The sequence below is a fragment of the Dermacentor silvarum genome, chromosome 9 (assembly GCF_013339745.2).
Source record: "Dermacentor silvarum isolate Dsil-2018 chromosome 9, BIME_Dsil_1.4, whole genome shotgun sequence".
Taxonomy (NCBI): domain Eukaryota; kingdom Metazoa; phylum Arthropoda; class Arachnida; order Ixodida; family Ixodidae; genus Dermacentor; species Dermacentor silvarum.
Genome location: NC_051162.1, coordinates 73,688,899 through 73,760,987, shown reverse-complemented (window position 1 = coordinate 73,760,987; position 72,089 = coordinate 73,688,899). Strand labels below are relative to the sequence as shown.

Here is a 72,089-nt window from a genome sequence, read left to right as displayed (position 1 = left end):
AACAGATAAAAGATTGCGCATCTTCTTGCCCATGTCCTGTTTTATTCTTTTCATTTGTTTACTGTTCCGGAGCACCCAATCGATTTATTGATCACGAATAAATTAATCTACGTGCAACCAATAGTAAGTTCCACTCAGCGTGGCAGTGCACGCCAAAGTATTGCGAGAATATCTCTGGATGATTTATCGCAAACGTGAATAAAATGTGAAGAAGCACACGCTGAAACAGGTATTCATTGTCAATAACTGAATGGACACAGTCTTTCCGGCTTATATATCAGATGCCATGCAAAGTCAAAACGCACAAATTGCCCTGGCTCGCACATAGGTATACTATAAATACAAAATGTCAACCTATCGTGATAGACTGGGCTTCGGCTATTTCTTGAATGTCTCATCGCCTGCATTGAAATTATAGGATCTAAACGTCAGGAAGATCTCTACTAAGTAAATATTCGCGGCCTCGATGTTTGTTATGGCAATGTGAGATTTCTTCGCTTCGAAAATATATTGTTAATTTGAGAACGCGCTTAGTTGCGAGCACAACATGAATAGCTGAGACTGACACACAAGCTTACAGGACAAAGCGCATATAGTCCCTGTAAAAGTTCATGTCACTCTATCTTTCAATTCGTGCGGTGCTCCATACGCGACGTGTTTGCAAAGTTAACCTGAACCAAATATCCCCATTTATTGATCTGCGCCTAAGATAGGTGCATGTTATGTCCACGTATTGCAATGCATAATTTTTGCACTGCAACTCGTAGGCCGCAGGTTGTCAGCACCATCCATAAGTGTGATATTCGAATTCAAACACGTCTACGGGCGTATCCCTTGGTTTAAAAATACGCTAGCAGTGTTGCGCGCAAACTGTATTCTAGAAAAAAAATTGATTCTAGTGTTTTACATGGCAAAACCACGATATGATTATGATTATGATTATAGTGGGTGAACTCCGGGTTATATTGACCACCCGGGGTTCTTTTACGCGCCCCCAATGCCCAGTACACAGGTGCTCTTGCATTTAGCCCCCATCACAATATGGCCGCCGCGGCCGGGATTCTATCCCGGGATCTCGTGCTTAAAAGCGTAACACATAAGCCGTTAAGCCACCATGGCGGGTGTATTCGAGAAACCATTGGTTGCATTGTTTGTATGGCGATGTTGCATTATTGTAAAGCGGGTCTTAAGGAAGACGCACTACGTTGCGGAATTGGAAGTACTAGTAAAGGAAACGTTACCGTCAGTTGGTGGCTTCGGTCGCCCAATTCCCAATGCGTGTGACTGGGTTAGTTGGGAATCATTACAATAACAATGCAACAGCGGGCGGAGGACGGAAAGAACGAACTCTAGCGCTGACTGCAAATTGAGGGTTTATACAAAGGGCGTATATATATATATATATATATATATATATATATATTATCCACCCACTTGCGGACCGTTGTTTTTTCATCCATTTTCATTTTCCATTAATTTATCATTTCTTTAATTCAATTAGTAAAGTACAAGTAATTTCCCCTATGTTGTACTCAGTGTCAATGTTTGTTGGCTTCTTATGATATTATTAATAAAAATAGGGCCCGTCGGTTCCCTTTCTTCTCGTTCAATACATAACGAGGGTCTCGAATCCGGCAACTTGATGCCTTCAGGTTTCATATGTGGGCTATTGGCCACTTGCCATCACCCATTATGATCACGTGCTCGTGACGCCTGCGGCAGAAAGGATGTTCCACATCCGCCCCTAGGTTTGTGAGTGGTGGCGCTGGCTAACACTCACAGGGTTAGTTCTAGTTGTATAACATAAATACCCCAGAAAGTGGATAGGAAAACGGCTCTGCGGCAGCTCAATGGTGAGAGCATCGCACGCGTAATGCGAAGACGTGGGTTCGTTCTCCACATGCGGACAGTTGTTTCTTCATCCGTTTTCATTTTCTATTAATTTATCATGTCTTTATTTCAATTAGTAAAGTACAAGTAATTTCCTCTGTGTTGTCCTTGGTGTCAATGTTTGTTGGCTTCTTATCATATTATTAATAAAAACAGGGCCCCTCGGTTCCCTTTCTTCTCGTTATATATATATATATATATATATATATATATATATATATATATATATATAATGATTATTTTTTATTCTCAGCATCATCATCAGCCTATATTTAAGTGGCCTGCAGAAAGGTGGCCTCTTACAATGATCGTGCTCTAGCTTATCTCAACTTGCGCCTGCCAATTCCTTATTTCATCATCCCACCTAATTTCCGGCCGTGCTCAACTGCGCTGCCCTCCCCTAATTGGCACCCATTATGAAACTGTAATGATCCACTGGTTATCCATCCTACGCATTACATGGCCTGCCCAGCTCCATTTCTTTCTCCTAATGTCAACTAGAATATCGATTATCTCCGTTTGCTCTCTGATCCACACCACTCTCTTCCTGTCTCCTAATGTTAGGCCTAACATTTTCGTCCTATCGCTGTTTGAGCGGTCCTTAACTTGTTCTAGAGCTTCTTTGTTAACCTTCAAGTTTCTGCCCCATATGTTAGCACCAGTAGAATGCAATGATTGTACACATTGCTTTTCAGTGACAGTGGCAAGCTCCTAGTCAGCAATTGGTAATGCCTGCCACATGCACTCCAGTCCATTTTTATTCTCCCGGTAATTTCCTTCTCATGACCAGTGTCTCCTGCAAGTAATTGACTTACTCATTCAAAGTCTTGACGCTGAGTGACGATCATGAATTCTTGTTCCCTTGCCAGACTATTGAATATTACTTTCGTCTTCTACAATTTAACTTCAACCCTACTCTTACAGTTTGAGGATTAAGATCCGCAATCCTTAGTAGTAATTCGTCCCCAGTGTTGCTCACCAGGACAATGTCATCTGCAAACGGGAGGCCGTTGAGATATTCGCCGTCAATTCTCACTCCTAAGCTTTGCCTATGTAATATCTCGAGTTCTTCCTCTAATACCGTGAATACCATTGGAGAGGTTGTTTCTCCATGTCTGTCCCCCATCTTGATAGCTTTTTTCTCGTGTGGGGAAACAAGGTAGCCGTGGAATCTTTGCAGATATTTCCTGACATATTCACGTATGTCTCCTGTTTTTCTTAGTTACGCAATCCCTCCTTGAATGCTGGAACTTCTACTGAGTGAAATGCCTTTTCATAACATATGAAGACCGCATAGAGAGTTCGATTGTACTCTGCAGACTTCTCAATTGCTGATAGATTACATGGACGTGATTCATAGTAGACTGTAACTCCCTGAAGCCCGCCTGCTCTCTTGGCAAATATGTTGGTGAATATTTTATACAATAGTGAAAGAAAGCTAACGTGTTTGTATTCTTAAATTCTTTAACGCCTCTCTTCTGATTTATTAGTATAATATTGGCACTCTTCCTGCTCTACGGTACACTAGAACTTGTGAGGCATTGCAAATAAAGGACCGCATAAAGCAACCACACTGATTACAAAGTAATGCTATAAACCCCTTCCTACCCTTCTGCACCATTAAATATTTTCCTGTAGTCGGTACCACGCAAGTACAACGGGGAACATAAAAACTGTTTTGTAAAATGCACCAAGGAAATTCTGCATAGTCTTCCCCCTTCATCCGGTACAAAGTACTTAGGACAGCCTGGCAAACGCCTCAACGTCAGACTACAAGAGCACAATATAAAGAACAGAAGAGTGGGGAGGCGTTTCTCGCATTGAATTTTAATCAGTGTGGTTGCGTTCCAATGTTTCCCCAGACTGTGGTCGTCGCGAAACAAGCGGGTGATCGCTCAAGGGTGATAACTGAGGCCTCAGTCATTGCCAAGGCTGATTGTGTAAGCAAGCCCCCAGTTGCCCAGTCTGACAGAGAATTCACCTATGTTAAATGTGCGGAGAGTGGCTCTCGCTCTTAATCAACCTTGCTTTCTCACAAGTTAACGATGAGTGAGTATGTTTGGTTTAGCGTTTTGTTCTTTCTCGTTTTAGTAATGATAGAAACTTCGCAATGATACAGTTCGATTGCAATCACGTGTTTGGCAATGCCCATATACTTATACATAGGGTGATAACTTTAAAGTTTTACGCAATATTTGAAAGTCGTCTATGACATAATGCATAATTCTGGTCATCGAGCAGGGTTATTTAAAGAGGCGAAGATTATTATCACGAGAAACCAGAAACATGTATTTAACCAAATAAGTAAAATTTAGTAATTAACATATTATTTATTTACATTACGGCACATATTGCAATTTACGTATTATAGCCTGTGAGATGGCGAGACGTATACACTACGAAAGAATTTCCAGGGAGACATCACTGTCGACATATTATTTCCCAAGATGAGGTACATAATGCATGGGCGTTCCAGTAACTTTCTTTCTTCAATACATACTTCTTTTTGGGGTGTTACGGGCTAAAACTAGTTCTGATTATGAGGCACGCCGTAGTGGAGGGCTCCGGAATAATTTTTACCATCTGGGGCTCTTTAACGTGCACTACAACGCAAGCACACGGGCGTTTTTGCATATCGCCTACATCAAAATGCGGCCGCCGCGGCCGGGATTTCTTCAATACATAAGAGTGCCTTTTGTTAGAGAACAATGTAGAACAGCAGTGCATCTTTACGGCGACTTTGATGGCGACTATCTCCAAACTGATGTTATTGAAGAAATTGATTCCATGTGGATACGACTTGCAAGCTCTACTGGCTACAATTTATCAATTGCAATGTGTGCCGCAAATTAAATAATTTGAAAGAAAGTTAATAAATTTCTCGCAATTTTTTCAATGCGTGTTTCAATTTCCCGTGAAAGAAATGTTCGGCTCTCGGAATATTGTGTCTAAAAGACTACAATTATGTAATCTGCAACAGACGATTTTTTTAAATTCCGTAAAACATAAAAGTGGTCTTCCCGAATACGTGGCCTTTTAATAAACTCATAGTTGGAAGACAGCGCTTGCGTTCATTTTCCCGTTCATTCCATCCTCCATACGCGTGGGCGCAGTTTTTACAACGCCTAATTAGGTCTATAGGCTGCTTACCGTGACTGCACGCACAATATCAAGGGTTGCAGAGTATCTTAAGTCAATATGTACCCTCCCTACCCCCCTCCCCCCCGGGCTTTACGCTAAGAATTGTTCTGGCCAGACTGTAACGTGGTCCTTTTTTTGGGGGGGTGGGGGGATTTGAACTCATTTCTTGAAGTTTGTCCATGGCAGGTAGCATAATTCTAGGTCTTCAGCTGAATTACTCGAACAGGTGGACATTAATTGCAAGAAACATCGAAATACACCGATATGTTTCACGATATGCCGTCCATGCCTGTTCCCAATACCATCGCCTCGTAAAATAACTGTGATTGTATAGAGACGTCCTCTTCTGGACTCATCTGATTGGTTCAGCACTTTGCGACTGCAAAATAGCGCCGCGAGAAATTGGCCCAAAACGGTCGCACTTAGATATAAGCAATGAATTGCGACCGGTGTCGCGACGGCCCTCAGTCACCGATGTGAATGAGCCGTTGACGCTTAGCAGCACATATACCGTCAAACACATAACATAAATACCCTATAAAGACGAAGGAGGAAGAGCCATCACCGTATCTGTAGCGGTAGTGTGTCACGTGCCCGCCACGCAGAGGTTCTAGGTTCTGCACCCATTGACAGGCCAGTTGATTTTAATTACGCTTACTTTATCTGAAATGCAAAGCTCAACAACAGTTTACGAACAATTCGAACTTATGGTTATATTTGAGTTGAAGAAGAAAATATTTTGTTTTCCCCAATGTCTTCATTGACTTTTGGCTTCACCTTTTTTCAGTGCCCACTTGATTCATTCGAACGCTCTAAGGGGCTTCTTGGTAAGAGTTTTGCTTTCTTACAGAGTTCTCTCTTTTTGCACACCATCATGCACACCATCTACGTTACCAGAATAATCTTCTATTGCTTAAAGACACCCAGAAGCTTCTGCCCAGAGCGTGATGAAAACGCAGCATATTGTCGTACCAAGATTCTGCAATTCTATAGTAAGGTGGCTAGAGGCATAAGTGCACATGCTGACCTAGTGATGTTGAAAGAGGGGTCTGCTTAACACCTTGCTTTTGTTTTTGCCTTCAATTGCTTGTACTGTATTTTAACTGATTGCACTGACTGTAAATGAGCTCTATTTACAGGCCTGATCTAAAGTACAGTTAAAGCTATCACTATTCAGCTAGAGCTACCTATGTATAGATATCTATAGCTAGATATAGTATCATAATCAAGACACAGAGAGCGCTACTATGATGTATGCTCTACTGTTGGGCATTTTTGTGGGAAGTTTCACAGACGAGGTGTCCTATGCACCTGGAGCTGGGTGCCGCTCTGGAACTTTTGTCGTTTTCTACTGAATGTGACCATTTTGCCAATAATAATACTAAATGCAATACAAGTGCCGTTTTATTGCTGAAAATTTAAGGAATTGGCAATTGTAAGTGAGCCTCTATTTTATGAAGGCGAATCCGATAGGTCAGTGTAAAGCTGCACGCATTACGCTTTTAGCCAGTGACAATTGGTACTCATCGCAGGCAGCGTAGTTTTGGGAAACCTTGACAGCATTATGGAGCCAATACATTGTTTATTTGACTGAAAGTGAACATACGAGTAACATTCAGGGTGCCCTAAAGTGTCTTATGTCAGCATGATAATTTAAAAGAACATTGCGTGGCATTCTCTGCCGTTTATTTTCTTTGTTAAATGAACACACCGGGCATCGAAGCACCAGAAAATTCTCTAAATGCTCTAAGCAAGCTCTATAAATTATTTCCTCTAACATATTTTCTAGAAAACAGTTTCAGTTTCATTTTCGTGGAGGAGTGTGTTACGACGTCATGTTGCAGAAGCTGCTCACATCAGAGCAGGATGTCGCGATGTAGGCGACGTGTTAACGCTTGTCGGAGTATTTTCGGGCGTGTTATATTGTTGCTCAATGCTCGGTGCCATTTATTAGCATAGCAGATGACCAAGCGTGCCGGATCGAGTGCCAAAGCATCGGGATGCCCACCTCTCACGTGACCATCTTCCGTACACAGCATGGACAGAAATGGCCCCAGACAAAGTATCAAGAAAACGGACGTGGTTTTGGGAAGACGTCTGAAATTGCCATAACATAAATTGAAATGTTGCAATAAAGTTTTGCACGCAGTGTCCTATAGTACCTTTTGTATATTTGACGCAGGATAGGTTCATAAGAAAATGATGAACTAGTCTTCAGATCTGCAATGCTTATTTCGCTACTGTTAGGTTTAAGCGTGAAACAACGTTTTGCAGTCGAGTTGACAAGCAGACCCTGCGCATGGCGGCAATGGTCACCGTCCTGTTCCTTTTGGCCACGGCCTCATGCGGCATCGCATTCGATGTGGAGAAGCCCACTTCTCAGGGTTTCGTCGGCGGAAACCGGATCGGAATACTGGGTCGCACAGTAGAAGAGTACCGTGGCATTCCGTACGCACAGCCCCCACTGGGAAGGCTACGCTTCCAACCACCCCAACCCCACCAGAATTGGGAGGGTGTGGTGGACGCCACAAGCAGGAGGACTGCTTGCCCACAAGTAGGCGTACTTTCTTTTTATCGTCAAACAGTTAAAAGTGCTAATTCATAGAGGTGAGCAGGCAGCTGACTTGCTCCAGTGAACAGGGACATCATGCGAGCACTAAGAGGAGATATCATTTCCCGACCCACGGTTTAGTGTTGCAAGATGAAGGATTATTGGGGCACATCTTAGCTCTCTTGTGCTTGTGTGCTCAATAGTTGAATATACTACCAAGCGTACATTTTAAACCCATTCATAGTGAGTATTGAGATATCATTTAGGACACTAAGTATGACAATCCATGACAAAGCAATTGTGGAAGAAACCATTTCAGGATTACTAATGACGTTATTGCAATATGCATTGAAGCAATGTAGTTACGCCCCGTTCTGCCATCGCCGAATCTCGTCATACGCGTGTATTAGGCGTGTGCTGCAGCCACGCTACTCTCTCATGCTTCCCTCTGGAGACACAACGCCATCTAGCAGTGCCACCATAAAGTCTGCGCGTGGCGTGTGTCTGAATATATATTCATTAGAAGGGTAAAGACTGTGACACAGGCCAAAAGGATTTTAAAGCGTTTTCACTTTTCGGCACCCCCACGGGAGCCTTCTTCACAGTAACATTTCAGACAAGATTGTCAGAAAATGTATGACGCAGGTTCGGTTCCACCCAGCACCGATTTTTTAAAGGATTTTTGTTATTGAAGAGCGTCACATAACCAATGCGTATACCCAGTGACCTAAGTTGGCGTAAAAGGGGTTTGTTGAACGGCGGCATTTTCTAATTGCATTTGTAGCGAAGCTCGGTAAAGGGTCTGGGCGCGGTGCTTGAGGTGCCCATTTTACGTGGATTCAATGCCAAATACAGCCTAAAGTTTATTTACTTTTATTTCTCTGATAAGTGGTACATACCCAGCGGTACATACAAACTTACAAAGTGACCTAAGTCAGCATAAAATAGTTTTATTGAAAAGATGCACATACTCACTCACCCAAGCTAACGTGAAGTAGGTTTATTGGGGAGTGGCGTATACACAGTGTGACCTAAGTTAGCGTCAAAGGTTAAATAAAGAAAACGATAATACAGAAAACGGGTTGAATCTGCGACAGAAAGGCTAGTTTAACGATAATTGTGTTAAGGAAATATTGTTCTGGACTACAGTCTCAGTGCATATGTGTGTAATGTAATGGGGCTCAATGAAGGTTTCTTTTTTTATGCGTTCGTTGTTCAGCACGGTGCACGCTGTTCAGCACAGTTCAATGCAGTAAACTAAAGTATACCCTGACTAGGCTCTGATTGGTTGCTTCTAGAGTAGTACTACTACCTCCCTACATTATTGATTTGGGAGCGGATTGAAAGTTAATGTTATTATAAATTATGAGATACAAAACGGTAATTTTATTACATTTGAGTAAGGCGAATGAATTTCAACTGATTGATAATAATCTGTGTAAAATAATGGAGAATCAACAGAACAAGGCTAAGACGCCAGGACACAAACTCAGAACTTGTGTTTATTGAAAAAAAAGCGACGCCCTTTTAAAGCAATTTGCCAACAAATATAGGAAATACACCAAGCATCCACTAGGAGAACGTGTCCTAAGCTGGAGGGCATAGAGGAAGAGTGCAAGTCCTTACATTCCTTAGAGCACCCTACTTCGTGACGCGAACTCACGTTCATGGTGTTGTGTAGCAATGCAATTATTCCCTCCCAGTAAAAAGAAATAACAATGTCAAATGGGATCTATTCATGCAGGTCGTCATTAGCCCCCTCCTGAGTGCCGGCGTGAACTTCACTGAGGACTGCCTGCACCTTAACGTCTGGACCCCTGTCGCGCGCATCCAAACGCCCGCTCCTGTGCTCGTGTCAATCCATGGCGGAGGCTTTTCACACGGCTCCTCCAGCGTCGAAGTTTTCAATGGCGCCATCCTGGCCGCCAGAACTGGTTTCATCGTCGTCTCCTTCAACTACAGGCTCGGCGTCCTCGGATTCCTAGACGCGAACTCACCAGAGGCACCCGGTAACGTGGGCCTCATGGACCAGAACTTGGCGTTGAGGTGGATCCAGGAAAATATTCACCATTTTAGAGGTGACCCATCGAGAGTGACGATTTTCGGGGAGAGCGCGGGAGGCATGAGCGCCCATGCTCACGTAATCTCGCCAATGAGCAGCGGCCTCTTCAAGACGGCGTGCCTTATGAGCGGAACGCTACACAGTCGAGATTTTGTCGAGCCCGTGAGCGAGAGCGTCCACAAAGGCAACGCTGTTGCTGTGGCTGTCGGTTGTGCCGATGGTAACACTAGCTTGGCCTCCCACCCAGAATCAGTGGTGGCCTGCCTGCGAACCAAAAGTGCCGACGAACTCGTGCTTGCGGCGAGCGAAAAGCTCGCGCCCAAGATATTCCCGTTCGTGCCGACATTTCCCAACGAATTCCTGCCAAACGATCCGGCTGTAGCGGTGAAAGAAGGCTTGTTCAACCCTGTCGACCTAATAGTCGGAGTGACCACGGACGAGGGAGCCATAGCACTGTTGTACCCTCCCAGGCTGCAACTGTTGGCAGAGAGGATTGAAGGCCTCGAAGAGGAGTCATTCAACAGGTCTATCCACGAGAGTATCTTCTCCTGGCTGAAGACGAACTCCTCGAAGAACCTCGCCCCATACACTTCTGAAGTGTGCGACAAGGCTTCCCTGAGGCGTGCGTACGTGGACTTTCTCTCGGACAACACCTTCGTGTGCCCCAAGCACTTCACGGCCGAGGGTCATTCCGAACACGGTCACTCGGTGTACTCCTACGTCTTTGCCTACATGTCAGCAAAAAGTGACCTGCCAACGTGGATGGGCACGCCGCATAGTTGGGACTTGGGCTACATACTAGGATTCCCCCTCGTTAACCAGGAGCAATTCGACGCCAAAGACGCTGCCATGTCCCAGACTTTCATCAATGTGCTGTCAACCTTTGCTGACACTGGGTGAGTGACATTTTTATTTAGCATAAAGTGCTCATCTATTGGGGTTTTAACAGTACGCGCTTTTGATGTTTTAAGTTTTCAGTTTCTTGTGTTCTTCTTACGCCTTCTTAATTAGTGTTCGACAGGAAAAGATCGTAGCAGCGTGGTAGTGTCTCTTATATGTCACCCGCCGTGGTTGCTCAGTGGCTATGGTGTTGGGCTGCTGAGCACAAGGTCGCGGGATCGAATCCCGGCCACGGCGGCCGCATTTCGATGGGGGCGAAATGCGAAAACACCCGTGTACTTGGATTTAGGTGCACGTTAAAGAACCCCAGGTGGTCCAAATTTCCGGAGTCCCCCACTACGGCGTGCCTCATAATCAGAACTGGTTTTGGCACGTAAAACCCCATAATTTAATTTTTTTTCCTCTTATATGTCTCTCATTTTTAAGTTTTACGACAATTTTAAAAATCCTCTGTTGCAGGTAGCATAATTCTTATCATTTGTGCTGGGTTATTCGAAGAGGCGGACATTAGTAGCACCAGAAATCTAAACACATATTCAACTGACTAACAAAAATCGACACCCCGTAGAATTGGTGCACATTTTTGCAAATGTGTTATATTTATGTTCGAAATTCTCGCGGAGTTAGCACAATGCTCATAAGCACAAAGTGAATATGATTTCTAAAGTGTTACTACCTTTGTCAAAAAAAAATCACCGCATATCCACGGGGTGAATGATGATGAGTGGGCGAAGTTCCGGAGGGAATCATCGGTAAACCGTGTATGTTCCGTGTAATTCGCCCAGTCTCGCCGCACTTTGACTTCCACCAATGACACGCGCCATATGTGACGTCATTCCACTTTTATAACAGCGCCCTTCATTATAATTGCACCATCTCCCGCTTAAGGGGACGCCAGCACAAACGCGTTAGAAACGTGCAGTACTCTCTAGTAAGGGGGAGAGGCCACAGCGTCTTACGCAGCCGTTTACACATGCCGGAATGTGCACCGCGTTTGCCGACGCCATCACATGACTGCTGAGAGAGTATAACCCCCGTATTCATAAACGCTCCTCGACTTGACTTGCCACCGCCTTCAACGCGTTTCGAACGCGCTGCCCAAGGCGGTGGCAAGTCCAGTTCAAGTCGAGGAGCGTTTATGAATACGGGGGTAAGGCGGAGAGGCCACAGCGTCTTACACCAGCTTCTTACACGGGCCGTAATGCGCTAGCACAAACGCGTTAGAAACGCGCAGTCTTTCGTTAATGTTGGGTATTTATTGTCATCGTGGTGCGTGTGTCCATGTGCGCTTCGTGGCGTAGTCAGTTGCTTTCTTGCGTCCGTGGTGAACGGTCGTGCGTAGCATGAGCTCCGAAGGAGCGGTTTCAGCGGCCCGGCAGGGCCGCGGTATCAGGTCAACTGAAAAACCAGGCCAGGACTACCAACTGATTTTGCCATCATTGCCAACAGGTGCGTCCGTTTTGCACACAGTTTTTTTGCACGGGGATGTCAAGGCAAGGCCTTACAAGGTGGAACATTTTCGCGACACTCTTATACGACTGTCGCTCATGCCGGAAGTGGTTGCCCTGGGTGCATATCAGATGAACCATCTGTGGGCGGTGACTTTCAAGGACGAAGAAGGGAAAAAGAAGATTCTTGCTGCGGACGCTTTTGATGTCAAGGACCACCGTTGTGTGGTCGTCGACCCGTGCGACCGTGGCGTCCGACTCAAGCTCTACTGGCTTCTTCACGGAGTACCCGACGAAGACGTTCGTACTGCTTTGTCACCTTTGGGAAAGTGACTGAAATCACCAGGGACAAGTGGCGGGTCCAAGGATGCGTTGACAAAGGGTCAACCACCCGTTCCGTGACACTGAAGCTGAAGGCTGGCGTCACCACTGAAGACTTGCCCCACCAGCTGCGAGTAGCGGAAGATGTCGCGCTCGTGCACGTCCCAGGCAGAGCTCCTCTCTGCCTCCGATGCCGGGCCATCGGGCACATACGACGCGAGTGCCGCGTACCACGCTGCGGGCTTTGTCGTCGTTACGGCCACGACGAGACTCAGTGCGTGCGAACCTACGCAACAGTGACAGGCCCGGCATTGAAAGAGGACGCGACTGATCACCTGATGGACGTGGTAGACGCAGTGGAAGCCGCTGGTGAAGGGAGTGATGTCCAGCCCTCGGTGTTGACGCCTCTGAAGAAGGCAACACCTGCTGACGAGGCCAAGCCATCGGACGGCGGGAAAGACCCATGGGATGACACGGCAGAGCCAAATTGCTCGGTTGAGATCGAGGGTAAAGACGCCAAGGAAACTTGCACCTTAGCAGAAGCGACGACCGGGGAAACGCAGGACACTTACGACACCGTGATGCCTGCGTCTTGCAGTGCGCCTGCTAAGAGGCTTCATGAGGAGACGGATGAGCAGGAAGAAAAGGATCAAGAGAAAGGGAGTAGTGACGAGCCTCCTCCGAAGGCTCCACCCGGACGCCGACCGGCGTTCAAGCCCAAGCCCGGCGTTCAAGCCAAACGCCGCACTACAACCCCGACGCCTCCGCTGAAGCGGAGGCGTTTCTAGGAGAGCAAGAGTGTTGTGGTCTGGGGACTAGGGTTTGTGGGTGGGATGTGCTTTGGCCGTCGTCATTGCTGTTTAAAGCCCCGAAAACCACGGTTCGCCTGGCTAGACCACCGTGTCAACGAAACAGGAGATGTGAGACGGACGATGTGTGGTAACTGCATGGTGCAGATTATCTTGTCTTTAAAATGGCAGCTAGCATTTCGAATGGTCTTTGTGTCGCGACGTTGAACGTGCGTGGACTACGCGCGCGTAGAAGGCAATGTCAAGTTAATCGTATCCTTGTTGAAAATAATATTGACTTATTGGCCATTCAAGAAACAAAAATTGGGAGTGATGAACAGACGGAGCAAATGGTTAACATTTTCCGCCCCAGATATAGCGTATGCGTGTGTCATGCGGTGGGTAGGTCTGGGGGCTGTCTTATTTTCTTGCGTAGCAGCATTGCCGTGGTAGAAGCGGTCACGTCATCCGAGGATGGTAGATTGGTTCTCTGTGATTTTACTTTTTCAGAGATGCCTTGGAGGGCCATATGCGTGTACGCTCCTAACGTAGCACGGGAGCGGGAAGTCTTTTTTGGTCAAGTTCAGCAGCACATAATTGTGAAAGGCATGTCATTTTACTGGGTGATTTTAACTGTGTTTGCTTTCCAGAAGATACATCTAAGTTGCCCAGCGTTCGCGATAAAAGTGCCTTGCTTTTAAGTTCGATTGTCAGGGAGCAAGACCTTGAAGACATTGGTTATGTGTTGTCAAGTGAAAATCATGCCGTGTATACGCACTACCAAGGTGAATGTCATAACAGGTTAGACAGACTTTATGCTTCATTAACCTTTGTACCTTTATTCTCAAATTATCAAGTGATACAAGTTAGCTTTAGCGATCATTGCATGGTTATGTCAACGATAGGAAAGAAACAAAGGGAATCAAAATTCAACTGGGATTTATGGAAGCTAAATGATAACCTTTTGCAAGATGAAGTTTTTAGAAAAACAGTTCAAGATAAGCTCGAAAATTTGCTCAGCACTACTACGTCAGCGTGTTTCATTGCAGAATGGGAACTCTTCAAGACAGAAGTTAAATTTACCGCAATTGAGAGAGCATGTGTAGTCCAGCATAAAGAAAAAGAACGTGAAAAGAAATTGCACCTCAGTTTAAAATACACGCTCTGCGCAGAAAGCTCTTCGCCTGGATTATTTACGAAAGAAATCAAACAAGTTAAATCTGAGCTTGAAGTGATGGATGAAGAGAAGTACAAGGGAGCGGTATTAAGGGCACGGGCAGAGCATTTATGGATGGGAGAGACGCCAACCAAGCGAGCAATGTGCGATGAGAAAAAACACGCGGCTGCCAAAGAAATAAGGGAAATAAGATATCAAGGGGAAGCCACTAATGATGTTGGAATGATAGTGCACGCATTTCTGTCTTATTATGAAAGTCTGTTGGGGAAAAAGACCTCTGATATCGAACGTTTTAAGACTCAATTCTTGTCCTTAATTCCAACAGTATCAGATGAAGTCTGTGAAGCGCTCGAGAGACCAATAGGCCTTTCGGAAGTTGAGGATGCGATTGACGATCTCCGTCCCGGCAAGTCGCCAGGGCCTGATGGTCTCGGAGGGGCTTTCTATAAGAGCTTTAAAAGGGAAATAGCTGTAGCATTACACCGTGTGATAAGTGAGATGTACGAGGGCAAGGAAGCGCCTCCTTCTTTTCGCACATCACACGTTATTTTAATTCCTAAAGCGAAAGACCCAGCGAAGCTTTTGGCGGTTGAATCCTATAGACCAATGAGCTTGACAAATACGGACTATAAAGTTTACGCTAAAGTACTAGTGAGACGATTGCAAACTATGATAAAAGAACTTGTGGGCCCCCATCAAACCTGCGGTATCAAAGGGAGATCAATATTTTCGAATATACATACTGCAAGGGCCATACTGGAATGTTGTGACGAAAAGGAGGGCCGAGTGGCCATGATACAAAATGATCTTGAAAAGGCTTTTGATAGAGTCGTCCATGATATCATTTTCTTGCTTTTAGAACACGTTAAAGCCGGTTCAGTGATAACAGATGGAGTGAAAATGGTGTACAAAGATTGCACTGCAAAATTAATAATTAATAGAAAATTAAGCGCTAGTATAAAAGTGCAGTCTTCAGTAAAACAGGGATGCTGCTTGTCGCCTCTTCTGTTTGCCTTGTATTTAGAGCCGCTTTGTTTGAAAATAATTAGAAGCCAATCTATTCGTGGATTTATCTATTCAGGAATTGAGACTAGAGTTCTGGCTTATGCGGATGATGTGGCAATTTTTTGCAGAGATACAGAGAGTGTGAAAAAAACTATGAAAGAGGTTGTTTCTTTTTGTGCCGCAACTGGAAGTGCTGTCAGCTGGACTAAGTGCCTAGGCTTATGGCACGGCAGCTGGCCACAGACACCCGGCTATTTTTGCAACATAAATTGGAGCGTTATCCCTGCAAAATACCTTGGGGTGCCATTGCAACATTATCGTGACAGTGCAGAGTATTGGAGCGAAGAAATAAAAAGAGTTAAAGACCAGACAGAAAATGGGGTGGGCATAATTTCTCGATGTTTTCAAAAGCTAGTGTGTGCAGTTTGTTTTTAGTTACAAAAGTGTATTATGTACTACAAGTATTATGCATGGCAAGAGTTTCGGTGCAGAAATTTCATAGAGTGTTTGCAGTATTTATATGGGGATCGTCTTGGGAAAGAACTAGCCGATGTAACTTGTTTCATTCGTTGAAGAATGGGGGACTCGGGCTAACACATTTGTTTTTGAAACAGATCGTATGTAGGTTCTTTTTCTTACGGGATCAAAGTGATATATTTCTGCGTACTGTTATTCAAGTGAGATTAAGTTCTTCCTTGCCTGAGTGGTTTGTTTCGTCAAGAAATGAACGAACACCAACGCCAATCGGATTTCTGAAGGAAGTTGTTATGTCATTTTCATTACTGAAAGCTCATTTTTCGAATGAATTTTTGTCTTCTGTGACGCAAAAGAAACTCTATCGGGATCTTGTAGATGTTTTCTTACCGCTTCCTGTATATCGCACGATATACAACTTAGGACCTGAACGGAATGTTTTGAAACGTGTGAAAAATATGCCTGTTAGACCTTCAGCTAAAACATTCTTTCTTCAATTGCATTCTGGCACTCTCCCTGTGAAGCCATGGCTACAAAGTAAAGGCATATTTGTTCCGTGGTCTGTTAACTGCATCATATGTAACAAATCGGAAACTATCGAGCACATCTTCCTGGATTGCCATGACTCCGTTTTCTTGTGGGACGTTCTCAAACGAACTCTGAAAAAAGAAATGCCGATAAGCCCTTTCGGTATTCGTTTCTTGCCATGCGCAGACGCAGAGGGAGTGCCGGCTGACATGATAATGCTTTTGTGTATGAACAGTGTGTGGAAAACGCGCATGGATGTCAGGAATGCCCGCGTAGATGCAAGGTCGGCAAGGCAACACCTAATTGAAAGTCTTACGTACACCCGGGATGCCCTAAAGCACATGATTGAACCACCAGAGTGGATTCAGGAGCTTGACGTTTTGGTGTCTGTGGTGGCCTCTTTGAAGGCCTTTCAAAGTAGCACAGTCTAGCCAAATTATGCGTTAATATTGTGTAGCGCCAAGTGACCTGCTTTGTATTTGTACGGGTGTATGTATTGTTGCAAAGAAGGTAATAAAGAAAAAAAAAGCATCGTGGCGTAGTGGTTAGCGCCGCGCGTTCGGAAGCGAGGGGTCCCTGGTTCGATTCCGCGCTACGGACACAACTTTCGGAATTTTTTTTTTCATAAAAGTAGACGTGGCTACCTACTACGACGACGACTACTACTACTACTACATACTACAGAGGAGGGACAGACCCACACCCTAAGGAGCTTCGCCCCTAAAATAAAGAGAAAGCAGGAACAATTTTTAGACGATGTATTTTACGCATTGTTTTTAACGAATACGTTCTATTTAGGCTACGTGCCAATTTCATTTACAAATTTACAAAAAATGTCGAAGTTTCACCCGAAAGGGGAAGCATCACTTGCGATAGCAAATTAGTAGAGAGCTATTCGGAGTAAGAATGGCATTTTTATCAGCTGTGTAAACTTGGACATGCAGCAGCACCAGCAACTGCGCAAAACTGCTGTCGACGCCGTCGGCGTTTTGCCCACATTCGCACCGAACGCGTGCGGCGTTGGTGACTGTTGCCGGTGCCTTTGGGGGCGGCTCGGAGGTTTTCGACGAGATCAGAACGGGACACTCGTCGAGCAGCGTCGGAAGTCTTTACCACCTGCTCGCCTCGCAACGTGTTCATATAAATACGCATTTGGTGCCGCAGCTAAACTTCGCCTCCCCTCCCTCCCTCCCGTCCCCCCCCCCCCCCGGCCTTTCGCGCGACGGAAGAAGTCGCGTTTGCTCTATATATATGTGGTGATTGTAAAGGAGGAAAGATACGCTTAATTCTGCAGCCCTTCAGGGAGCACGGCGTAGAACGCGCCGTGAAAGCGCGCGTCCCTCGCGCCATTTCACTCGCACATACAGCGCCCGGCGCGCGGCGACGATTTCATCGCCGTTGACGAGATACTGAACCTCACGGCGACGGCGACGGCCGAAATCCGCTTTGAATGTCCATATAATTGCTATCGCAATAAAAAATGTCATAGTGATGACACCAGTGCGGTGATTTGGACGTATTTTCGACTGTTGCCGCCAGCAATAATGTAATTATTGTCAAATTTTCGCGTGTTGCAGGGACGTAAACGCACCTTTCATGCTCTATTTACTCAATCGATAATGTTGTCTTTGTTGAAGTCATTGCGTCTCCACACGAATGTTAAATGATATCAAGTGATTTAGTGAGCACACTACTAAAATTGGCCCCGTTCTTATCAAGCCTGCTTAGTGGTCGTCGTCGTTCACGTCGCATCTAATGCAAATTAGGGCTTGTTTACATTAAAGCTTTTTTAGCACGGACGTCCTACTTCCCAGCGTTGATGATGATGATTATGATGATGATGATAGTAATAATACTTTCTATCGGCGCCCCCCTTTAAAAGGGGGCGGCGAGAAGTAGTTTCCTAGACTTTTAGGGCTAACGAGCTCTTACTTCAGGCATTGCAGTATAGGTTTTCCACATATTTTCTTTATGTTTTCTTTCTTCATCAGACCTTCTATCACCAAATGTACATTTATGTATGAATATAGCGACACCGACACCACTAATCCCTTAACTGCTTTGTTGTCAGCTTATATAAAGTCTAATACTCGCATGCTAATCTTTACTGCTGGACAGCTTCAGCTTCCATCCACTTTGAATCGCAGCGGGCAAAGAACATCTGCTGCGTACACCTACGGCATCTAATTATATAGATGGTAAAGATGGCTGATGCACATGTTAAACATTAAGTCCCTTCTAATTCCATGAGGTGGCCTCCACTAACACTGAAGCGAGGTAAATGTGGGTCAGCATTCTCGAAACAATATCTTCTTGGGCGACTTCACATGGGTTGAGCGAGCGTGGGAGCTGTCTGTCATCTTGACAATATGACCCTTTCACGCCTCCAGAGCGTCATACCAAGTCGCAAGATCGCAATAGGATTCTGGATATGTGGCTCTCAATGACCCAAGAAGCAATAATTTCTCGCTCAGTAGATTTAAATAACGGCACTTGCATCATTAGCGCCCAATACTGTTGAAAATAAAGCGCATTGCACCACACACATCACTGTATCCGGCATCGGCATACATGGCCTATCGTAAAAAAAATGAGCGTCAGCCAAAGTCAACGCCAAAGAAGACAACGTCGACTTACATGCCCGGAAAGAAACCGAATGAAAATGCTGGAAATTAATAGGTCGTCCGGAAGAATATGGCACGAGTGGAGCAAAGAAAATATTTCAAACAATGCAAAAATATTTGCAATTAAGCAACATTGAATCATATTTGTCGCCACAATTTCGGTACAAGGTGAGGAGGAATAAGATTATAAAAGTGAGCCTACGATTGAATTATCGGTGGTTGGCGGCGACCCTATTCTATAATGCCGTGGCCCTGAGTCCATATCTTGGCCTTGGTCTCTAAGCGATGCTAGACTTTAGTTCTCGTGGTTGTCAGCTGCGCTTCCCACTACTCAGTGGTTGGTCTGGTGATATGAGGTATCGATGGGTTGCGCCCACACATCTATAACATGTTGCAGAGGACATTGGGTGAAGTATAGAAGGTGCAGTTGTAGCTGTAGCTCGTGGGGTTGGACGGCCTGCAGTAGGACACTGTGCTATAATGCACCAGTCGGCACTTTCCGGAACATCACCGCCTCTCTTCAGGTCCGCTTATGGTGCTAAGATCAGTAGGTCCTCCTACACAGTCTGTAGTTAACGATGTCACAGATTTTCTTCGAGAAGCTTTCGTGTGGACCGACCCGGGCTCAGTGGACCCGGCAGGATAGCCCGGAGAATGTACTGTCGGCCAGCGGCGCCAGGTGCTAGATTAACCACAAGGTAATATTGACCCGGGGCCCAGATAATGCATTTATCTTGAAGATTTTCATGTTTCTTCACGATGACCAGGGTTTGTTTGGATATGTGGCCTGCTTGGAAGTTTCTGCAAGCTGTTTGCGAGTAGGTGATGACAGTGATCTGTTCTTCTCGCTTGCCCATCGTAGCGGCCAGGGCTATAGCCGTTTCTTCCCTCGGAATCGATGTCTCGAGTGTTCACCGAGGCCGCTGCTACCTCTTCTTCCTGGCCCTTGATTACGCTTACAACGTGTGCCACCCATTACTTGTATGTTACCGCATTGGAGTATCTATTTTCTCCTCCTCGTCTCGGACCTTCTTAGGCTTTGCGAAGAGCTTATACACTCAATCCCTATTTTCTTTGTTGTGTTTCGTCTGCATGTTTCTTGGTATGCTGGCCGCCGTTATGTAATTTCGCAGGTGCTCAGGGACCCATTGTTTGCTGCGGAGTTCATGTGCACTGTCCAGTCGTCTTAGCGTGTCCCTACCAGCATGCTCATGATGGTAAGCTTGAGTCGCTCGATCTCAGTCGTCTTGTCGGCCTCTGCTAGTTCCTTCCACGCATTGTGGATTCCCAGCCTGACTTGCTTATCCATCCAAGTCGACAGAGGAAGCCCCAGTGCCAGCTTGTAAGTCTTTCGCGTGAGATTGTCCAGCTTGCCGATCTCGCTTTTATTCAGACCAAGGTACGGGGTGCCGTAGGTGCCTCTGCTGATTATCAGGACTTGTATTGGTCTGAGCGTGCCCTGCTCCTTCAGCATGTGCTTTCTGTTGCCACCCTTCATACCAGGTGCGTGACTTGAGTAAATATCTCGTGGAGCATTCGAATGGTGGCGAGACCGGCACTGCATTTCCAGAAACTGAGGTCCAGGATACGCACTACGTCCACCTTCTTCGTTCAAGGTCAAAACTGTATGTAGTGTCATCTGGGAAGGTGTTCCTCTCTTCCTATTTTTCAGGATTAGGTACTCTGACTTTTCTGGGGTACACAGAGACCGCCGCGGTGTGGGTAACGCTCGATCTTGTCGACGGCTTTTTGTAGGGCGTCTTGTTCTTCTGGCTTTCCCGTGCACGCCCACATAGTCAGGTCGTCCACGTATATGGCGTTGCGACTATCCCTGACGTTCCCCAAAATGTGCGGTATTTCCCTCATCGCTATCGTCATTATCATCATTATCATCAGCCTATATGTATGTCCACTGCAGGAGAGAGAGAGAGATAATAAACTTTAATAAAAGCACGCGAGCGTAGGTAGCTCCTCCGCTCTGCAGTGGGTGGTCCCCTCAATCCAGGAGTCCAGCGGCCTTAGCTGCGCTTCTCACTCGGTTGACCAAGTTGAGCTGGTCCGTCGAGTCGGAGCTGGACAGCGCTGCCTCCCATTGCCGTGTGGTGGGGTGCGTTAGGGGTGTTAGCTGTGGTGTGTTTGCGCAAGCCCATACCATGTGGTAAAGTGTTGCACATTGATCACAGTGTGGACATTTATAGGAATACAGCGCAAGGTGCATGGCGTGGTAAAGACTCAAATGTGGATATGTGTTTGTTTGGAGTTTTCGCCATATTACGGCCTCCTCTCGCGTCAGAGAATTATGAGGTGGGGGTAGTGTTCTTCGTGAAAGGCGATAGTGTTGTAGGATGTGAGTGTAGGTTAATGATATTGGCTCTGGTTGGAACTGCTCGGCGCGGTCATCTCGCGGCTCCCGGTGTGCATGCGCTCGGGCGTATATAGGCGTGTGCCTGCTGATTGCCGCGTAAGGACTCATGCCCCGGAGTCCACACGATTTGTATGTATGGTGGCAGCTGGTGCGCTCTATTCAGAATGCGATGTGCAGCCCTGGAAATTTTGGCCCTGGAGTAATTTCTGCATGCCGGCTGAGAGTCCGTCAGAACTATGACGCAATCCCACTGCGGTCTCGTCGTGATGGCTAACACTATCGCTAGTTCCTCTGCCTCCGCAGCGCTCACTTTGGAAACCGACGATGCATTTATTTCGGTCCCGTGATTGTCGACTACGCTGGTGACGAATGCGGTGCTTCTTGCGGTGCTGGCCGCGTGTACGTACAAGACATTGGGGTGGTTTCCATACTTTCTCGCGAGCGCCTGCGCTCGGGCTTGTCTCCGTCCGATGTGGAAGTTTGGGTGCATGTTCCTGGGAATCGGTGAGACGTACATAGTTTTTGTATTCGTGTTGGGATTTTGGTCAGTGCGCTGGTCTTCCGTACGGAATATCCTAGACGTTCTAAGACGCAGCGTCCCGCTATTGTGCGTAGTAGTCTTTCCTTATGGCTTACCAGGTGGGCCTCTATGATTTCCCGTGCGTTGTTGTACACCCCTGTCTCCTCGAGGCGAAAAGTAGCCGTTCCGGGTGGGAGTCCGAGCGCTTGCTTATACGCCTTGCGTATCAGCCGGTCGAGTACCTGCACTTCCGCGGGTCTTTTAAATTTAAATATGGTGCCGAGTACGCAATGCGGCTCACAATCAGAGCCTGCACTAATCGAATAAGGTCCTGTTCCTTGAGTCCCCTCTTCCTGCTAGCAATTCGTTGAATCATGCGCAAGATCTGCGTGGTCGTGTGTTGTAGCTTCGACGATGGCCTCTTCCTGCGATCCCCAATTACCCGTGCCTTGCGCTAGCTGATTCCAACTTGCACCTGCAAATTTACTAACTCCATCACCTCACCTAGTTTTCTGCCGTCCTCGACTGCGCTTCCGTGCTGTTGGTATCCATTCTGTAGCTCTAATGGGCCACCGGTTATTCATCCCACGCAGTACATGGCCTGCCCAGCTCCATTTCTTTCTCTTGATATCCATTACAATATCGGCTATCCCAGTTTGCTCTCTGATCCACAGCGTTCTCTTCCTGTCCCTTAAGTTAGACCTAACATTACTCGATCTATCACTTTTTGCGCAGTCCTTAACTTGTTCTCGAGCTTCTTTGTTAACCTTCAAGTTTCTGGTCCATATGTTAGCACCGGCAGAATGCAGTAATTGTACACTTTTTGCTACTACAACAGTGATAAGCTCCCAGTCATGATTTGGCAATGCCCGCCGTATGCACTCCAACCCAATTTTATTCTTATGTAAATTTCCTTCTCATAATCAGGGTCCTCTGTGAAAAATTGAACTAGATAAACGTACTCCTTTACAGACTCTGGAGGCTGACTGGCGATCCTGAATTGTTGTTTCCTTGCCAGGCTATTGAACAATGTTAATCTTCTGCATAGTAATTATCAGCCCCACTCTTACACTTTCTCGGTTAAAGTCCTCAATTATTTGTTGCAATTTGTCCCCATTTTTGCTGAATAGGACAATGTCATCTGCTAACCGAAGGTTGCTAAGATATTCTCCGTTGATCCTCATTCCGATGCCTTCCCAGTATAAGAGCTTGCATACTTCTTCCAAGCATGCAGTCAGTAACATTTGAGAGATTGTGTCTCCTTGCCTGAGCCCTTCCTTGATAGGTAACTTTCTAATTTTCTTGTGGGAACCAATGTAGCTGTAGGATATTTGTAGATGTTTCCTAAGATATTCAGGTATGCCTCCTGTACTCCTTGTTTACGCAATGCCTCTATGACTGCTGGTAAATCTACCGAATTAAATGTATTTTCGTAATCTATGAAAGCCATATAGAGAGGCCTATTGCACTCCGCAGATTTCATCGCGGTATTGAGCAACAATGGGGTCATCACCGACCCCTGGAGGGTTCCTTTCTACAGTGTTTGGATCTTTTCAATCTTGTGGTTTCACATGCCTATGGTCACCACCTCAGGAAGTCCCGAACGTAATTGAACGTCATTTATCCTAAGTTGGTAGGTTGTAGGCTATTTAGCACCGCTTCGTGAGAGATGTTATCGAATGCCCCCTTCAGGTCAAGTGCGAGGATGACACTCTTGTGGCTCGGGCTGAGGCCTTCCATTACTTCTTATTTCAGCTGATGTAGAATGTCCCGGGTGGAGAGGTGAAACCGGAAACCGAACAGAATATTCGGTAGATGCCCCCTTCTTCTAGGTAAGAAGATACCCGATTGTGCACGAAGTGCTCGAAGAGTTTTTCCGCCCACGACGTGATGAAGATCGTGTGCACGTTCTCTGTCTTTATGGGCTTGCCGGGTTTCGGAATCATCGTTATGTCCACGTGCTTCCAGGGGGCAGGTATATTGCCGTTATCCTAGATTTTGTTGATGTAATTTAGTAAGGTCTCCGTGGCACCGTCATTTAGGTTACGCAGGGTCTCGTTAATTTTGTCCCGCCCGAGCACCGCGTTTCTCACGAGGTTTCATAAGACTGTCACAATTTCTGCCTTGGTGGAAAGTTGTCATAGATCCGACTTAGGTTCCCCCTCGTACTCTGGGTGGACGACGGGCTGCAACTGCCATTCATGCTCGTCTTCGAGGTATTTCTCGGTCACGGACTCGAGTACACCTTTCTCACGGCTATAGAAGTGGCGAATGAGTCCGTTCATGTGTTGCCTGGTTACGGTCTTTGACTCCGTTTCGCTCGTGAGAAATTTGCCCTTGCAACTTGCCTGGTGATCTTCTCGTCTGGCCGACTGGACAGCTTCATGCCCGTTCGTGGCCGATGCACCACTTTGTAATCAATCATGTTTGCAATGCGCACTACATTAGTGGCTTGCCATTGGTTACCCTTCCCTGGCCTTGATGCCGTTTATGTTTGTTGTAGCCTCGCTTGCTTGCTTGCACTCTCGGGCTGCTCGTCGCGTTCGGTCCTTCTCGCTGCTGGGGGTTGTTTCCTGGCTTCCACGCTTTTCTTCTGTTTTTCTGGGGTTTTTTATTGCCTGAATTCTTTGCAACCATGAACCTGATTGACTCAGCGTCTTGTCGCCCTTCTCTTCGAATTCCATGTTGCTAGATCCCGCTCTTGAATCTTCGCCGTTGTTCTCTGTTTCCATTTAGTTGTATTTTTCGCTCGCCTCCCCTGCCATTCTAGATTAACGTAGGCCCACTCCTGGGGCACGTGCGGCGTTTGGAAAACCGGTTTGGAATCGCAAACGAGGCTCGTTGTTTGGTGCGTTTAGGTAACCAATGTACTCATGGGCGCAATTCTGATATCCTCCGATGCCGCTTGTCTTATTCTGTTCGGTGACACATAATCACTGAGAGAAAGTAATACCTAAAAGCGCCACGCGCTGTCCATGGTCGCTGACCAGAGTATATTCTGCATATAAAAAGCACTCACACGAAGTGACAGCGAGCCCTAGCATACATAAACTTTACTCTAAATTCAATATTGTTTGACATGTAGTCACGCTTTGAATACTATATTGCCTATTTGCACACAGAACCAGAATGCGAGACTAATCTGAAGCCAAACATGAAGTTTGGAACAATCCCACACTGTCCCGTCTTCTTTTTTTTCTTTGTGCTCACCTAATTTGTGCAAGCGGCCATAAAAGGTATCCACAGGATTGGTGAGCTTCCCGCAAGGCAGTGAGGCAGTTACAGTGCTGGTGGCCTCACGCGTTCACCTTCTGCACATCTACTATGTATTTTCCTGTCCCCGCACCCCCATTAATGTATGTTCTGAATCAATAAACACCAGAAAAATTGTAACTACCAGGGCTCTACTATAGCGAACCTAAAACATGCAAAGCGGCATTTTTGACCTGCCAGGTGGTGGCGCCATCTGGCAGGGTTTTGCAAAATCATGCAATGCTTAATGGGCATGCATGCGACACTCTTTTGAGCACATCTCTTATCCACACACTGTGCCGTACCCTTCTTTGTTTTTCGTTCTTCCTTTTTCTTGTAGATGCCAACCTTTCTATGGAAGGTGGGCTAGCCGTGTGTCGTGTGTGATGGCATAATTTTTCATTCTATGGTTGCCCTAAGTACGGGCGCAAGCATATCTGCGTATTAAGCTTCACTTTATAAAAACTTTCACCCTATAAAAACATAATATTGATATAATTATGCATAAGTAAACCTAATGACGCGTTAATGCTTTAAAAATTTACTTAATTCAGTGACCGCGAGCAAAGAATACCCAAAAATTGGCGTGAGCGTGACCCTGGGTGTGTGCGGTTTGTACCATTGTGACTTCGGTAGATAGACTAGGCCACCGAAAAGAGCATTACACTTTTCTTGAATGTAAAAAAAGGTGCCAGCTATTCCTCGCGAATGAAGCAAATTTTTCTAGTCCCTCATCACGCTGAACGGAATGCACTAGCAAGTTCGTCTGGCGCCATCAAAAATGTGAACAAAGGCTTTGTTGATCCTCAGTGCAGCAACGCAATGAGTCGTCAGGCGTTACGAACGTAACACCATTTAGGATTTTTAACCAAAAATGACACTACGAAACAGAATTCGAAGCCAAAAACACAAGTTCTAATTTTACTGCTTGAAGTCACGTCATTAGAAACCACGTGATCTTAAAATGGTTGTCAAGTTACACCTTACTAGCAGCGCATTACTATTTCACCATCCAGAATATCAGGCTGCTATGAATCCAAACGATTTTCCAACCGTGTGCGAATTTGAGCTTTTGCGAGTTTAAGGCAACTGCCGTAACGATTAGGTAGACGGCGAACAGGTTGTACACGGGACCACAGCGCAACGCTTTAGTTAAGAGCCTGTACAATAATATTGTATTGCGTATTTTATTCGGCTTATTGGCTGCGTTTTCTTTTCCATAAAAACACGTTGCGTTTGCTTGTTTCCTTGGTCGAAAACCATGTAAACAATGAAGCAAAACAAACATTTGTTTGGTTGAAGCATTACCATCCATTTTCCCCTTACCTAATATTTTGCGGAATATAATACACGTATGTTTCCTTTCAGCTGCACCTCTCTAATCTCAATAGAATGACATCCTCACACCTCGGTATGTTAAGGCACTCCAGAGAATGATGCCAGCATAAACAGTAAACAAAGATTGTGTTTTTAGGTTGCTGTGCCTTCTAATATGACCCTTGTGGCGTTCGCAAGTTTGTCAAGTAACAGCAGAGGCAGCGAAATGAACGTCATATATTTGCCTTACATGCGCAGGGTGCCCCAACTGCCAATGGGGAAGCAATGGCCAAAGTACACCGCAGCCAACCCGGTTTCCGTCTTCATGGACAACGACAATATTACAGACGTCATCGGTTTCCGTAGAAATTACTGCAATGCCTGGAGGCCTGGCCCACAAAATTAGGAATGCATTCGAGATTGAAGCGTCACGTATGATCAAAGTTTTCCTACGGTGGAAAGACGCAACCTATAGGTTCGTCGATGAACCGCACCACGTGCGTTTCGCAGTTTAAAATAGATTAACTCTGCCATTATCTCAGACACAAAATCATTGCGACGCAATAAAATGACTCTAAATACCATTTTTGTCAGCCTGCGAATTGAATCATATCCTACTGCAGGGAAGCCTCGCTAAGAAGTATACTTTGTATTCTGCAATATCACTAAAGATCCGATATCTGATCGCGTATCATAAACTTTATTGCACTTGTGGGGCGTATACTTCAGGTTTAAGAGCGTAATAGCAAGCATCGGTCACGTTGAAATTTCAGCAAGCGCTAAGTTAACTGGTAGATATAGCTGCACCGGCTTCGCTGGCTTGGCGGCAACTGAAAGACAAGGCATTCAGGCAAACAGAGGAGCGAAGCCAAGTGTTTTATTGAACCATGTAGACCTTAAAAAAGCAGACTTCCAGAAAAATGCGAAATCAAGAAGTTTCGAAGCAGCAATTGCAAAAACTCTTTATATGTTACAGGAAAAATTAAGGCTACTGAACTTATCGCTAGCGTCTAATAGCAAACGGTGGTGTCGACTAATGTTAGCGCTAACAGGCTTACACAAGTGTAGTACTCCCGGAATGCAGACATTGTGAACTGGGACTCAAGGAAGCTTTGGGGACTATATAACTGATTTGGGGACTATATATAACTGACTCATTTCCTCTATTTGAGCTCAAGAAGTAAATGCTCTGAGCATGGAGAATGCTTTTGCTAAACAAAACACAACTTTTCTCTAACATTTTGCAATATTTAGTAAGGACAGCAATGACAGCTTTTTTTTTCATAGTGACGCGTTGCGATAATACTCAAAACGACTGTCACTTCCAAGCGCACACGGCTTCAAAGTAGGTTTGAGGCAGCGCCAATACTAGCTATATTGTTCGAGACATCACTCGCCTCTTTGCATAAGGCCTCATAAATACTTTTATTTTGCAGTCTCGAATTTTAATTTATCAGCTACAGAACCATATATATATGTATATATATATACATACTAGTAGTTCTTTATGCGCATAATCCAGGTTCAGGTGGCATGCGCTGCGACACAAAAGGACAAGAGAGTGCTTACCAAATTATTATTTAATGTTACGAAACACCTTTCCCTATGGCTGAAGGGACCGGTCTCAAATTGACCATCAAGTTGGCGCCAGGCCATGCAGTAAACCCCGGCAGCATGCCTGCTGACGAGGCATTGCTCGCTCATCCCGCCTGGACAATCGGCTCATCCCGGCACGTTCTACAGCAAGGCCTGATAGAAGAACGACGCTGCCTCCAGAAACGCCAAAAATAGTGTCTTCCGGCTTCGAATCCTGACCCAGAATTGAATTTTGGGACTTTACCTGCCAAAACGACAATCTCATCATGAAGCGCGCGTAGTGGGCGACTACAGATAAAGTTTGACCACCTAGGATTCTTGTAACGTGCATTGTATGCACACATGACGGGGTTTTGCATTTCGGCCTCTTCTAAATGAAGCCGCTGTGGCCGGGACTTCATCCTGCTGCGTCGGGATTAAGAGCACAATTCCATAATTGTTAAGCAACAATGGTGATTCGACCCTGATCGAGACAACCCCCTTCCCAAATGGCTATACGGAAGGGTACACATCACTTTATACAAGGCCTGAGCAGGATGCACCAATAAAGACGACAACATCGCTAATGACAGTGGCGAAACGACGTAATCCTGCCGACCGCCCACAATCACCTCTGCTACTGAAATGCTAAGTATGCGCACGGTTCGTATAAGCCCGAGTGTCCATCGCCTCCTGAAGTGATGTGGAGGACTAAATTCTTTCTGGGAAAACACCTGCTTAAGGAGGTAACGTCATAGGAAAACTGGGAGAGGCCAAGCGGTAACATCAAAGGAAGGCAGCTCTTAGTTGATTTTCGCATGTGGAACTTTCACAGTAAGCTGTGATTAGCTTCTTCATCCTTGTTGGATGAGTGAGAAACAGATCACGATGGTCGTGATCCGTTTCCACAAGTAAACCTCTAACCATTATTTCATTATATAATATACTCTGTAAGATATCGACATAATAAAGAACGGCCTACCTCCTATGAAGCCACACACAATACTAACACGTATACATGTTTATCTTTTACCGGTGGCCGCTTTCCACCAGCTAAGAAATGTTAAACGTTATCGCTCGGCTCAGGACGCGCCTGTATCGGAAGTTTCTAGAACGGTATCGATGCTTCTTTCCGTTGCCTGTTTTCACCGACGCTTGTGTTATCTGATTGTATGACCGACGCGAATTGCCTAGAACTTTCTGGAAGACACTGCGGGTACCAGGGATTAATCTGGAAGATTCGATGACTCATGTATAAAAGCCGGCGCGTTTCACCTGCAGATCAGATTTTCGACGATCACCGACTGTGTTCGCCGCTATCGTCGTGCTTTGAGTGTAGCTTGCTTTTGCGGGCACAGGTTCGCCCAATAAAGAATCAGTTTCGTCATAGACAGTTTTACGACTGTTTTCTTCAGCGTCACTGCTACGTGACAATACTCAGCAACTCACCTAATCTTTGGTTTTATTATGGCATTTGCGCACATGGAATGGAAAGCCCTTAAAAACAGGCACGGAAAACGTTACTTGGTTGCATATCTGCTAACAATGGAGTACCTTACAGTGTGTTACCATCTCCACCTTCTGAAATTAGGCACACTTAATATTGATCTCTATTTATTCACCTGTATTGAATGCTTTATCAGTTGTGCAACTCAGTACGAAGATGTTAATTCCGTTTAACCAATCTGTTGTGTACGCTCTGGTGGGCCACAATGCTCAGTCCTTGGCATTTCTTACCTGGTATTTATATCAGTGATCTAACGAACGAGTTACCATCTAACATCCGACTTTTGCTAATGACTCTTATTTATTGCGCAATAACCAACCCAAGCGATTCCCTCTTACTTCAGTCAGACCTTGCCATCTCTTTGTAGTGTAATCAATGGTGAATGAAACTAAACCTCAATAAATGTAAGATGACGTGATTTTCTGGCCGTAGTGCTGTTCCGGCGTTTTCCTACAAAATTAACAACTCTATTCTTTCCACTGTCACGTCCACTAAATAAATAAATGTAAGATGATGTCATTTTCTCGCCGTAGGGCTGTTCTGACGTTTTCCTACAAATTTAACAACTCTATTTATTTCCCCTACCACGTCCAAATAATATTTCAATGTTCACATTACTAACAATGTGCCATGGCAAACTGGCATTTAATACGGCAATAAGTATGCTAACCGAACACTTGACTTTCCTCATCACAAATTTTCTCCCGCCCCTGCTTTCCAAAAACTCACATTGTATAAAACACTCGTACGGTCGAAGCTAGAGTATGCCTCATTTTTTCCGATCCATTTACAGCAGAGGTAACATATTTACCCGAAGCCAATCAAAACCAGTCCGCTCGCTTTATTGTATGTAATATTCCAGCAGTGCAAGCATATCAGCCATCAAAATTTGCCATGATCTGCCAAACCTTTCATCAAGAAAGAAACACACCCGCTGATCTCTTCATAAAATTTATTTCACTAATACTGAATTGAAACATGACCTTCTAATACCACCTCTTTACACATCGCCGCGACTGGACCACGACGTGAAGGTAGAAGTGCCAACTTACTGTAAAAACATTTTCAACCATTCATTCCTGCCAAAAACAGCATCTGAATGGAATCACCTCCCCGGCTCGGACGCCAGCGATCCTGATAATTCATCTTTTCAAGTTGGGTTATCTAACAATGTATAACATATGCACAAACCACTCCTCTCTACAACGCCATTCGGCGTTGAGGTTATTTAAAAACAATGATGAAATGTGTGGCAAAAATTGTTGACAAGTCACACAGGAAATTTGTATTTCGTTGTGTGCAGTAACGTGACAGGCCACGCATACAGACATGATACGAAGAAGACTCTTGGCAAATGAGCAAATTGTGCACAATAATGCAACATAGGAAAAAGCCCCTTGAAACGAAAGCTTTTACAATATTCGGGTTATGCTTTCAACACAGTATGTGCAACATGAGCCTGTGGTGGAAGGCGTGCTCCACTTGGTGCAACTTCTAATTTACTGATGACCTTCAGCGCCTTCTGGCTACTTTAATGGGGACAATATCGAACGTTCAATACAAGTCGAGCAACATAGCGATTGCATTTAGTAGTGCTCTCTCCCGTTCATCGAGCTGTTCCAGAGATACGGTAAAATATTTGGCTTTCCATACGTCAGCGCACGCCACAGCTGGCACATTCCGCACAGCATTCCAGCCCTGCAAGAAAAAAATTTGCAAATAATTTGTTAGACAACATGTCACAGGTATTGATATTAGGGAAACTAGAAAACATTGAAGATGAACCTGCAAGTGTAATCCAACTACGCGTGCGAATAAGCGCAAGCCCAGTTAAAAGCATAGGCCCGAATGTTTTAAGTGTTTCAGTAGTTATTGTACGGCACTTTATTTATTCATTTACTATTTATTTATGATACCGGCAAGGTAACTTGTCCTTTATAGAGGCGACAGGCATAAGCAAAACAAATTTTAACACGACACTTGTGGCATTACAATGCAAAACAAACAAATACACTTAAGTTAAAAAATACAAATGATAAAGGAACTTAACAAGCCCATACTAATATCACTCTAAACATAAAAACACCGTAATACAATTACAAGATTGACTTGCTAGGGTATAATCACTGAATTATGTTTTGTATTGTGTTACTAAAAAGAACGGTATCTATTATGGCCCCTAACGATGGTGACAAGTTTTACCATTCGTTACATGTTTTAGAAAAAATGAATGCGAGTACTCGACTGTGTTGCAGTGAGGTATGGTGAATTTCTGGGGATGCTTCAAGCGGGAAGAAAGAAATGAAGCCGGCTGAATCCAACATAAACGCAGGGTGCTGTGCCGGTATAGAAATGCGTGAAAGAGTGAAAGACGGGATAATTTTCTTCGAGAGGCTAATGATGGGAGGCTTAAAATTCGCTTCACTTTTGTTACACTGGCGGTCCTGTGGTAGTTATATTAGATGAATCTAGCCGAGCGATTTTGGAAGGTTTTGAGGCATTGAAGTAGTATAACTTGGGTGCCAGGTGGACGCGGCAAATTCAAGCTGTAGACGAATATAGGTTGCGTAAAATAACACTTTCAGTGATGAGGGCAATAAACAGAAGTTGCTAAGAAAGTATCCTTGTGTTTGAAGAGCTTTTGATTTTAGAAGTTCTATGTGTAATTTACAAGAAAGGTTGTTAGTGTTGTGAACACCGAGACAGCGATAAGAGGTCACAGTTTGCAATGGGACAATGAACACGAGAGGCAAGGAAAGTGCGTATCCAGGTAATTATGGCGGGATCAATTTTAAGCACGCTTAGTTTATCTAAGAGCAGCGAATTACTTACCTTGTGAAATGCTTCAGTAAAGTATAGAAATACACAGTGACTTACAAAACCAATGTCTACATATGCATGCAAGTCGTTAGTGAATGACTGCATGTAGCTTCGTATCACACGCAAAATGTTTGCAGAATCCGTGCTGTGTGGGAGTAAAAGAATTGTTGGCATCCAGGAAAAAAACTAGATGTGTGAAGATAATGCGCGCCATCATTTTGCAGGTTATGGACGTTTGTGACACTGGTATGTAATTGTTAGTATTTAGAGTTTCCCCGTATTTGTGGGTCGGAATGACATTGCTTGTCTTCCAGTCTGTCGGAAGGGTTCCAGAATTATGCGATTGCGAGAAATACGTTCAAGAATGCGGAACAGTATTCAACCGTGTTGCGCAGTAATTTCGAATTTATTGGGTCAACACCATAAGAAGACTTCAGTATTGCATTCCGGATTATTGCCTTTATTCCCGTCACGCGGGATACAACAGGATGAATTTGATAATAGTGAAAAGGACATAGCACAGGAAGTTCACCACTCAAGTCTGACGATCTAAAAGAATTAACAAATGAGTCGTTTAGCATGCTGGTGCAAACGTCGCCGACCACACGATCTTCAGATGGTGTTGATAATAATATTTTATTTTCACTATTTCTTCTTAAAATATTCCAGACATGCTTAGGATTGGATTTCAGTAACTTTGGAAGAGTTGTGCTGAAGAAGGACAGCTTAGTAGCTCTTCAAGCAGACAGATAGCTGTTTGCTGCACATCTGTGTGCGATTCGTCGAGCGGATTTATTACATTGCTTAGCAACTCGAAATTAACGTTTCTTTTTGTTGGAAAGTTGATTTAAGTAGGGGTTATGGCAGGGGCGTTATTACTTGTGCAGACGTGTCGAAAAAAAACGTCCTTATTAAGTCTGAAACTTCATTTTTTGAAAGTGCGCCACTTTTCTTCGACAAAGCGATGACGAAACTGTAGCAAAAAAGTGGCCAGAAATCAACAGAGAGCTTTGTTAATGGCGGGGGAGTTAGGTTTCCTATAATCTCTGATAGTTTTGAAACGCCTGCGTTGCGATGGTGGTGATAGCGTGAAATGCAAGGCATCATGATCACTGAGACCAGGTAGATGCAGAACTGGTGAAATGTTATCAAGTGATGATGTTAGAACTAAGTCAAGCAGCAAGGAAGTATGTCCAGTTACGCGCGTGGGTTGGGTATCAGTTTGTGGAAGACCGCGGTCAAAGCAAACCACGATAAGTTCGTTTGATTGCGGTGTTGATGGGTTGAACAAAGGACGAGTGTGCGTCCATGTGAAAAATAAAATCTCCCATAAAATGTACCTGTGTACTTGGATACCGAGTTAGAAGCTCAGTTGGGTAGCCATGCAGGTAGTCTCAGAAAGGCTTAGTACTTGTGGGTGGCCTATATATAGCAGACACCCATTATTTATATTTGGCAGATCATAGGCGAAATTGGCAAACTGAATGCATTTATTGACAGCAAGTAAAACACCACCACATGTTCTATTGCTACAGTCATTGAGAAAAACAGCATAATTGGTAAAACAATGAGACAGCTCCGAATTTGTGATCTTGTTGTTCAGCACTGTTTCCGTCAGTGCGGTGATGTAAGCAGAACAGTCATTATGAATAAGAGACAACTCATCTTGCTCAGCAAATAAACTACGTGCGCTAGCAAAGGAAACAGAGCATTAAGATCACTTAGAGCAAACTCCCCTCTCGATTTCCTATTGTTTTGTTGAAAGCACGCGAGCAAGCACCGCAATGCTCGAGCAGTGTTCATAGAACTGATGGAGGCCTGAATTTCGGGTACAGGGCCTTCTGTTTCGCTGTATTCGTACCATTTGCCATCAACGAGCAGTTTGTTGTGCCTTAGTTTAAACTTCTTCGTTTTGCCATATTCAGTTAATGCCTTATTTAAAATTTCCTTACGTTGCGTGTCGCTGTACAACAGTACTCACTCATAAATATGCTTGTTTCTTTTAATAGAAGCTTCTTTCAAAGCACCAGTTGTTTAATCTTTTATTGTTCAAGCTTATCTATTAGTGGCCACGTTTTCGCCGTCCTAATTTGGCCTATTCTATGTATGCGCACAATACTGTCAGAAGAAATCTGAAGCTGCAGTTTATCATTTATTACCTCACTTTTTCTAGGGACTGCGATGAGGTTTCACCAGCGACATCCGACAGTCCATAAAAGAATTATCACGATGGGACCGATATTCCACACCATCGAGCCGGGACGTTAGTGCACATGTATTTTTCCGCACGATGTATATTTTCAAGTAGTTTCGTTATCACTCGTTGCCACTAGTTCAGTGCATCAGATTGATACTCAACGTTTTGCAATCTTGCTTTTATATCGGATATCGTCTGTGAAACAGCTTGCTATTGCTCTTTTAATTTACATACTGTTGCATACACAGATTGTTGCACTGGTGTCATTCTAATGGAACGCTGGCTGAAGATCATGAACTGCTTTCAATACTTCTTCGAGTGTCCCAGAAGGCTGCTTGTTTGGACCAGGGTTGCTTTCAACGTCACCGCAACGAAGCAAAAGCAAGAAAACGAATTGGTCATCCACAATATTAGTGCACGGAAGCGCAACAAAAAAGGAGAATTCAATTTGAAGCAATGATATGGTAACATAGAAAAATAACTACTCTGCGTAGCAAAGAAAAAGGTGGGTAAACTTTTCGTGCTGTTCCAGTCATGCATCCGTGCTCAATGACGCGGGATTACTCGGTGCCGGATTTTACTTGTTCTGTGCCTGGAAGCGTCGATGATGTTGCGGCGGCGCAGTGCTGAAAATCTGTCAGATGATGCATAGCCCACGCCCAGCGCTTGCATTCCGCGGATCTTCAAGATATCGAATGTCATAGGTCTCGCTTCGTAGCCTCCGTTGTCGGCAGAAAAAATTGACAAGGAAGTAAGCACGTTCATCAGGCTATGGTAGCTCAGTTCTGCAGGTTAGCCACGACTACACCGAAGAGCTGCGTGGCAAAGAAGGTGGGTAAGCTTTTCATGCTTCTTCGAATCGTGCCTCCATGCCAACTTGCTGGAAAAGTTTTAAGATGACTAAAAAATATATATTCTAAATTACTACTGGCCGTTATACAAGCCTTCTCGCTTAAATATTAGTGGTTGAGCGTCCCCAGTTCAGGCGAAAACGCTTAAAATCTTGGTGCCACTGCAATATGGTGAGTCAATTTGCTGAATACTTATTTTGCCATATCGTCCAGTGCTTACCCTGAATGCGTAGCTTGTACAAATTGAAGGCAAATAATTTCATTAAGTGATGCGTTGCCGAGAACCTCTAAAGCGGCCTTCCTTCACGTCAAGCCGATATTGTAATAGGAATTGTAGAGTTCACTTTTTCAAAAAGAGCGGCAAACTTCAGCATGGCCCGAAGTTGAATGCTAAGGCCAGTAAACTAGCCGCCACATTAAACAGACAGAAGAGCTGCCAGAGGCGTCAAAACAATGCTTTTGTCTATGCGTCACAAAACGTATTCTATGCAATAATTACAACAAACGCTTCTCCACGTAATTAATCCTCAGACGCAGTCTCGAAATGACACTTCGTCATTCCAAATGTCCTAGCTGGAATGTCGTTAACGCACAGTCACCATAGGCTTACATGACATCGATGATCGGCCACCATTCGGCAGGTCTTATGACTCAGAGGCACTCTGTCACGCTTGGCCGACATCATCACCGATGCGACCAACGACTGCGAGTAGGCGTTGTGTCGCAGGCTATGTGATCGTTGAAGCTGAGAACACCAGTCTGATGAATGCCGTTCAATATGTCTTCGTAAGATCCGCCGCAGAAGGATAATATCGCAGCGACGACGCGCAAGCTTAAACAGTTGTATCCTATATACACTTATTCGCGCGGACAACGACTGGAAACTTGTCTCCGAAATTGAAATACACGTTCGTCAGTTTTTGCTTGTGTCGGTATTCATTTTTTGAGTCGGTTGCGATTTTGTGAAGGGGAGGCTGACCTGCAGCCGACGTGTTCGTGCATCCACTGCAGGCAGGCTTGAACTAAAGGCGCAGTCGCACTAGGCCGATACGACACCAATTGTGGCCATGTGAGTTCAGAGTAGTTCAGTTCTTGCCCTCATAGCGATATGAAATAAACCACTCTTCGCTTGCGTCAACAAGAAGTGGGAAGTGTCAACACGGTACGAAAAGCGAGAACCCTTTACCAAAATCAGTGACAGTCATTTGCAACGTCCGGCCGCTCATATCAGCTACTCTCGGTGTGATGCGGCGCAGCTCATGAGGGCAAATGTGTGTTTTGCAGCATTTTGTCTTTATTCAGTATTACCAATGCATTGCGTCCATGGTATCTAAAGTGAATGACGAGGTGTGGCCGTGTACCAGGAATGGAAGCAAATGCGCTGATCTGGTAAATCGCGATTCAAACGCGGAAAGTTGTGGCACCACCTATCGAAAAGCAAACATTCGTAATGTATGGCCTCTGAGATCTGGAAGAGCACCTGACTTTCCACGGATGCGGTGATATCTCGTAGACCACGTCCATATATTACAGACGCTCTAGTTCAGCTTAATCGGATTAGAAACTGACAACGAATCTCGGAAGCAACCTCCATTTGTCACTAATAATTTTCCGTTGAGGCATCACGTCTCAAGTATAACGTAAATGAGGTACCTGTTGGAAACTATAAAACTAAGCTATGTAGAACGATGACTTGATGAATCCTAAACGCCCGCCTGTCGGCTCATAAGGCGGCTCCATGTTTCCTACGGTTAGCCATCGTGTCAATTCATTGTGACATCAGAAACGTCCGACTGTCTGCCGACGATACCCTTCCGCCGACGCTCCGCCGACAAGACCATCGGCGGACCGCCTGCAGACATGTTAGCGTAGGCGCATTACCACTGGAGCGCTACTATTCGCATCGGGCGGTGGACGTAAATCGCCGCCGGTGCTCTGGCGAACATCGCCACTGTGACACAGTTGCAAAACGTGGCACGACGAGAAGCGGAGGACGTGATTGTCATGGCACTGTCCGCGTTCTTCTGCTGTGGCTTTGAGGGCCTCGTGAACTAGAACGCGATTTCAGGGCCGCTAACTTGGGAGGTAAGGTATGGGGCTAATATCTTTGTGAGAAGCAAGGAGAGCACACCATAACAATTTTCGGAAGGTGTGTTCCACAGATGAAGGTCTCGGCGCTGATCTATGATGTAGCCCCTGCAGTATGTACAAATCCTCACCGTTATCTTTTTATTTAGAATTGAAAACGTTTTCTGTAGACATGAAGTATCCTTGCTGCTCAAGAAAGGAAGAAGCATTATGTCAGGAAATTTCGTACAAATCCGGGGCCGAGAGCCGCTGCAAACAGGCCGCTGCTGTGGTGTTTGCAGTTGTCGGAGAGAACAATGTCGTGCACAAACAAAAATTTAAGGTGGTGAGCGCCAAGCAGAGGGCTTATCCGAAAGGAAGAATGCTATCCTCAATCTATGAGGGTATGCTGGGACGGTATTATACAGAAACTGACTTGTGAAGATTTGCTAAAAACGTTCTGGGGTTTTGCGTGCCAAAAACCGCGCTATAATATGATAAACGCTGCAATGTGGTACTCAGGGTGAATTTAGACCATCTGGGTTTCTTTAACGTGCACTCAACGCACGGTACACGGGCGCGTTTGCATTTTGCCCTCAGAAGAATGCGGCCGCTTTGCAGGGGATTCGATCCCGCGCCCTCTGGCTTAAGCGCAACGCCAAAGGCACTACGCCATGCACCACGGTGAGTTCCTTGATTCGCTGTTTCGCTGTATTAACCACATGCTAAGCTTTATTTCCAAATAAAGTTTTGAAGATATGTCAGTCGAGTGCACGAACATTTATTAAATATATATCGAATAGATTCTATGCCACATTTTTGGGGGCACGTCTCTGCACCAAAGCCTCATCCCACAAGTCAGAAAGTTACTTTCCCAATGAAATTTTGATGGTCCACCCTAAATGCTGCCCTGCATCGATCATAGCCATGTTTGTGTGGTGACTCAGGCTATGAAACTTATGCGCCGATCCTTTTCAGAATAGGTTTCTGTAATATCGAGCGGTGACGTTGTCACATTTTACAGTGCGTTGAAGTTAAACAAAGGGCGCAATACAACCTTTATTGTAATAATGCACCTCTCATTGCCGAAATCACAAGAAACACCGTAATTGTTCAAAAGGACGATAAAGCAAAACACTAAATCAGTTTACCCAGTTGAGGCGTTCTTTAAAAGCTCTCTTTTTTGTTAACTTCGAAATCACAGGTTATCAGAAAAGGACACGAAGGTCAAAGTTTGTTTTTGAATTTCGCGCCGAATTCCCAATGCAGGTACGTCACTGTGACGTCACGTATTTCAAGGTTTTTCTTTCGTACGTATGCCGCTTTGCATCAGTAGGCGTTCCCAAAACTCGCAAAGTTCAATCTTTGGTGCCTCTAGAACACTATGTAGTCTATCTTTACCGCTAAAAAAATAACTAGGCCAGGAAGACGCTGTCCAAATGCGTGACGTCACAGCTAGATGGTGCGGGAACTTCAACAAGACGTGGCTACCCGTCTTTTGTTATAGCGTCTTTTTTTTCTGGCTCACCAAGCTTCGTATCCAGGTAAGAGTGATGGTTTTGATATCGTAGAAGGACAATTAACTGATCCAAAAAAGGCCATTTTTCTTTTGGTATCACTGTAACTGTTGTCCCTGTAAAAATTTCTGGCAGCGCCCATCTCACACTGACCATTGACGGTAGTGCGATTCGCGTTCAAGTACTCTATCGACACACAGTATTGCTGAATCTGAACACAGAAGAATCTGCAGTGGTTATTCTGAGACTTCCTTGCTTCGTAGCAAACTGGATCGTCCCATCTGGTTAACCTCCCTGCCTTTCCCCTTTCTTCTGTATCTCCCTTTCTCCTTGCTTCGGCTACATGTGACATATAAGTTGTCTCCGGCAACGCGTCAACGACCCATTTCACTATGACACTCATTTGACGAGGTATGCCATGAGTATAGCGGCATGACTACGACTGCATGGCGACGAAAAAACGACATCGATGGAACGAGGAAGGTGATCTACCGACAACAGCATTACGACAATGACATGACAATAGTGAAATGACGATGGTGTAACGGTGACACCGTGACGATAATGACGACGATGGTGTAACGATGACAACTGTATCACACACACGTTTTGACGACGAAGCCGGGATGAAAACGGTATGGATGACGATAACCGAATAACGAAGCTCGATTGACGATTACGCAACCACCACGACGGCATGACAAGCACAGTATGGCAGCGAATGCATGACGACTACAGTCCTGTGTTACGCCTGGCCTATGTGGTGAACAATTTGTTTCGCGCCACCAAAGCCACGGCGAAAGCCCAGACGTTTCGAGTACGCTGAGCCGTCCAGAAACGTTCAACAACGCCTTAGGAGATTAGCCTTTGTGCGCGCATTCCTGCGCGCACAAAGTAGGCCTGATGACTGTGCTATTTGTGTCAAGTTCAATAGTTGTGTAATCGAGAGGACTTCAGCTTTTAAATTTTTAGGTGTACTTTTTGATGAGAACCTGAGTTTTACATCTCATGTAACGAAGATTCATTCTAGTATTTGTAGGTCAATAGGCATATTGTTTAGGATTAGATACCTTGTTCCTATTTGGTTGAGACGCCGTCTGTATTATGCTTTAATTCAATCCCAACTTAGTTATTGCCTGTTGGTATGGGGGACTACATTCCAATAAAACTTGGATCGGCTGATATGTCTCCAAAAACGAGCAGTTTGGCGTGTTGAAAATCTTGGACCCCGTGATCACACGGCACCTTTTTTCTTGAAACATTGTCTTTTAAAAAATAATCAACTATACGAACTTAAGCTCGCTGTATACATACGAGGCGAACTCGAGAAAAATTCGCTCATTTTTTTATCAAAACAACCTCTCAAGTTACATCCAGTACAATTTCAGTAATGACCATATTAGAGTTCCATTTTGCAGGACCAACTACGGTAGAAAAGAACTTGCATACTTAGTGCCATCCTTCGTAAATGCACACCCTAACACGATCACTATTGCGCAAAACTTCAGATCATTAAACTGCTTTAAAACTATGAAAAAATTTTTGCTTTCCCTTTCTGATTGACATTGTGCTAATTGGTTTCTTGTGTGTTTTATGTATAATTATTTTAGGTCGGTTTCATATTGTGCTTGTATATATATAAAACTTTTTTCGTATTCATATTACTCTACTTACAATGTTGTACCGTGATTCTTGTATTTAATTGCACGTATGTTTCTAATGTATGCTATGTATACTTAATCTATTCCATTGATATGTGTGTATGCTATATTTTATGATATGCTACCTTACCGTTGAGCAATGTATGGGTGACAGCGCCTTCGTCAGGCAGACTATGTTCTGCCTTTAGCCTTGCCATCCAAGACCTTCACTGTGTCTGAATCAATGCTGAATAAATAAAAAAATGTCACAGTTTCGCCCTAAGGGCGAAGCAATGAATGCAATAGCAACACAGCAATGCCATACGAAGTAAGGTGAGCGGCTTTGGTAGCAATATGAATTGTAGTAAACATGAGCTGATTAATTAAGCAGGTGTGCTGCGGCGTAAGTAGACCGACATGAAGAGAGACTCGATGACCACGAGAAGGCGCGTGTGAAACGGTGGTGTTGATGAGAAGCGCTTCCCGTGGGCAGCGCGTGCGAAGGGGCACACCTGTAGCGCTGCACTGCCGATCCGGGCAGCATTAAATGTGTAGCGTGCGTTGGAAAATGTGGCCCGACTATTACTAACTGAATGAACAAGCGTGGTGTGAGCGCGCACAAAGAAACATGAATAGATCACACTGAATGACTGCAGACAACGACTGTGAAAACGCTGGCAGCAAGCGCATACGCTGCAGCGGGCGAAGGTACGTGCGGTCTATCGCTTCAACAGAAACTGAGGCTGCGAATGCAGAGTGCATAAAGGTCACAGCCGTGTGGAGATAAGAGACGGTGCGGGCGAGCGACGAGCGCGGTTGTTGGCAGAGCCGAAATGCCGCCCCCCCCCCCCCCGCTCCCTCCGGCGCTGGCTTCCCGCTTCCTTGCTTGCGCGTGGGAGATTGTGTGCGTTCGCCCTCCGTGATAGCGCGCGTCCCCGCACGCTTCCGCTCGGGCATATGGCGCGCGGCGAAGATTTTATCTATACGGAACCTCACGGCGACGGCGACGACGACGGCAGAAATCCGGTTGAAGTGTCCATATAATTGCTATCGCAATAATAAATAAATAAAATTCAGTTGACGAAGGTGGATTGCGATGCTGCAGTCACTACGACGGCATAATGACCGCCAGGGCATACCTAGTGCCCCATGCTATTAGACAACTTGAGACAATGGGTCGGCTACTAAGACATGACGACAACGCCATGACGACAGTCGGATGAAGAGGCTAAGGTGACAATGATGGAATGACCCCTGCGGCATTAGACCTACCGTATGACAACGAATGCATGACGAGTGTATGTCGAGGATGGCTTGATGACGACAGCATGACAGAGTTGGATAGCAAAGCCTGAATGACAATGACGGAACAACCATGACAGAATCCCGAGTTGGAGCACATACCCATACCTAGTGATCCGATATAGTACAAAACATTGGACACTGGGTCGATAGAAAAGGATATATTGATAGATAGACAGACAGATAAGCTCAAAATGCCCAAAGTAGGCAAAGAATGCTCATTGTTATTAATAAATAAAAAGCTTCCTTAGAGGGTAGGCTGACCCATAACATTGACCCTGACAGGATCATCGCATCAGTGAGCGTGTAGACTCGCAACCTCCCGTCAATCGCTGCGTTATCTCTAAGATAAATTTGCTTTGGCTGACATATTTCTGTTAAAAATCAAAAGCGCTTAACCAGTAGCTATATCATGAGGTAGGGCTATTTGTTGCACCAATACAAGAGAATGTGCTGCTGTTCCACCGATGTCTTAACGCCCGAAATGCGTTCGCAGTTGCGGCCAGAATTTACCTGGTCAAAGCAGAAAATATAGGTACTTTGGGTGGAAGTGATGCTTATAAGAAGATACGATATCTGCATATAACTGTAAACATGTTGTGCTACTCGAAAATAATAGATCTCAAACGCACGTGTCATAAAATTTTGACTTTTTCTGTTTTCTTAGCCAAACAAAAGCACGCATAAGCATGAAATGTGCCAGAAGAGAGCGGTTTCAGCTTATCAGATATACCCCTCTGCTATCGGTCGAAGGAAAGCCAGCACAACAGTCTTTGAGTGGCACGAGGACGCTATCCTTCTAAAATTCCCGACACTTCACCTTGGGTTTCTCCACTCGCTTCGCAAGTAGCGAAGCAGCAGGCCTGATTCACGGTGAAGGTAAGTGCAATGAAAGTGTATTTGTGTTGGGTACATCCACCCACTATGCATCCTTGCAATCTTTGTAAATGCATCATGCAATTATAGCGTGCTTTATGCAACTCAAATTATAGACGCATCTCTTTTTTTGTAAAAAAACCTTGACCAATTGCGGCGTTGTTGTTGAACGAAACGGATACGCTGTGATCCTCAACTCTCTGGATGGCGCATGGGCGCCGAGAAAATTAAATATCACCAGAAAAGTTGCATTAAAATAAATCTATTTAGGAGTCACCTACTGGGGTCTTCAGACCGGGTCGAATTCTACAACGAGCGGTTGAACCAATTTTAGTAGTTTGAATGACAATCAGAAAAAAAGCACAATAAGGTTTGGCTCTTTCGCGATAACGATATATTTAAACTTAACACGATGCTAAGCGTTGACGCCCGAAGTTGGTGCGCCGTTTTATATATATTTCATTTGACGTGCAAAAGAATCCGGCTCACTGGCTCGAAACTGAATGTTGAAGCGACGCATAAATGGCGGAATGTTGGTCTTTCGCCAGCCAACTTTGACACTAGAGACATATACAGAAAAGTTCCTGTTAGAGCCAAATCAGGTATCACTTTGCGCCTGCGCAAAGTTCTGCCTCGATCTCGGAAGCACGTGAGACGTAGGGTGAATGAATATTGCTGGCAGGAACCAAACCAAAAACATAACACTTTTGTTACTGCGTTTTGGTTTTGAGTGCGAACTTTCTTGCCAAATGTCGTTAGTCAACCTTTAATGGCCAATTTCAGCCGTAATTAGCCAGTAAAATTATCCAACAGAAAATTATTTTTGAATTTGAGTAGAACAGACAATGAGAAAGAAGTTTGGCGCGTAACCCACTTTCCTTTGAAAGCACGGTCAGAGGACGTGCCATTTGTCTGAGTTCGAAAGAATATAGATCTTTGGCTCAAGATTCACCCCTTCTCAACACAATCCAAGTGGCAAAGGAAAATAAGGAAGCATAAAGGTTGACCCTCCACCTGACACGAACCATTGCCCCTAAAATTGAAGCAGCATGTATGTACATAGAGAGCCCATAGCGTTGTCCGATCTGTACTTGTACCAAGCATACTCTTTCACGCTCATTTTCCCGCCGTGAACCGAGGAAAACCGAGAAAAACTTCAGGGTTCTCAGAAGCAACAATGTTCTCTCAAAATGCATCGATGTCTTTTCAATATATTACGCCTTTAAGTGCTGCTGATTTAAGTGCTGCCTCTCGCATTAGCGCGAGCCAGCCGGGCTGTTAAATATGCAGAATGCACAGGTAATTTTGAATATCCTGGGAAAAACAAATACTCATGCTAGTATTCAAACTCTCAAGTCGGAGCAAAAGCACATTTATGGCGCCAGGTCACCTTTTCACCCGCTTGCATTTTACCTTTGCGTCAACATTTTCTACATTGCTATTTCAATCATTGCTGATTAAACTTATGCTTTTCTTGGCTTCAATGCCCGTTGGTTTATACGTAGCGTATTTGAAGCATTTAGTCAGAAATAAACCTTTCTTCTGGCTTTTTTATACCTCGCCCGTAAAGGTTTAAGAAATATAACTTGGAAGTTGCCCAAACAAGAAAATCGGTAAGTGTGATACCAATAGCGCACTCCATTAAGGATTGACCATGTACCTCGGAGAGGTCTGATCCAGTTCTTATGGTTTGGTGTAATGAATTGGTGTCGTCATGGCACACCCAATACTCGATACACAAGCATTCTTTTATTGAGCGCCAATCGCCATGCGGCAGCTGCAGCAGGGAAATGAACCCATGACGATATGTGCTCAGCAAAAGATCGCCACAATCCCTGCCCCACCGGAAAAAGCACCAATTTTTGTCCGACAATAGAAACTGCCGCTAGCAACGTCGTTACACTGTAGCGAAAGGCCTGGGCAAACAGTTCAATTTAAATTTTTGTATCCGTTCAAAAGTAGAATGCACTGTTAATAAATATTTCGTTGGCAACAGTCAGTGAAGCCATTAGTTATCGTATAACTTTTCAGGAGTGTTTCTGTGTTCTCTCTTTTTTTATTTTTTTTGCTTGGGTCGTGCCAGTGCCTTCGATTGAAGCTACTGTGAAAAGGCTAAAATACTTTCGAAAGTTGATGATGATTTGATATGCAGTCTTGTCACATTCTTCAATAGCGCATGCATTGCAACACTTTTCTCTACTGCTCAGTAGCGCTAAGTATTTATATATTTTGTATGTTTAAGCACCGTCTTACCAGCTCACGGAAAGGAAATAGATTGCATTGTTTGATGACTCCCTTCATAGCTCTTGGAAAGAGCGATAATATTCTGACCAAATTCGTGTCAACTTTTCTGCATTTCAGTAAATAACTATCGACATTAATGATGAACCGTCGTATACAAGAATAATCAATCACGCACATTAGATTTTGTTGATATACATCTAATATCTACGCTATACTACAATAGCAGGTGTCATTCTTTGGTACAAAAGAGATTTAAGACTCACTTGCCAAACACGAGATTCCACAAAGCACGAAGCTGTGAAGCCTCAGAAACGAAGTTGCGCCAAGGCTTACGCAGACGGCTTATAAGGTGAAAGATTGAACCAGTTAACATTTAATATTATTGCCACTGAAATGCATACCTGACTTTTTATTTGGCGCTTATGAATATATGTTTAGTATACGTCTTGAATAAATTATTTGTAAGCTTGTGATTAATTTCAATGCCAGTGTCCTCTTTAGACAACAAGGTAACTCGGATTGGGCGTACTAGACTGCACAATGCCTAAAACTGCATTTCACAATACTTGGAAATGTACGCTTGTTATTGCAGATTTCTTCCCGAAGGCTGTGGATAAGATGGGTGGCACTGCGGCGGCGCCTGTACTCCTCCTCTTCCTCATGGCGTCCTGCTGTTTAGCCTCGGATGTCGTGAAAGATACAAGTCTCGGCCAAATCAGGGGTAACCGTCTCGTTGTTCTCGGCCGTGTAGTGGAGGAGTATCGCGGGATCCCGTACGCGCAACCACCCTTGGGCCGGTTGCGCTTCAAGCCGCCCATACCTGCTGAACCATGGGAGGGTATACTTGATGCCAGGAGCAGAAGAACCGCATGTCCGCAGGTATGAATCCTACTTAATGCGAACCTATAACTGACTCTTACCAGGCACTATGCGTTAGGAAGGTTCTTGTCTGGCTTCTTGTGAGGTATCTTGCATGAAGAAATATAAATTGCGATGGTTGGATCAAACTGGCTTCTCCAAGCACAGCAGCCCCGTTATCTACACAGTAGGCCACATGCACTCGCATGACATAAGGAAATAACAACCTTAACATACTCATTCACAAGTGCAATCTACCGCTTAGGGGCTATTCGCGAGAGGGTTACGTCTAATTACCAATAATTTTCTTCCAACCGCGAAAGTGTGCCACTGCACCCATCGTTCTCTCGAAGGAGCTAGTGCTGTGGGACAAATATGACAGTTAACCGTATGGCACCGCAGGATGTAAGAAATGAGATTGTAACATGTCACAGCCGGAGTGGGAAAAAAATCAACCATGTTGCTATCGAAGACGCCATCGTCATGTTGGCGCACTGCTGTTGTCGCTACGCGCAAGTGATCCCCCTCCATTGACATGTTCCACCATTTTGTGACAATTGATGAAACCCCAAACCTGCCAGAAGCTTCAACAATAATTCCCGTAGTGTATAGATGCTAATATTTTTAAAACAGTATTTACTTCAGAATAATACCGTATATATATATATATATATATATGCGGTTATTTGTATGAGGAACAAGGTATCTTATAATTAAAATGATTAAATTATGGGGTTTTACCGTAGTTATTTTTTCTCATGAACACCTTGGACCTCCTGGCGCCTGCCGTGCCTTACTTGTACCGTCGGTGGCGTCGAATGAACGAGGGGACGTCCCTTTTGCCAAACACGCCGAGGTACGCTCGAGCGCCTTCGCGCCTGATTAACTTAGTTTCCCCTCGGTATGTCAACGGTTGCCTCATTGGCTGTCATCGCTTCCGCGACCAACCTGCTTAATGAAAGAGATCTCTTGCTGAAGTGTTCACATATAAATAATAACAACGAACAGCTAAACTAAGAACTACGCATAGGCAACTTCTTTTTTAACTGTAGCACTCATTGTGATTGCAGTTACACGTTGACAATATCCAGTACGAGCACAGTACCGTTCGTACGCTACTAGTTTTTCATTGTAACTTCGCACTTTTATTGTCGTACATTAAGCTCAGGAGGCTCAAGCCCGCCGGATCTGTTTATCTGACTGGGCGTTCTCGCAGAGCGGGGCGAAGCCTCGAGCCGCGGCTGCGAAGTGGGAGAGCGTGACGTCAGCGGCCAACGCCAGCGCGCGGGCCTAGGATGGCGTCGCGTGGTTAGAGAAGCGGGAGCAGATGCGCGCCTTGTATAAAAGGATGACGTCGAGTGGGAAACAAAACATGAAGACGCTGGCTCGGCGGCCGTGCTCGCGCTCTCGGCTAACACGCCACATCGTTATTCTTGTAGGTGGCGGCGTGAGTCTTCATACGCGGTGATTCGCATATCGTAAACACCCAGCTTTGTGTTTGCTGCGTTGGAGCGGGGCGTTACGCCCGTATTCAAGAACGTTCCTCTAGTCAACACACCACCACGACTCAAGAGAGAAGATGGCACCGCCATTCCTCCACAGAAGTGGTCACTGAGCTTCATGATCATTCACGGGAATTCATGAGAATTGTCGCGTCTTTATTCTCGATTATTCTGCGCAGTACGACAATTGAAATTTGGAGTCTAGAATAATTCGGAGTCTAGAACACGCTAGAATAATTCTTCCGACTGGTACTGTGTAGAAACTCGGCTGTCTCTAAGTTTTCAATACAAACATACCCGCTTACTGCAGTCAACAAAAAATAATTCTTCAATTTTAGTTAATTGGGCTGCTCACAGCGATAATCATCATCTCACTTTGTGCCCCCCTGGCCACCTAACTTATTTGTACAGGTGGTCTTCGCGTGCCTCCCAGTGCCTAATTTTAAGAAAACCGTAAAGCTTAGTTTTGAACACCCTGTATTATCAGGCGCAGCCGCCAAGCACATGGCTGTATTGGGTAACGTCCTTTTCCTACAAGCTCGGAGAAACCGATACCTGGCTTCGCTACAGGTCTTCTTCCTCTTTCTGGGGTTTTACGTGCCAAAACCAGTTCTGATTATGAGGCACGCCGTAGTGGAACGCTCCGGATTAATTTTGACCACATGGGGTTCTTTAACGTGCACTACAACGCAAGAACACGGGCATTTTTGCATTTCGCCTCCATCGAAATGCGGCCGCCGCGGCCGGGGTTTGATCCCGCGATCTCGTGCTCAACGCCTAAGCTGACTGAGTCACCACGGAGGGCTATAGGTGTGGCTTTAGCCGTATAAAACGCGGGTTTATCGTGAGGAAAAACTGTAAATTTCGGTAAATAAGAAAGGCTAATATCATCATCATCATCGACAGAAGCTGCCCCCCCCCCCTCAGAAAAAACCTGGATCCGCCCCTGTATATATATATATATATATATATATATATATATATATATATACACACGGTTATTTGTATGAGGCACAAGGTATCTTATAATTAAATGATTAAGTTATGGGGTTTTACGTGCCAAAACCACTTCTGATCATGAGGCACGCCGTAGTGGGGGACTCCGGAAATTTATACCACCTGGGGTTCTTTAACGTGCGCCTAAATCTAAGTACACGGGTGTTTTCGCATTTCGCCGCCATCGAAATGCGGCCGCCGTATCTTATAGGAACTGCCAGGCTGTGCTGAAATTAGCAGCAAGACGAAAATCGACAATACGCAAATTGTGTTCATTATTTTTTCTTAAATTTACTTCAATGCACGCATTCCAAAATTGAAATCGAGGAGTGCTGAACTCATGTCTGCTTAGCAAAAGTCTTTAAACTTGCCCCACTTTCAAAACATCTGTCCCCTAGATCTTCTAAAATATGTCTCGGCGTTTCAGTTGAGATTACTCCAACTAGTTCATGAAATCCTTCTGGAAAATTTAAGTGAAGCGTCATTGTATTTTTTTAGCAAAATTTAAGGCCCCATATCTTAAACGTGGTTATACTTTCAAGATTTCATCCAAGCATAGATGACTTCTCTACTCCATGCTTGCATTTACCTATTACAACTTGTGCCCTTAAATAATACTTAAAAATTTGTTTGGTGCACTATTGTATAATATTTACTATCAGAGACATCGCTAATTTTCTTTTCAGTCTCTTCCTTTACAGCCAGCCTCCGCCGACAACCAGCCGCACGTAAACTCACTATACTAATCTGTTAAAGATACCCTGCGAGGATGACAAGGCCATCTGTGACGAAGATAGGTCCTTCTTTGGAAATGTAGACCAGCCTTTCAGAGGAACCTTAACCCTGTTTGCAACTTTTATACCACGGTGGGCTACTCCATCAGTCGATTCTTCTTGATTTTGGATTTTATGGCGCTATTGTTACCGAGCGAGATTATCGGTCAAATATTTGTTACTGCAGGAGTGTGGGCGTCCGCAGAAATGTATAGTTCTTACTAGTTGTAGAAAGCCTTCAATCGTGCGCTTTAATAAAGCCTTCTAGCTTGGGCTTTATGTAAATGCGTAGTTCTTTTGTTTGCTGCTTCCCCACCTGGATCTTCAAAGCATTGTAACCTATTAAATGAGGGCGATACGTCTTCGTTACGTTAATCAGCGCTGTATTTGTTTCTACGGCCTCAATAAGGTGCAACCAAATGTGGCAGTAGTAATTAGGATGCCACTACATTGATATCACGCGTATGGAAGCTGATTTTCTTATACCTGCAGGTATTCACCTTTCCCCGAGCCTTTGCTAACATCGAGCACACGGAAGACTGCCTGCACCTGAATGTATGGAGCCCTCAAGAGCGGGGCGCCGATGAAATCGTTCCCGTGCTCGCTTGGATCCACGGTGGGGGCTTCATGCAGGGATCGGCTTCACAGAAGGTTTACAACGGTGCCGTTCTAGCGGCAAGGACAGGTCTCGTCATCGTGACCTTGAACTATCGGCTCGGTTTCCTAGGCTTCCTGGACACGCAGTCACCAGATGCACCCGGAAACGTCGGTTTCCTGGACCAAAACATGGCCCTGAAGTGGATCCGGGACAACATCGCACGATTCGGTGGCGACCCTTCGAGAGTAACCCTTTTCGGCGAGAGCGCCGGTGGCATGAGTGCTCACGCGCATGTGTTGTCACCCATGAGCAGGGGTCTTTTCATCAGGGCGTGCCTAATGAGCGGAAGTTTGCATGGCCATGGCTTGTTTCAGACTGTGAATGAAAGTATAAGCAAAGGAAACGCTGTTGCCGCAGCTGTCGGCTGTGTGGACCCCGACAGGAACCTCGCCCGTAACCCGGAAGCGGTTGTTGAATGCCTGCGCCCTAAAAGTGCCTTTGAACTCGCCCGTGTATCAAGTAAAATATTCAAGCCCAAGATATTCCCATTCGTGCCAACTTATCCTAACGAATTCCTCCCCATGGATCCCAGCACCGCTGTCGAACAAGGATTGTTCAATGCAGCCGACCTCATGGTCGGAGTCACCGCGGACGAGGGAGCACTAGCTTTTATGTTACCTATAAGGGACGAAATTCTTTCGGACAACTTGCACGGCATCGACGGACAACAATTTGAGCGTTCTCTGCGTGATAGAGTCTACGCGTGGCTGAAGGCGAACTTTTCCAGACCGCTGGATGTGTACAAAGCTGGGACTCATGACAGGAGATCGCTGAGGCGCGCCTATGCGGACTACCTGTCTGACTCGATATTCGTTTGCCCCATGCATTTCACCGCTGAGGCGCACTCCAACAAGGAGCAGTCAGTGTACACTTACGTCTTTGGTCATTTGTCTAACAAGAAGACGCTTCCCACGTGGATGGGAACACCACACGGCAATGATGTCAGCTACGTATTCGGGATCCCCCTTGCTGACCAAGAACGTTTCAGTGCTGAAGATGCCGAAGTGTCTGAAGTGGTGATGACGGCTTTGTCGACGTTTGCTTCCACCGGGTAAGTTAAAGGAAATTAAGGAAAAATTTAGTGCAGCCAACAGCTCTTAGAGCAACGAAATTATTGGGGCGTTCACACTTATTGCTGTGTTGGAAGATTTATACGTATATGTACGGTCTATTTATCATGGGGACTGTAGAAGTGTGTGGAAGTGTTCGGCATTCCAGAGAAGCTTAGCCGACAAAAATGTAGACTCACGGGCTATGTTTTACCAGAATTAAAGAGCTCAAGTAATCAAACCAGAGTTATATTTTTCCGGACGGTGTACGTGACACAAATACTTTAGGGCCTGCAATTCACAACTAAACCAAGAACATTAGCGTAACACAAAAACGCTTGATACCTAGCATTGCCATGTCATGGTATATTCATTAGTAAAAAATTCGCAGTTTTGACCTATAGGGAAAGCATCTATTGCGATAGCAAATTAGTGGACAGCTATGCAATGTAAAAATAATCGTTTTATCGGCCATTGAAACTTCTAAACATTGGCACACTAACTAAATTACCACGCATGGTATCACGCGCACACAAGCAAACATGAACGCATCTCACTCGATGATCGCGGAAACTCGCTGTCAAAACGCCGCTGGGGTGAGTCAGCGCAGCAGCAGCATGCAAGCGAAATTAGCTTCGTGCCGGCGCTCGCATCAATGCGATCTTAAAGGCGAAAACACAGGGAGGGCGGTCTGTGTTGATTCTATAATACGGCACTGTAATGCCGCCTAAAGTTCTTTTTTTTCCGTAGACCGAATATTTTCCGCCGAGTCTTAAAAACGTAGCATAGGCAACGACTTTGGTTAGGCTGGTGTTATTTAGCTACCAGAAAACCAGTACTGTAGTGTTTACGAAGCCAATACCATGCCGCAATGTCACTGCCACATACTGCTCTCTTGTCCTCAGGGTGCCCCAGCTTCCAGGAGAGTACCTGTGGCCCAAGTACACCGCTGACAACCCTGTCTCAGTTTATATTTCTGCTGACAACTTAACAGATATATCTGGTTTCCACATGGAAAAGTGCAACGTTTGGAAGTCATACTGGAAAATTTAGACGGATATTTCATATTAAAGGCGATTTCTTCTATGCTGAATTCTATTGTGCCAATGCCTGCTACGTATCTTCATTGTTTCTTTTATTCCTTATAAAAGTTTAGCAAAGCTTTATGTACTCAACAATGCAAAAAAATGTTGATTCACTTGAGATTAGAGTTTGAGTATTTCCCCATATGGAGGCAATGTGCAGATTATGTGAAAATTTCTGATACCTTGATCCGTTCATGGGCCGTTTCCTGGGCATGAAAATCTGCTTGCAATTATAAGGTAGTATAGAGAAACATATTTTTATCGCCATTCATTATTGGTGATTGTTTGCTAAGGATGCCGGCCCTGTAAGCTTGCTTATGAGAGGAGACTTAGAGTGAGAAATAAAGGAGATGGCTTATTGCAACACGTGCACTCTAAATGTGGCGTCCGTGGGCACTTCTCTAAGGTTTGCTAATAACTATCCTACCAAAAGGCATTCCCTAGTCCGTACACAATAGTCCCAGTTGAATGGGCATGTCCCTGTGCTCTAGGTATAGCACCTGAAACGTGTCCGCCCATCTTGAACCAAACAGCACCGCAGTCGTAGGCCGTCGAGCTACGTAGTACTTGGCGTTCGCTTTACAGAGCTCTAGGTTGTTAACAAGGGTCTGAATTCATCTATGAGGAGCAAATAATGACAGTGGCGTGTTGCGGAATGTTTCATTGACTGTACACAATAACGGTGAAATGTGCCGTGTACTGTGAAACTAATACCATTAGCCAGAGTGCGTCGCTGGTAGCGATGACCAGCCACCTCGAAGCTGACCAACTGGCCATCTTCCGCGAGTCCACCAGCTGTGCAAGTCCAACTGCGATTGCGAACTGTACGTAAAAGAAAGTGTGCAGTGCTACATTCCATGGCATACAGATCACTATTCTCTGTTGTTATTATGTTAGTAAATATTTTATGTTATGTTAGTAATTATTTTGGCAAGTTCATTGCGTGTAGCACCGAAATCGTCCGCGTGTGCGGGTGAGAGCTGCTGCTGGTGCTTTGCGATAACAGCGTTTGACGTCGGGAATGCAATCACATTCGAAAGGTTTTGGTGCGATGTGTGTGGTGCTGGTGTCGATTGTGTCTGGTGCTTGTAGCACCAGACACATCAGGCACCACATACGACCACACATACAAGCACCACATGCACATACAAACATATACAAGCACCAGATGTGTCTGGCGCTAGTAGCACCAGTAACATCGACGGTCGCGCTTGAACACTGTCAGTGCCAGCTGCACGCTCGCGTTCCAGCGCAGCCTTGGGCTACTAAAGGGTCCTAAGCGATTGCTCCACTGTGCGAAAACAGCGTACCCAGCAATGCTGCTGCCCACAGAGGCTAACGGTGTCTCATGCCCGCCACACTGAATTGCGTTTTCTGGATAAATGAATTCATTCATTCATTCCCCGAATATGGACAACCGAGAACGCCGGCATTGAATGTCACGGAATTTACGAAACGCCTTGCTTCCTTTACATACGACTTCAAATAGCGCTTTTGCTGCGATATCCGTGGTTTTCAAAAAAAAATTTCGTAAGGCTTGGTTCAGTAAGGGTACTTCCTACGCTCCTTCAATATGCAAAGTATCTAATCGATTGTCACAGGGCACTGTGTGCGTTTGTACGCATAGTAAATAGCGTGCGGCTATAGGATATAATCCAAGGATACCGATTAAGTAGGGTGTTCACGAGAAGAGCTCACGAGAGAGTTCACAAAACCGAAACAGAGACATCTAGCAAAAAGTTGGCACTATTTGACGTAGTAGCACAGCCGCTGTAACACAATGCACGTAGCGTTGGCTGTGCTGCAAAACAAAATTGTGGCTGGGTATTGCTCTCGAGCGCGTGTTGAACGTTGCCAGGTTCAGTTTCCAGTGGCGGCCTGTCCGGAGCAAAATATTCTTAGCACCCTCTGCCGTGTCGCAGGTCTGACCGACGCCTTGGTCAGGTGCTCCGCAGCCGATGGCGACTGAGGGCCATGGGTAGATTGTAGGAGTCATGAGAGAGGCAGTGACCGAATACTGCACCAGGGAGGCCAATTCCTGCTCTGGTGAGGGAGTGACTTTGTTGAAGCTTAGTGGGCTTCATAATTGGTTGCATCTGGACTAGTATAGCCCCACTTGCTCTCGGCAATATTTTTGCCGGTGTCAGGCGCCACTCCATGCCTGAAAATGTAGTGGACTCGAGGACGATTCGAACTTGCGACCTTCAGATTAGAAGCCGGGTGTTCTACCTCGGCTCCACGCCACCACCTTCTCACACGCAGCAGCCTTCAACACGTGCACCCTCTCGAGTGAGGCTAGCTTAGCAGGGCTATTTGAGGAATTACCATGGCATTGCCTGCGAAATTATTGGCCTTAGTGAAGTTAGAACTGGTGAGGCTTATACAGTGCTGACTAACGGCCACGTCCTCTGCTACAGGGGTCTTCCAGATAAGAGAGAATTCAGGGGCAGAATTATAGTTCATAAGGACATAGCAGGCAACATTTTTGAATTCTACAGCATTAATGAGAGGGTTGTAGTCGTCGTAATAAAGCTGAATAGGAGGTATAGAATGGAGATAGTACAAGCCTACACCAAAACGTCCAGTCACGATGATGAAGAAATACAACAGTTTTATGAAGATGTTGAATTAGCAATGAGAGAGGTGCAAGCTAAGTATACTGTAGTCATGGGCGACTTCAATGCAAAAGTGGGGAAACAGCAGGTTGGTGAGCAAGCAATTGGAAACTACGGCATAGATTCTAGGAATGCAAGTGGAGAGATGTTAGTAGAATTCGCGGAAAGGAATAGGCTACGAATAATGAACACCGTCTTCATGAAGCGAAGCAACAGGAAGTGAACATGAAAAAGCCCAAATGCAGGAACAAGGAATGAAATGAATTTCATACTCTCTGCCGATCCCAGCATAGCGCTGGATATAGAAGTATTAAGTAGGGTAAAGTGCAGCGACCATAGGTTAGTGAGGTTCAGGATTTCTCTCAATTTGAAGACAGAAAGAGTAAATTAATCAAGAAGAAACAGGCCAGCCTAGACGCAGTAAGGGTAAAGGCAGACCAATTAGGGCTGGTGCTCGCAAACAAATATGCAGCTTTAGAACAGGAAGATAAAGACAACATAGAGGTAATGAATGAAACCATAACTAGGCTGATCTCAGAAGCAGCAATTGAAGTGGGAGGTAAGGCACCAAGGCGATCGGTAGGTAAGCTCTCCCAAGTAACAAAGGACCTAATAAAGTAAACAATAAAACATGAAAATGGCAAACTCGATAGATCGGATAGAAATCGCTGAACTGTGAAAACTGATCAATAAAAAAGTAAGAGATATTCGAAATTATAACGTGGAAAGATTGAGGGAGGAGTAATATATGGACGCGGCATGAAATCAGGGAGAAAAAAACTTGGCACAGGACAAGGCAAGGTGTATGCACTGATACATATGCAGGGTAATATCATCAGCAATTTCGATGACATAGTAAAAGCAGCGGGAGAATTCTATACTGACCTGTACAATGCCCAGAGCAGCCAAGCTACTTTCATTCCAAGCAGTAAGGAACAGGATACAGAGTCTCCTTTTATAACTATCGATGAAGTTTGAAGGGCCTTGCAAGACATGACTAGGGGAAAAGCTGCTGGAGAAGATGGAATTACAGTCAATTTATTAAACATGGAGAAGCTATCATGCTTGAAAAGCTTGCGGCCCTTTATACGTAATGCCTCACTACTTCAAGTGTACCAGAGAGCTGGAAGAACGCCAGCATAATACTAATTCATAAGAAGGGAGACGTTAAAGAATTGAATACATATAGACCGTTTAGCTTGCTTTCAATATTGTATGAAATAATCACCAAGATAATTTCCAATAGAATCAGGGCAACACTTGACTTCAGTCCACCAAGGAACAGGCTGGCTTCAGGAAGGGATATTCTACGATGGATCATATCTATGTCATCAATCAGGTAATCGAGAAATCTCCGGAGTACAATCAACCTGTCTATATGGCTTTCATAGATTATGAAAAGGTATTTCATTCAGTAGAGACCAGGAATCTAATCCAGAATCTGGTGTTGAATGTCTCCGCTCGAAAAGCGCCTTTCAACTCGTACGAGCCACGAATAATATATTCAAGCCTAAGCTATTTCCCTTCTTACATAACATTCCCGAATGACTTCCTTCCAGTGGGTGCGAGCGCAGCAGTGAAACAGGAATTGTTCAATGCAACCGACCTCTTGGTCGGAGTCACCGCTGATGAGGGGGCAACAACCCTGAGGTCACTTCCGAACGACATTGACCGCCTCGACTGAAAGTAATGGGATCGCTTGCTTCGCGCTTTTGTGTTTCCCTGGCTCAAGACGAGCTTCTCCAAACCATTGGACATTTACAAAGCTGAGGCTCATGATATTGCAGCACTAAGGTGCGCTTACGCTGACTTCTTATCCGACTTCATATTCGCGGGCCCCATGCACTTCACAGCCGAGGATTATTCGAACAGAGGAAAGTCTGTATACACCTACGTGTTTGGTCACCTGTCTCGCAAGAGCGCCCCTTCTTCATGGATGGGGACACCCCACAACTGTGATGTTAGCTACATGTTCGGTGAACCCCTTGTTGACCTACGAAGTTATACTGCTCAAGATTCCGGCGTCTCTCAAGTGGATATCATGGCTTTGTCAACCGTCGCTGCCACCAGGTAAATAAGTGGGCAATGACGAAAAGTTCTCCGCTGCGAACACCACCTCGCTAAACCAACTTTTATCAGGCTATTCACATTCATTGTTAGGCGTATGATTAATGATGTACTAAATATATACAATAGCCATGAACGTACGCTAGACTTTTTAAGGTCGTTGAATTTTTGATAGAATTTTGTAAGTTGTCGAGTGCTCAACAAGGTCTCAAGACACGGGTAAGGTCTCGAAGACATCGAAAGGTAATTTGCATATATTCATGGAAACAGCAAAGGAAAACCGTGGTGTGCTTTTTATGGACGGTGTATCTGGACTATACTTCATAAATATTTATCGCACAGGGTACTCAAAGAAGGTAATGCGCAAAGGTTAGAATATCAATTAGGGATAAACCAGATATAAAGACATATTTCTGATTAGCGCCATCGCAGTTGCTTATGAAAAGTTTACTTAGTGAATAAGCACACTCATTTGAACAAAGAGAGAAAGGGCCGACGAGACGATGCTGTCCTAGGCACGAAGCCCGGTACATTTTGGAGACTTTTAACAAACTTGAAGACGAACAAAATGCACTCTCGAGCAAAAGTTCTAGTGCCAATGCTGCCAAGAATTTTTTTTCGCAGCCTGGGCATGCCGCCTGCAATCAAATGACACATATACTTACGCTTGTTCGACCATTGCTATGCATTGGGATCATTCGGCGTTGCTCAGCTGTTCTTTGTTAACTTTAACAGTTTGCTTATGCTATGTGTTGTATCTCCCGCTGGCGAGTGCAAAGGCCAATTTTTTTTTTCATTTCTGCTTCCCTCCATTACGTTCGGCGCACTCTGTGAACACCGTGTGTTCAGCAAAAGGTACTAATGGATGATGTTCTTATTTTAACAACATAATTTCGGATGGCACTTTGTTTCCTTTATTTCAGAAAATGAGATTGCTAAAGTCCAGCTGAATTATCACAACAGAGTATTACTTTTCTGTTATTTTCATCGGCATGCAATGGAAAGAATTACGTGATTTCTTAAGAGCTACATATTTCTACCGAATTGTATAAAAAATTGAACTCAACTGAACCATTTGCGCACTTTAAACCGTGCTTTCAAGGTTTTGTAATCTAGCTCCATTGTTTTTTTACTAGGTTTCATAGCTTACCATGTCTCGTATGTAATAGGATGGCATATAAACAAATGTTAACGACTCAGGTGCGAAACGATCAAATTAACGAATTAACGGAAGAAATGTCTTCGCTTTTGAATTCAGGCTGAATTTTCTTATAGTGGGTGAAATTCGTTCGGTCTTTAAATGCTTAATTCGCATCAAAAATAGTATTATATCGGTGGTCGCGCGCACTGAATTATGTAATCTGACATGCATATTCGAACCATTATTAATGTTGCCACAAAAATCTAAAAAAACGCCGCTATAATGCTGTGCTAAGCAACATTTTAAAAAAGCATAGCAAATACTACGCTCACGTTAAAAACAGTCATTGCTTTTGCATTGCAACTTGGTCGTGAGAGAAGCATTTAGTCACGTTCCATACCTGCCATCTACTTATGCACCGCATATTGTTCATAAGTTTTTCACTGGCCTAATATTGCTCCACTCAAGGCGGCAATATTATTGCAGCTTCATTAGCTCAGCAAGCCACTGGCAATGTTATGCATCGAACCACTGCTCCCGGACGCCTGCGCTGTGCGATTTTATAGCCGCTGACGACGCGAAAAGATAAGAGACGAAAAAGCCACATAAAGATAAGGCGGTGGGCGACATTGCCTTCGAGTTCCCGCCTTAGCTCTCTCAAACGTCACAAAATTGCACAGCGTCTGCTAGGGCCTAGGTAATTCGTTATCGGTAAAGAGGAAATATATTCTGTTTTAAAGGAGCCAATGACCTAAGGCTGCAAGTTTCGGAGAACATATGCTCGGCCAACCTGGTCAACACAGAAGAATATATTTTGAAATCAGTGATGTCACACTAAAGTACACGCGCTTGAGTTTCGAGGCGAAATTCAACGCATTCAACTTTGACCTTTTTTGTTTATCCTAATACTCAAGTTTACATTGCCAAATTAACAATGAATTTTTCATAGACTACATTATCAGCTTAAATATAAGAGGGGCGCTTGAAAAGTTCAAGGCCTCACCCGGACGCAGTGACCGTGGGCCAAAATTTTCTAGTCAGTTCTCGACATAGTCTCTCTTGAGGTCCACACATGTATGCCATCGCTCTTAGAGCTTCATTATTCCACTTTGGTAGAACGTTTCATCCTGCTCCTCCAAAAAGTATTTTACGGCGTCCTTGACGGCTTCATCAGAAGAAAAACACCTTCTACTAAGGTGCTTTTTCATTTGTGGTAATAGGTGGTAGTCCGAGGGAGCCAAATCAGAGGAATGGGGCGGTTTCTGAAGCAGTTGGAAACCGCAGGAGTGAATTGCAGCTATCGTAACAGCCAATGCGTGAACTGGCGCGTTTTCCTGGTTAAACAGCACTCCTTTCCGAAGTACCCCTCGCGTTTTTCCTTAATTTCCGACCTCAGATGACGAATCTCAGCAGCATAGTATTCCCCGTTGATGGTTTGACCTTTTGGGAGAAATTCCAAGAACACTGGTAACGTAACCTTGCCAGCTTATGGAACCACCTTTGTCCTTTAAGGGGGGGGGGGGGGAGGGGGGATGTTTCCACTGTTTCCATGCTTCTTTTCACTCGGGATGAAAGCGATGCACCAAAGTTTCATCCACTGTAACGAATATGTGCAGAAAAAATTTAATATCAACTTCAAACACTTGCAGATTTTCTGTAGAGTGAAGTTATCTCAGACGTTTGTTCTTTAATGCCAAAAGTCTGGCCACCCATCGGGCCGAAACATTGTGCATGTTCAGGAGCTGTGTTAGGATATGGCCAATTCTCTCTATTGATATGCCCACGCATTCTGCAATGTGCCACTGTGTGACACGTCGATCAGCCGTTACAATGTCTCTCACTTTTTGGACATTTTCATCTGCGCATGCTGTTGAGGGACGAAAAGTGCGCGCTGCATCTTCAATTGACGTCTGGCCTCGCTTGAAATCTGCAACCCACTTTTTCACCTTAGCATTGTCCCCTAATGTCTCCAGAATGTCCTTGTGAATTTGTTGTGCTGTCAGTCCTTTTTTCAAATGGTATTGTATGACTGCTCACTTTGCGAATTTCTCCATTTCCATGTTTCAGCTTCGCGACCTTTCTTTAAAATGCTGTACCTAAAACCAAAAAACTTAACTAAATTCAGATTGCTCATGAGACCATTCAAATACCTGAACAACATCATGCATTGCAGTGACCTTCGGTAAATCACGCGAGTGAGTGTTAGTAGGCTTTGCGTCCTAACCTAGAAGTACTGCTTATGGAGAAAGTACGAAGAGTAGAGAAGGTCACACAGAGCAGATATCCACACGTCATTACCGTCTCCTCAACACACATGTCACCGAAGCTCCGCTGTTATCACTGTCAAGCCAAACAATAGAGTTAAGCAACGGCTATTGCACTATTGCAAAATGTTTTCTGCTTATCGGATAAGCCCCACCACAATCGAAAGCACGAGCACACGTCTGACTCTGTGAGCGGCCCATAGATGTGCACCTCTATAAACCCGTGACTCTTTGAATTCAGTTCTTTGAGACGCTTCGCAAATTGTACCTTCTTCAGCCTTCAGTCGTGGTGAAGGTAAGTGAAGTTCATGTGGATTTGGCTTGCAAATGTCTCTCCGCCAGACATATTACCTGGCTTTTTAAATTACAGTTGGTTGGAACAACTGAAAACATACCCTTTACGCTTTTCTGTTAGAAGCATATGAACCAGTTCTTGCTAACGTACTGGTTACTAGATCGGCTGCTCCTTCTAGTACAAAGCGCGTAAAGTGCACCTAAGCGGCAAAGGTTTCAATCGAGGTAGAAACACAGTCTCAATTCAAATTGATGATTGAATTCATAGTGGCATCTGACGAGCGTTGAAGTTTCTCTGATACCCGCACGGCGTGCTGGACGGCCTTGTGAACGCTTAAACCTATTTGAGTCCACCCAATAACACAATAAAGAAAACTATTAATTTTGTCATTTTCACATAGTAATGGTAATGATTTGGAGGACACAGGTAGACATTGGTACCCCATTTCTGCTTTGAAATATGTGGATGTAATAAATTAAATGGCTAAAAATTCCAAAATTTAACCTTTGCTATGATCTGCCACGCTTGTAATACGCTATATCAACTACCTTTAAGCTTATCTAGCACCTGTACCCTAGCAGCAATCATTATTTCTTCGTATGCTTTGTTGCACCAACGTCATTTTTAAGCTAAACATTCGTGGTCAGAGCAGAAACTGTAGATGCCCGTTAAAACTGTGCCCTTCTTTTTATACTGATCTTCGGCACATTCGGTTAAAGGCATCGTAGCTGTAGCTTTTTTTCTTACATTGAATCAAAGCAAAACAGAAAAAGACAAGGGGCTGAATGGGGGCACACGAAAGGCGATAAAGCTACCGGGAACCAAGAGTTCGTTGGAATGCAAAAAGATGCACCGATTTGTCCATAACAACCACCATTCCCAGCACTAGGCCACAAGAAGTGGGTGCGACCGATTATAAACGGCTCTAACTACGTCTCTGGTGATTGCCAAGTTCCTTTCTGCGTGAGATCTCTGAGGCCATAGCGCAAGCAAATTTGTTATCCGTTGTCAAAATATAGGAGTCAATATACCACGTGGAAAAAAGCTTGCTTTTTTTAATGCGTTAGCACGCTTACAATATTTCACTCACTTTCCAGGAGCTAACTTTGTATGCATCTACGTCTCTACATTTCTTTTTTCGTTGGGTGATTCGGTGTGTTTTACAAATTTGTACCACATGTGATGCTCTGGCATGGACATTATGGTACAAGTTTGGGCTACTCTTTGTAAGCGCACAACAGCACGCCTAAAAGCACGCCAATATATTGCTCGAATCGTTCCACGCACTCTTATAATAAATGAAAGTAAAACTGACCTTATAAAACCTAGCACCTCACACAGGCATAAATAGACAAGATGCTAGAGCGATTGCGAAGTGTTATTTGAAAGCTAGTATGGCGGCCGGTATAGTAGGCAACGTGTAAACGATAACGTTAAACGCCAAGTCCGAGACGCTGACACAATGTCCGGAGTGTAAGCAATCGAAAAGATTTCGATTATGACTAACAACCTAGGAGGTATGAAGGAAATGAGGAGATAAATATTTTATAACTGAAAGAGAAGGTCTTCTCGAAGCGAGATCATGATGGCTTATTAAGCGTACGTATATGAGGCGATATACACTGAGGAAGAGGAAGATATGCTTGCTGCGGTAAAGATAGGTGAATGATGGACATGTTTTATAACAACATCAAGATACCTACGCGGATGGCAGTTTACGCTCTGCTGGCTTCCTTAAGGCCCGGGAGTATTTTGCTCGAAGATCCGAAGGAAATATTTCCACAGTAGAGATTAGTTAAAGGCCGTGGGAAGGAGACGTAGCAACGATGAAGGAACACAAATATAAAGCACCCAGTAACGGCTCGGCAAGTTTTATGCTGGGCCATTAAAAAATAGGATAGGTAAGATATTTATCAAAATAGGAGAAATAGAGCTTGCTGGCGAAAAGTCTCAGCGCCGTTTGAAAGGGCATGCTGACAGCATCCATCCATCAATGCATTCTATTTGACGATTGAGGAAAATTTCAAGCGACGTACCAATGATGACAGAGTTCACTGTTCCGTAGAGTAGGTGTTTTAAGGTAACATCGACTTACATTAGACAGCTTTGAGACGACAGTTTCATGTATAAAAAGATCTTCTTTACAAAACAAATGAGGAGTGCATTTGCGTCTATGTGAGGTTTTCTCTCTAGCCCGGAAGTAACATTTATGAATAATATTATTAGGCAGGGCCAAGTAAGTAGCCTTGCCTTGCGTAATTGTGATAGAATACTAAGCAACTACGAGCCAATTTATCAAAGATGTTTGAGAACTGGGATATTATTAATTGCGCGGTAGCTTTAAAACTACCCAGAGGGCAAAATGGTCTGCCATGCACGGTTGTCACGTGTAAAGATATGCCTAACGTGGTGCAAAGGAGAGAGGATAACTCGCGCTGTAGCATAATGAATTCACAGTTTCGCCCGACGGAAGAAGCACGCACATATATGGCAAAATACTCAATATTACGAGACGTTACGTTCGTAGTTATGTGGATAGTATAACAGTAAGCATTAGCTTACCAAAAACTTGTGACATCAAGGAAACTTAGAAATAGCATGACGTTCCACAGCAATGTTTCCTAAGTGAACGGTTCGTACTGCAGCTCTGTTTAAGATTACAGTGTGCAGTGTTTCCACTACTCAGCAGTCCGCTTGACCTTCAGCCATCAACGCGTGCAAAAAGCAGCGCGTGCCGATGAACAAGCATTTTCCTAAATCTTCGCCCCCAAAGTGTCAGCCTAACACGTGTCTCTCCCTCTTCTACTTTTCCACTGATTCAAGCGCCTTCCTCTTCCAGGGCACTGCATTAGAGTCCCAGTACTGAAGGACGCCTCCTCAACCTACAAGATTTGCTTGAGGCGTTGCATCTTGGTGACTTACGGTGCTAATGCTAAGCGTTTCAATTTGGTTATTTCCACGTGGGCCAGGAATGTCTGCAGCCCGAAAGAGGATGATAAAACATACGGGATATGTATTAATAAGCCCGCCTCTTCCTCTGCATAGATTTGATAGAACCGCTGATGCGCAACCCTTGTAGAAATCAACAATGTCATGAAGTTCCATTTATCCAGAAAGTGTACGGAATGCAATGGAAATAAGTAGAAGTGCGTCATAACTTTCATACTGACACTTTTAGGGGAATCCTTTACCACCCTATTCCTCCGCACGACGTCGTTTCTGCGCCTTTCTATCTCCTTTGTTGACTATACCCGTGAGCTCTCTCTCCCTCTGGGAATATACAGTTAAATAACATCAGAATAAAACCGTGCCTGAACCGGGAAAAAGTTCTAATTAATTCTAATGTAGTATAAGTGATTTTGTTTGCTTTTGTACACTCAGATTCTAGCGCATGGCCATTGTTCAGTGCTCAAGCACTGCTGAAACCAATAAATTTTAATGCGCTCTCTTTATGGACGTGGATTTAGTCAACCAGCTCCTCTAGGGAGCCGTAAGAGCCAATGAGCGCGTCACCAAGCTGTAGCGCATACCACGTTTTATCAACAAAGACACTGGTGATCTCACCTGCACCAATTGTAGCGCGGCGCCAGATGTTTACTGCGGAAAATACTGTGAAAGACAAACGATATCATGGAAAAAATATTTATGACTGATAGCGCACTTTAGTCCGTTTGGGTAATATTGTGTGCAGATGCTTTTTTTTATTTTTGAACTGATAAGCCCTGCCTGATATTTTCAAAGACCAACTTTGGTCTCAGGGAAAGAAAGAAGTTACATTAGCTTCACGGACGTGCCTTACGCAGTTCTGATAAGAAGTTATAGTATACTTACCAAGGCAAGTGTCAAGTATCTCGGACATTGCTTTAATCGTTGTCAATAGGATATCTACGCTCGTTCCTTTGGGTTAATTCTGTGGGCTAGTTGCAGTTTTATTTCAGCACCATTAAAATCCATAGCTGGTCTGTTTATCGGCTCATATGAATATATATTCAGTTTACGTCTTGAATAAAAGCATTCTGCGTCGTGTGCATATGTGTCAGCATCCGCCGCTCCCTGTATGTGCAGCAGTGTAATTCCAATTAGTAATTCTAGATTACCAAAGCCTTATATCCAAGTACAATGGACAAGACTTCCGCACTTCGATTGTCTATTGCAGATTTCTTCACCAAGGCTACCGGAAAGATGGCTAGAACGACCGCATCTATGCTACTGCTCTTGATCACTGTGCCGTGTTGCTTCGCCTCTGATATCGTAAAAGACACACGGCTCGGCCGAATCAAGGGTAACAGGCTTGAAGTGCTAGGTCATGCAGTGGACGAGTTCCGCGGGATACCGTACGCACAGCCGCCATTGGGTACGCTGCGTTTCAAGCCGCCACAACCAGGTGGACCATGGGAGGGTACGCTGGATGCCAGGAGCAAAAAGACCGCGTGTCCGCAGGTATGGATTCGCAAATAAAGTATTTTGCACGGTTTCCTTGCTGAAGCTCTAAATGGAGCAAGAACGACAGTGGCGAATAAGGCAAACGTTAGGGAAACATGCGATAATATTAAAGCGAAGATTTATACGTCTAGGCGAAATCATATATGGCTAGGAGAAATCGCCTGTATACAGAAAACTATCATCATCAGTATTGCCTCGAGCGTCATCGCCTTCTTCCACAGCTGGCTCGTTTGGCGCCCCTCGGGTTGCGTTCGTGCTCTTGCTCGGCCGTTGCTCATGCCACTGCTCCCGCGTTCGTCGTCGTTGTCTTCTTCCACAGCTGGCTGCGTTGCCGCTTATCATTGCAGCGTAGAACGCACAGGGATGTAACCAATTTTTTTTTTATATTTGACAATATGTAAAAAATAACTAACTGTCTAGATAAAAATTTGGCGAGTAATTCACAAGCTTTTCGTTCGTAAATACGCTTTGCTGTTCGCTGGCAGCCATCGCTAATGACATCTTTAATTTCAGCAGTGGCTAAAGATTTCTCTTGCGAAGCTTTTTGGGCAAGGATTTCCTGTGAATACCGGCCTGCTTTCTATAGTCACTACATTTTACCTTTATTTTAATGCAGCAAATCTCATCAAGTTTATCGCAGTGGTTGCCGAAAAAAGAATTCCTCTGCTCCTATGTATGTATAGGAGATCCGCAGCTAAAGATTCATCTTAAGACGGAACTTAAGTCACCTGTTATGGCAACAGTAATTTGTTAATATCTCGTTGGTAGCGTCTAGTAAATTTTGTCTTTGCAACATATGCAGGTCGTGTATAATCCCAAAGCATTTGTTAACATCGAGCTCACGGAAGACTGCCTGCACCTCAATATATGGAGCCCCCCAGAGCGTACCGAAGACGTCGTTCCGGTGCTCGCTTGGATCCACGGTGGCGGCTTCACGCATGGTTCATCCGGCCAGGATGTAAACAATGGCGCCGTTCTAGCAGCAAGCACAGGTCTTGTCGTCGTCAGCTTCAACTATAGACTCGGTTTCTTGGGTTTCCTAGACACGCAGTCGACAGAGGCACCAGGCAATGTAGGTCTCCTGGACCAAAACATGGCCCTGAGGTGGATCAGGGAGAATATTGACCAATACGGTGGCGACGCTTCGAAAGTCACCATCTTCGGCGACAGTGCTGGTGGTATGAGTGTTCACGGGCACCTAATCTCACCAATTAGCAAAGGTCTCTTCATTAGGGCATGTCTAATGAGCGGAACTCTACATGGCCGTGACTTCGCTCAGACAGCGAATGACAGTATAAGCAAAGGAAACACTGTCGCTGCGGCAGTGGGCTGTGCTGACCGCCACAGAAACTTGACCACTAACCCTGAATCTGTTGTTGAGTGTCTCCGCTCGAAAAACGCCTTTCAACTCGTACGAGCCACGAATAATCTATTCAAGCCCAAGTTATTTCCTTTCCTACCTACATATCCCAATGGCTTCCTTCCAGTAGATCCGAGCGCCGCAGTTAAACAGGGATTGTTCAACGCAGCCGACCTCTTGGTCGGAGTCACCGCTGACGAGGGGACAACAGCTCTGAGATCACTTCCGAACGACGTTGACCGCCTCGACCGAAAGCAATTGGAGCGCTTGCTTCGCGCTTCTGTCTTCCCCTGGCTCAAGACTAACTTCTCCAAACCGTTGGACGTGTACAAAGCTGAGGCTCGTGACAATGTAGCGCTAAGGCGCGCTTACGCAGACTACTTATCCGACTCCATATTCGTGTGCCCCATGCACTTCACAGCTGAGGATCACTCGAACAGAGGACAGTCCGTATACACTTACGTGTTTGGTCACCTGTCTCGCAAGAGCACGCTTCCTTCATGGATGGGGACACCTCATAGCTATGATGTTAGCTACATGTTCGGTGAGCCCCTTGTTGACCTAATAAGTTATACTGCTCAAGATGCCCACGTGTCTCAAGTGGATATGATGGCTTTGTCAACCTTCGCTACCACTGGGTAAGTAAACGGCTCATGATGAAAAGTTCTGTGATGTGTACGCCGCCTCGTTAAAGAAACCTTTCTGGAGATATTCACATTCGTTGTTATGTGTATGGTCGTTGATGCATATATGCAGTAGCCATGTCCCTAGGATAGACGTTAAAAGTGCGTTTAGTTTTCGATGGAGTTTGAAAAGTTCATGAGTGCTGAAGAAGTGCTCAAGACACGGGTAAGACGCCTGAAATGAAGAATATTGTATCTGTATCGAGAGCTGATTTGCATATGTTAATGGAACGGCAAAGGCAAGCTGGGGTGTATTTTTAGTGGACGGTGTATCTGAACTATATTTTATAAATACTTATAAAGAATTTATAAGAATTTATAAAATAGGAATTTTTTAAATTCTTTTTAAAATTTTAATTATCTCAAAGAGTATCACTTTCCTGTTATTTTCAGCTGGCATTCATAGCAAAAAAATACGATAAGCCATCGTTACCTCGAACTCTGATATCTCGAATCTCCTTATCTCGAAACCTAGACTGCAAAAATGCTGAAAAAAATACAGTACCAAAACTTTTTGTACTTTTTAGGCAGGTCGCCTAAAAGGGAAACCAGGGCCGGTATTTTGTATCGATGACTTTTTAGATGCTAATGCCTGTTCGTGCTTGTCGCACTTGGTCAGCGGTCACAGCGACGGTCCGCTCACGTTATCAACGGGATCAGCCGGCCGTGAGCGGTGGACGATAATACTAGCATAGAATAAAGCATGGCGCATCGCTGCAAAATACCGGCCAAGGCCTGCAATTTTACCCTAATGCCTTTTACTCGATTCTACTTACCCTCATCTACAGTTCTCGGCCGGCTGATCCCATCGAATACGTGGGCGGATCGTCGCTACGACTAAAGCTACGACCGCTGACGCGCACGAAGAGGGCGAGAAAGAGTAGCATCGACCAGAGGCGAGCGAGCCGCCACTTATAAACACGCCAGTCACACACGGCAGTGCGTCGATGCAAGATGCTCGGCGGCAGCTGTCGTGCGTGGCTGCGCTGGCGGTGGTCACGTTACTGAGCAGGGCGGTGGCGAGCGCTTTCCCGCGGCGTTTGCTCCCAACGCGCAGCATGACGCTTTCGAGAGATACAGATCTTGAGGTCATTGTTCAGCTGACTGCAAACGGCGAAAACGATTTTGGAAGCCGTAGATACGTCGTACACATCGAGCTTTGGACACCACCTACTTTCCAAAGGTGAACAATCGCCTCAAGATCTGTGTCTTTATCTAGTGGGCGCAGTCGCCCAGGCGCTGAGGCGGGAAACCGCGCACATTGGAGATATTTTTAGCGTGACTCGGTTTCGAACACGGCGTCAACCAGCACCTGCGTTTGCACTTTTATGTGTCTGGTTCACCGTTGCCTATATGCGACTAAAGCCCCTATATTTATAAAAGTAGCGCCATTCTTAGATCTTGCCGCCACCGCGCTCACCCCGGCGCTTCCTCCTCGCCGTCTCTTAGCCGCCTCCTGTCGCCTCAGCCTCCTCCGCTCCCCCATTGGCCAATCCGTGTCACGTGGAAGTTCGCGTCGCGCTTTTGTATATTTTTTTCTTTCCAGCGCGCTCCGACTGCCATTCTCGGGCCTGTGCGACGAAAGTGCTGTACGCACAAACGGATCAAACGTGTTATGGACAAGAACTTCGTTGTGATGGCATGCTGCTGCGCCTTAAGTTGCCGCAACCAACAAGGCGAGGGCAAAAGGCTTTTTTTGTTTACCATCCGGCGTGCGCAAACGCTTGCTTCACACTTGATATTTGCGCCGTCTCGCATCGTCGCGTTGCTACTTCCAAAACGGCATTATTAAGACCAGTTACTGACTGACGAAGCAAAATCGCGCCTCAAAAACGTCTCCGCAGGGCGCGATCGAAGTTTTCCTCGGATTTCCTCTGGTAGCGCGTTAGCTGTCGTCTGCCACGGCAGGCCCGACGCAGGCGGCGCCACTGTCGATATCGCGCCTCGATCGCGCTGGTCGCGCCGAGCGCGATAGTGGAACGGAGGAGGAGGGAAGTGGATGGCGCTACTTTTTATATATAGGGGCTTTATATGCGACCGACAGGTCGGCTGCTGGGTCACACATATTATCGCAAAAATGATCTACTAAAAGAGCCGCTCCTGCTACATTGAGCTTTTGTGAGAAAGTCGGCAGTTACCGGCGCCGTATTGGGAAGGCGTCATGTTGGCTTTACGCGGTGGTTATGCTTACATTTTCGTGAATTCGGCTATCTCGACACTTTTCCTAGTTTTTACTACTTCGAGTGTAACGGGGTATTACTGTGCCTGATTTCTTTTGAGTCAATATTTCCACCGAATTTTATAAAAAATAGAACTCATCTGAACAGAACTGTGCTATCCAGGTTTTGGAACTTCCATTTGTTTTTTACTACTTAGTTTCCTAACTGACCATATCTTGTAGGTAACAGTGTGGCATAGAGACAAAAGCTAGCGCCTCAAAAGCAAAACAATCGAAATCAAAAGAACAGAGTATACACATCATGTTTAGAAATTAACTTCAAAAATTTGTTCCCTTTTTGATTGAGACTGCACGTTTTCATAGTGGTCAAACTTGATTCGTCTTTAAAGGGTTCATCCACATTAAAAGTAGGATATAATTCTTCGTAGAAATATATTCATCCTATTTTATTATTTTTCTAGCAGATGTTCTGTCCTGTTTTGGGGTGTGGTGGTGTAATGCCTCAAAGGTACTGAATATTATGTCACAGGGTCTGACGGCCTGCCACCAAAAAAAAAGTAATTTTTTCGTCGGCTCGCAGTATTCTAGCCAACCTTACGCCGCCAGTTGTGTCAAAGCAACCAAAAGAGCTCATCGGCTGATGCGAAGACATCAATCATTCTCTTCTTTTGTAAAATTCCTTCGCCTTGTTTTACAATTGAGGTGTAAACATGATACAGCGATGTCAATGCCACCTATATTTTTTTCCTCAGGGTGCCGCAGCTTCCAGGAGACCACTCGTGGCCGAAGTACACTTCTGACACCCCGGTCTCAGTTTATATCGCCGGTGACAACATAACATATGTATACGGCATTCACATGGAAAAGTGCGACGTCTGGAAGTCATTCTGGAAAATGTAGAAGTCATTTCATATTTCAGAATGCTTTGGATTATAGTACCTGCTCTTCAAGGGCCTGACTTCGAAAATAACGACTTCTTTTTGATAATAAAAAGTTCATATTTCACAAGTGGCAGCGCGAAGCATTGAGAGCGACAAAAATAGGATCCAAATACTAGCACTGATCTTCGCTTCGTCCTCGGTTCATTTTAAGACTGCTGCGTGTGAAATAATAACTTCCAAAAAATCGCCCATAATACCCTTCCATAGAAAGTTCAGTAAGGTTGCGTATTTTCAAAAATTAAACTGACAAGGTTGTTACTCACTCTCAGGAGAAGGTTAATGTGGCGGGGGTATACAAAGCTGAAATTCTCGATGGCTTGAATATTCGCCTAAAAATACTGTTGGTCAATGAACTTACATAATAATGTATATTATAAAGACAGTATCATAATTTGAAACACCACACCATGCCTGCGCTATGCGTATTGGATAAGTGTTTATATGAAACACGTAATGGACCAGTGACGGCGACAATATAAGTTAAGCAATGCTTCTATGCTGTAAAATATATATATATATATCGCAGGAGACGGACGAAGAATATCTGGACGCATTATTCTGTATTTTGTATTGTACTTGCGATAGAGCGAACAGGCAGCATTCCAACAAGCAAAAAGGACGACCGTTTATTTCACAGTGCACTTATATAGCCAGGGATCACATGATCCGTAACAAAAGGAATGCGCGCACTGGGTGCGCACTGATATGCGACGTCACGCTATAACATACCACAATTTACGTAATTTATCACAGGAGAGCTATTTATGCGTACCTTATACTACAGATTTCGAGCTATAGCGAAGAAAATAAGATGCATGCGTGCAGTGTTAAGGTACACTAAGGGCGACGTCTGGTGTAAGAGCTATGTTCATATGTTCTGCTGCCGCAAAAGCAAAACCTGCACAGACGACGGGGGCTATAAAGAATCCAGCGTACAGAATGCGCACGTCATGGTGTAGATGTTGCTTACATCAGCTCATTGGTTACCTCTAATTGCGATACATAGTTTGATATTTCATGCTGTTTGGTAGAGATATCTGTACTGTGAATTTATAATGAGCTTTAAAAGAGCGCTTCATGTCGGCGGCTCTCTTTTGGTCGGGCGGGCGACCATTTTGATTATTATGTTCCTCATAGTCTGATATCATTGAAGAAATGTGCAAGTCTGACAACTTAGTTGCCTGGTTGTCCCCGCCAAGTGCCCTCTAAACTGCCCGCACTCCGCCACGCGTCGAGTAGTTCCTCAGTGTGGGAACTTCGCGGAAACAGAAAAGCCTAAGAGATTAAAATTTTAACTTTTATAGCCTGTTGTCACGACCTTGCCACGTACAGAATCTGAGCTCATAAATCGAAACGGGAGCGAGGCAGATCCTGATTTTGGCGGCATGTACATGTGGTCATCCGTCGAAAACGCGTGAACGTGTAATTTTCTCCGACTCAGAAAACAATTAACGCTTTGTGCACGGTTCTTGGCACGAGGGCAAGCACTCCGAGAAACTCGTGCAACGGCATTCATTCAGGTGCATGAATCGAAAGCGCCATCTCTGCAATACCGAGTGTTTTAGAGACTGCCATTGACGCGTGAAAGGTTGACCTGCTAAGTCTGAATTTGCCCAATGAGACAACATACCCATACAAATTCACTGTTTTGTGTTATATGCCCTTTTCAAGATTTTTAAATGACTCTGCGAATCTCACGTGGGATAGCAGATGGTGGGTGAGCATATTTCTATGTTTTTAGCTAGCATACATATTTCTCAATTGAATTTGAATGTTTCTTTTCGGAAAAAACATTTCAGACTATATATAAGGGGTGTAGATACAAGCATGTTACTGGAAAAAGCTGTAGAACATGTCCCTAATAGCACGGCAGCCTGTCCAGATGAAATGTGAATACAAGCAGTCCAGCAGATTGGTCTCAAAACCGAGGTACAGCTGACTCGCTCCACAGAACCTGTGACTACAACAAAGAAAATTTAGATGGGAGGGCGTAAAAACAAGATGAAGCTCATCATCCAAAGACAAATGTGATAAGGATAAGGCGAGCTCATACGGAACAGTTACAGCAACGCCGTTGATAGAATAGCAATGCAAGTAATAAAATTACAGCTGTCACAGAGGGTGAAAAAATATTGCTAGAACGAGAAAATTGTTTCAAGCCAGGCATAAGCTTAGGGATAATATTTTTGGACAATGAAGGAAGGAAGGAAAGAAAATAAGA

General features: G+C 44.8%; 3 protein-coding genes and 1 pseudogene across 3 annotated transcripts; all 4 read left to right on the top strand.

Annotated features, from left to right (window-relative positions):
- Nucleotides 1-7,311: 7,311 nt before the first annotated feature.
- On the top strand, nucleotides 7,312-26,957 carry LOC119465321 (cholinesterase 1). The gene is made up of 3 exons (XM_037726122.2): nucleotides 7,312-7,585; nucleotides 9,327-10,540; nucleotides 26,622-26,957. Exons 1-3 carry the CDS (start codon nucleotides 7,331-7,333, stop codon nucleotides 26,767-26,769), a joined length of 1,617 nt encoding a protein of 538 aa, XP_037582050.1. The 5' UTR covers nucleotides 7,312-7,330; the 3' UTR covers nucleotides 26,770-26,957.
- Nucleotides 11,722-13,203, top strand: LOC125940309 (uncharacterized; annotated as a pseudogene).
- A 15,665-nt stretch (nucleotides 26,958-42,622) lies between the features above and the next one.
- LOC119464787 (acetylcholinesterase) lies at nucleotides 42,623-51,882 on the top strand. Its single transcript, XM_037725719.2, has 4 exons — nucleotides 42,623-42,718; nucleotides 45,552-45,838; nucleotides 49,581-50,797; nucleotides 51,701-51,882. Exons 2-4 carry the CDS (start codon nucleotides 45,578-45,580, stop codon nucleotides 51,846-51,848), a joined length of 1,626 nt encoding a protein of 541 aa, XP_037581647.2. The 5' UTR covers nucleotides 42,623-42,718; nucleotides 45,552-45,577; the 3' UTR covers nucleotides 51,849-51,882.
- Nucleotides 51,883-60,127: 8,245 nt separating this feature from the next.
- On the top strand, nucleotides 60,128-69,914 carry LOC119465320 (acetylcholinesterase). The gene is made up of 4 exons (XM_037726121.2): nucleotides 60,128-60,262; nucleotides 64,419-64,702; nucleotides 65,508-66,703; nucleotides 69,680-69,914. Exons 2-4 carry the CDS (start codon nucleotides 64,445-64,447, stop codon nucleotides 69,825-69,827), a joined length of 1,602 nt encoding a protein of 533 aa, XP_037582049.1. The 5' UTR covers nucleotides 60,128-60,262; nucleotides 64,419-64,444; the 3' UTR covers nucleotides 69,828-69,914.
- Nucleotides 69,915-72,089: the final 2,175 nt, after the last annotated feature.

Coding starts and splice junctions, on each gene's coding strand:
- LOC119465320 (XM_037726121.2), top strand. CDS start 64,445: ATGGCTAGAACGACCGCATCTATGCTACTGCTCTTGATCACTGTGCCG. Junction 64,703..65,507: donor AAAAGACCGCGTGTCCGCAG/GTATGGATTCGC, acceptor CAACATATGCAG/GTCGTGTATAATCCCAAAGC. Junction 66,704..69,679: donor TCAACCTTCGCTACCACTGG/GTAAGTAAACGG, acceptor TTTTTTCCTCAG/GGTGCCGCAGCTTCCAGGAG.
- LOC119465321 (XM_037726122.2), top strand. CDS start 7,331: ATGGCGGCAATGGTCACCGTCCTGTTCCTTTTGGCCACGGCCTCATGC. Junction 7,586..9,326: donor GGAGGACTGCTTGCCCACAA/GTAGGCGTACTT, acceptor CTATTCATGCAG/GTCGTCATTAGCCCCCTCCT. Junction 10,541..26,621: donor TCAACCTTTGCTGACACTGG/GTGAGTGACATT, acceptor TTACATGCGCAG/GGTGCCCCAACTGCCAATGG.
- LOC119464787 (XM_037725719.2), top strand. CDS start 45,578: ATGGGTGGCACTGCGGCGGCGCCTGTACTCCTCCTCTTCCTCATGGCG. Junction 45,839..49,580: donor GAAGAACCGCATGTCCGCAG/GTATGAATCCTA, acceptor TTATACCTGCAG/GTATTCACCTTTCCCCGAGC. Junction 50,798..51,700: donor TCGACGTTTGCTTCCACCGG/GTAAGTTAAAGG, acceptor TCTTGTCCTCAG/GGTGCCCCAGCTTCCAGGAG.